Genomic DNA, 72,089 nt, shown 5'->3' with positions numbered 1-72,089 from the left:
CCAGAAGGGCACAGTATGTTCCCTGGCCACACATGACAGAAACAATTTGATGAAGGTGCTGCCATCGCTCACAGCAGGAGCAGGCAAGTGGATATATGCACTTGAAAAACAGACAACAGGCATTATTTACGGGCCTGCCTGTAGGGAAGTTAGAAACGAGAATGGCACCGGAGTGGACAGAAGGGTGCAAAGGCTATCCAGATAACTGAGGTTATCATGGAGGTGATCAGCGAGGGAGAGGGGAATTTCAGGGAGAATGAGGGGTTAGGGCAGGAGGATTTGGAGGGATGGGGCTAAGAATTCGAGGACCAGGACCGTGCTGGTCATGAATGGGTGTTTGTCATGTGGGAGAATGGGCCATTTCGCGTGAGAATGTAGGAGCAGGCAAGCATATTTGTATGATCCACATGCTTATCCCAGCGGACCGGCAGCACTGATTACCAATCGGCAGTACAGAAGAACACCTTCCAGTGCCCTCTATGGTACAGTCCCCAAGCAGGTGTCCCAGCAGGAGCAACAGCTCCAGTATCAATATCAAGTGCCATTACCACAGCAGATAGAGCCTCTAGCGCCTAATAGCATGCCAGTGTATGCGCAGCAACAGGCACAACAGCCAGCACCACAATTATGGGACAAAAATGCTTTGCCAAACAGCACAGTGATGCAGTATACAGGTACGACTGTGGTGGGTGGTAACGCCTTCCTATTCCCAGGGTTGAGAACATACACAGATTAGGACAGCTCACAGAGAGCCCTGACGTGCCCAGTCATGTCAATCACTACCGACCTAGAAGAGGAACCCCTGGTAAGTGTGGCGATAGGCAACAAATCATTTGTTTTTATGGCTGACATAGGTGAAACAAAATCATGCATAAAGGAAGGACACTTACCCGTATTAGGAAAGGTAATGGAGATGCAGGGGTTCTGTGGGGCAATAAAATTGGTTCAATTTACAGAGGACCTACCCATCAAGGTAGGTAATAAAGATGTGTTGGGTCCGCTATTATTTTAATCTGAAACACCGGTGAACTTGGTAGATAGAGATCTGGCAATAACACAAGCATTGTACAGTGACAGCGCTACTAGAGGAATACTGTTGCTCGCGCTTTTGTTTATGTATGGAGGGACCGTGTTGTTGAGTTGGGTGCCGGGCATCAGAAACAAATCATGGAGAGTGCCGTCCGCATTTTCGTTTAGACTAGTAGTCCTGCAAGATCATGCCACGGGTACCATTATTACACTAGACTTGGAGATTTGGAGGGTGTGCTGATTGCTGACCACAAGCTAGTGCTAATAGGGGTTGACAAAGAGGGAAATGAGTGGTGTACAATTTGTGTATTGACCTGTATCAGCCACTGAGTGGGGTGTCAGATGGACAGCTGTTTGAAGATGCTTACAACGATGGTGAGCTGATACTGGAGATTTTATTGCATGTCAAATAAGGATCCAGCATTGGAATGTACCTTGTCCTATACTTATTGCTAAATGCATGCCCGTATATATCTGCAGGAGGACTTTATAAGGGTACTTAGCACTCTTTGGGATGACAACCCCAATGATGTAGGATGCTTGAAAAGCATAGGAGTAGTGCATATCAAGTTGAAGCAAGGCACAGTGTTACCCAGTGTGACAGTATACATTGTCAAGAGAAACAGATGAGGGAATCCGTGAGACATTTGTGGCATTATGGCAGCAGGGCATCATAGTAACTTCAGAATCCCCATATAACATGGAAATATATTTTATTTATTTATTATTTGTATAGCGCACAAAACCCTGAGGTATTAAGGCGCTTTAACCTAAGGATATGGTTACATACAGTGCTGGCATCATACAATTACATGGTTACAGACCAAGCAAAAGCCTGGGGAAGTGCATAAAATACATATTTTGGGAAGTTCACCTCTTGTTGCGGGGAACTGCATCAAGGTACATATAAGGTACAAATCAGGTGTGTAATACATACTTAGGAAAATTCACCTCTTGTTGCGGGAATTACATCAAAGTACATATAGGGTACGAATCAGGTATGTAATACATACTTAGGAAAGTTCACTTCCTGTTACGGGCAACTGCATCAAGGTACATATCAGGGCATGTTAGGTGCATAACATACCTACGTAGGAAGTTTTACCTCATAAAGAATGAGCTGCGTCAGGGTAAGTGTAAGGTGCAGGGACAAGTAATCAAGAATACAACACTAGTTTACCTGAGTTCTGGCTGATGTGCATTATGAAATAACGTACGTAGTGGCAAAGTGCATATATATAGGGAGGCAGAAGGCATGGAGCAACAAAGACGACGAGCATGGTGAATGTGTGGTATAACAGTATACTAAAGTCAATTACACGAAACAAGGTCATGCGGGCAAGATAAATTTAAAGCAATAGAGGCAATGATTGGTTCGCAGTGAAGTTCAATTAATAAAGCAAGCAATTGAAATGAACCGACTGTTGAGTTTGAGGAGAAGCTGATTGAGGTTATGGAGCCTACCAGTTGTTCCTGAATGAAGTAATAGCAGCTGGAGGACCCAGTCCCAAAACAGACACAGAATAAGGACATGGGATGATATTTGGGCCAGCGCATCACTAAATACGAGGATAAAGAGGAGCAACAGAACAGTGACGGAGCCAGAAGTAGGAGATCCAGGTCAGTGCGATTTATAGGCAAGTGAGCAGAGTTTGTATCCTCACGAGTGTTTTAGAACTGTTCCGGACGGTCAAAGAGAGGGGGTAACAAGATGAATGATAGCCAAGAGGAGTATAAGAGTTGCTTGAAAGGGAGCGTGTGAGGTACATTTTGAGTCGCTCTAGTAAAGAGTGTGAAAGACAGCCGATATCTGCAATGGAATAGAGGCAACAGGTGCAAGAGCACACATCTTGCCTGGTGAGACATCGGGAGTGCCCTCAGGATCAAACTGTCATGTGGGAGAAAACCCTTGTGGATATTTAACAACTCTAGCAACTCACGGGCAAGGACAGGGTAAACACAGTAAGCTTTAGACACTGTGCCTTTGATACCGGGCCCGACTTTGCCTCATGGCTCGGCCGGGCCTCGGTATATGCTGCAGGCAACTGCCAATCAGGCTGGACGATGAACCATGGTGCCTCAGGCAAGGCAGGCACATTGAGGAAGGTAAAAGGCGGCAGCCATCTTAATTAAGTTCCGAAGTCAGAACTCTGTAGTTGAAGAAACTGCAGGCTCTGTCCCACAATGGGCTAGTGACATCATGCATGGCCAGAAGCAGAAGGGGTAAAGACATGAAGTTTTAGAAACCGTGCAAATGGGTCAGGTCAAAAAAGCAAATGAGTCATGCTGGAGGATGATGCAGGACTTGCACCCATTGAATGCTATTGTAGAAGAAGAGTGCCCAGTAGTACCAAATCCCACCACAATCCTTTGCAACATACTTACTGAGGCCACACAATTCATGGTCATTTATTGAAAAATGCATTCTTCTCCATTTCATTGCACCCTGATTATCAATACCTCAGTGTGTTTACTTATCGTGAGAAACAGTTCCAACACACCAGACTTCCTCAGGGGTACTGTGAGTCCCCCAGCCTTTTTAACAGAGTATACCACATGGATTTGGGTATCACACACATACAGAGTACTGTCATTCAGTATATAGATGACCTCCAAGTGTGCAGCACAACAGAAGACCTATGTAGAGCAGATTTGGTAACACTGCTAACACTGCTTGCAGACAAAGGATACAAAGTGAGCAAGGAAAAAATTCAATATTGTCAGAAGGAGGTGGTGTATTTGGGACAGATAATATAATCTGCAGGGAAATGAGTAACCCCAAAAAGAGCAGCTGCAGTACAAAACACACCACAGCCAACCACAGTTAAAGAAATGCAACAGTTTTTGGGCTTGTGTAATTATTGTAGGGCATGGATTTTGTGCTATTCTAGCTACACAAAGTCTCTGCTGAAATGACAGAAAAAAAAAGGAACACTCACAGCGATAAGAAAAATGATTACATGTTTCCAGGAACTGAGACATGCCACAAGTAATGCACCAGGCAATAGCTCAATAGGACATGGACCACGGCTACTTAGATATTTAATATGTATTGCAGAACATCAGAGATAATTAGTTCACATTCCTAGTCCCTACTTCATTTTGATGTGCTTTATTTGAGTTTATCCAGATTTTTGTTCAGTACGGTATACATAAATAATTATTAGTGCAGCGAGAATTTTATTTTCAAGCACACTTGGAAATCTTCCTTTTTTCCTGTTCTTTTTCTCCCATCTCACTTCGATGTACATAGCACTATTTATCACAGTTGGGGAACACACACGTTGACCTTTTAATTACAAACCCACTGCCGCCAACCTTATAATAGGCCACACTGTTCAGGCCATGTTTATGCATTTGATTTGTTTTCATTATTACTTTTTCTTTACATCCCAGTTGATTTTTTGTTACATTTTATGAAAGGAAAATTCATTGAAAAAAGGAAATGAAAGTATGTTCTTTTGATTAAAAGCTCTTTAAAAATGATTTTTTCTGTGTGGCAATGCCAATTCATAAATAGGAATGTAGCCACGTCAGGACTGTTTTTGACCATTAATGCAGGCCTAAGTTTAACTTTATGCCAGGGGCACTTATGTAATATTGTTCAGGAAAAGAGTAACCCCAGAAACCCTGGAAAGAGCAGCTGCAGTGCAGAACACACCACAGCCAACTACAGTTAAGGAAATTCAACCGTTCTTGGGCTTGTGTAACTATTGTAGTGCATGAATTTTGACTATTCTATTTATGCAAAACCTCTGCTGCAGGGGGTCAAGGAAGCACAGAAATGGAAAGGAATACTCATATGGACAGGAGAAATGATTACGTGTTTCCAGGAACTTAAAAATGCCATAAGTAATGTACCAGTATTAGCAACCCCAGATTACACTAAATAATTGTATTTGTTTTCACACTCTAATGGCCAGGTCATGAACACAGTGTTGGCTCAGCAAATATCCATGGGACACAAACCCAGACTTTGCCATGGAAAAATCCTCAACAATCACTATCGGTTGCGCAGTGACGTTATACGTAGAGCACACAGTGTTTGCAATTCTTGAGTGATCCGAATCCACTCTGACCATGCAAAAAGCCTCTGCATATGAAGTGATTTTGCCAAGCCCATCCATTCACATTTTGAGGTGTCGCACAGTGAACCCTGCCACATTTATTGAAATACCTGTCCAGCAAGGTGAGGAAGTGTATCATTGTGTCACATAAGAAGGTCCTGAAGATGATTTAAAATGAGCAAGGGAGGATGCACTTGAAGAAGGGGAGGTCCTTTTAGTCGATGGGTCATCAACGATTTATCAGGAGAATGTTCAGAGACACAGAGGTGCAGCAGTGGTGCTCCTTGTGGATGGGGAATATGAGGTAGTAGTGCAAAAGAGGTTACCAACACACTATTCAGCCCATGCAGCAGAACTAATGGCATTAATTGAAGCAGTTGAGGCATCCCAAGGATGCTTAGTGACCATATACTCTGATTCTGTGTACATGACCACCACTGTACATTCAGGATTGTCCCAATGGAAAAGACAAGGATTTAGGAGGTCAGATGGAACGCCTGTGCAGAATGTGGCCTTGTTGGAGAGATTAATTGATGCATTGTCACACCCAACACTAGTAGCAGTTTTCATTTTATTTATTTTATTTTGTTATTTATATAGCATGCAAAACTCTGAGGTATCTAGGCGCTTGAGCTTAAGCGAGTGGTTACAGTGCTTTTGGTTACAGAGTGTTTAAGCGCAGGAAGTGATTACATCATGGAGAAACATAAGTGTAATTACAACACAAGTAAAGTGCAGAAAAGTAATAAATGCAAGAGTCAATCATGCGGGCACATTCCAGGAGCCCCACCCCATGTTGCAGGGCGGTAGCGACACAGGGATGCAAGAGTCAGTCATGTGGGCACATTCCAGGAGCCCCACCCCATGAAACCTAGCCAACACCCACCTCCGCCCACATCCTAGATGTCTTTGTCCCCAAGAGCTACAGCGTCCAACACAGAGACTGACCGAACAAGACAGGTGGAGACCTCGCAGTCGTCCACAAGACCTTGTGGCCCTGCACCCACTAAACAACAGGTAAGCAACAGAGATGCAAGAGTTGACGCTGCTGCACCCACCAGACTTGACTTCAACAAAATGGGTTCCTTTGAAGTCCTGTCCTGCCACTTCCCACTCTCCCCAACGGACACAGTCAGATTCCATCTCATCTACAGACTACCCAAACCCAACACCGACTTCATTGGATACTTCACTGACTTGGCCACCACCATGTCCCTCACGCACGGCACCATCTTCCTGGGCAACTTCAACCTCCCAGACAACAAGGCCACCAAACCGATGGAGGGAGCTCTCCTCGGTCTTCTTGACACTCAGCTTCACACAGCACACAAAAGACTCAACACACGAGAAAGGTAACGTCCTCGACCTAATCATCACTGCACTGTCTTCCCTTCACTACAGCTCTCCTCTCCCGCTTGACTGATCTGACCACCTAGCCATGCCTTTCAACATCCTGCACAGCACCCCAGTCAAGCACTCCCAGCAGAAACCCATCAGATAAACCTTGAGGTCCTTCAAGAACTTTCCGGTGGAAGCCCTCACAGAAGACCCCGCCAACCTTCCCCTTACATGGATCGAACACCCCCAACCATACTGCGACTCTCTACTGGAATCACTCAACACACTCCCTTTCAGTCCCAATCGACTGACATGTGCCTCTGAACAACGCACCTGCAAACTGAATACATCAGCACCCTGGTACACACAAGAACTCAACAATTCATCAACACAGCCAAGGCATCCTACTATCAGCACACCATAGCAGAAACAGACAACTGTGACGCAGAGCCCTCTTCAAAGCAGTCTACCACTGCGTCAACTCGCTCGCCGGCACATAGACACCAGCTCTGCATCCACAGACCTACTACACAACCCTCCTTGCAAAATGTCCACACCCTGGACAACATTCAAGACACTCTTAACAGAGGACCTGGTAGAAACCTTGGCTGCCCTCAGAGCCACATTGTAAACAGACAGCATCCTTCCAGCATCCATCCTCAAGGCCCTCCCCACAGAAGCTCTCATTCCCTACCTGGAGATCATCAACATCTCTCTGATTCAAGACAACTTCCCATCGACCCTAAAAACAGGACATATCCTCCCTCTACTAAAGAAATCCACTCTGGATCCTGACAACCTAGGGAACTATCGCCCATATTCCCTGCCTAGGTAAGATCATTGAGAAAGCGTTAGCCGATCAACTGCAGCAACAAATAGACACTGACAATCTCCTCCAAACCTACCAATTCAGGTTCAGACCCAGATGCAGCAAGGAGAGAGCAACAAAACAGGTTGTCGAGGATGCCCTCAACATCCTTGATGACGGCCACCCCTGGTGCTGGTTCTACTCGACTACTTTCGACACTGTAGACCACCAAGCCTTTATGGACACCCTGGGGATCAGCAACCTTATGCTACACTGGTTTAAGTCCTACCTTGCCAACCACTAGCAGTTTGTTCAGATGGACTCCTCTAGATCACCAATTCTACCTGTCACATGTGGAGTGCCGCAGGGTTCCATCCTCTCCCCAGTGATCTTCAATCTATAGATGGAGCCGCTGGGAGCCCTCCTAACCACACACAGCATCCACATCCACCAATATGCCGACAACACAGTTATACCTCAGGATTGACTGCATCAATGACATCCATAGGCTCAATACCTGCCTCTCGCTGATCCAGTCTTGGATGTCCAGTGCATACCTTGAAGCTGAACCCCTGGAAGACAGAATATATACTACTCACCCAAGACACTGAATACCCAGACATACAGACATGGCTATCAACCATGAACTCTGGGGGCTTCACACCTGAGCTCATGTCTTGCGCCAAGTCCCTCAGGTTCCATATCGACAAACCCCTCTCCTTCAAGAAACACATAGCTAAGAAAATTCAGACAGCTTGGTATCAGCTCTCCCTCCTGTGGAAAGTCAAGCCATTCCTCCCTCCGGACAGCTTTAGAGCCACAGTTTAAGCACTGGTCATATCCCGCCTGCATGGGGGCAATGCACTCCTCGAAGCCCTATAGTTGTCCTCCATTGTGCCCCTCAGAAGTGTCCTACACGCGGGCTGCATGCCTCATCAAGGGTCTACGCAGATACAACCACATCACTCCGGCCCTCATTGACCTTTACTGGCTCCCACTGCGCACACAAATCACCTTCAAGTCTTGCTGCATCATCTATAAGGCAGTTTCCCTCAAGTCACCCAGCTACCTTGCAGAGAAACTCAGCATCTCTGGCGTACAGCGAACCACCAGATGCCAGAACACCTGCAGACTTGAAATCTGCCGCTGCAAAAAGGAAAGGACCAGAAAACAAGCCTTTTCTGCCTATGCCCCAAGACTAGAGAACCTCCTCCCTGTCAACATCAGACTTTCCCCCATGTTCCTACAATTCAGAAAATAGCTCAAGACCCCCCTCTTCAAGGAATATCTCTGCCTCAACACCTAGACATCACATCACCCTCGTGCCACCTGACTCGCTAGATGCCACCCACCCCTCTCCTAGCCGCCACCCGTACAGCTGTACGCCTCCTCTGTGGCCCTCTTTATCCCATCCGCCCGCTGTATATCTGTTATGTTGTTACCTCTGAAAAGCCCTCCATTATGCATCTGTACTGTTGCATACCTCTGTAAAGTGCTCCTTCATGTATCTGTATTGTTGTATACCTCTGTAAACTCTGTTGCTTCTCAAAGCTAGGTCTGTGCTCAATAAATACCATAATAATAATAATAATTAATAAAAGCAAAGATCACCAGTTGGCTCACATTGCAGCATGAGCATTGGGGAGGAATTTAAGTAGTATTTGAGGGAGGTATTGTATTATGAGGGAGGTATTGTATTATGTCACTTTGCGGTTTTATAAAGTGTGAACTAAGGCCACATGGCATCTAGGCACTATGCGAAAAGAAGCAAACCGGTGGAAATTACTGGGGAGAAACATTCAGAATACCTGGGTTTAAATAGCCTTACGGAAGCAAAGATGGTCATTAATTTTTCAAAGATAGGAAGGGAGAGAGTTCCAAAGAGTGGGGGCGAGAACAGAATAAGTATGTCTTCCAGCACGCACCCTATGAGAACGTGGAATTTTTAATACATTTTTAGAAGTCGAGCGCAAACATCTAGCAGGATGGTAGCAGACCAATTTGAATTGCAGATAGTCTGCACCCATTTTATGGAATGCTTGATGAGTAACAGATGAATGAGAAACTCTGGAGGCTCCCAGAGCTAGACGAGCTGCTGAATTTTTGAGAACTTTTAAGCCTTGAATCAAAAAAACAGTTGGCCGAGATATACCATTAAAATAATCCAATGATCCCATCACCGAAGAGGTAACCACTGTCGTACGACATTCAGTTGGAAGGAAAGGCAGAATCTTCCTCAGAACTTTCAATTTGGTAAAGCCAGCATGGCATACAGAGGAAATATGGCCTTCTCTAGAACCTTATGGTAAGAGCTTCATGCCAAGGCTTTTTACTGACTTGCTGGGGATGGGGCAGGGGCCCAGAGAATACGGCCAATATTCAGTACTTCAGGTTGTATTGGGTTTTGGGGAGTCAATCACCACAGCCTCGGGTTTGTCCCCATTGAGCTTCAACCAATGTCTAGCCATCCAGTCCCCAATTGGCGATAGGCAGTTTCTAAATTTAGAAGGGAGCTCAGCTATTGGTGAATCCAGATGAAACAACAGCTGTGTATCGTCTGCGTAAGTGTAAGAGCACACCCCATGTTCAGCAATGAAGTCAGCTAGAGGACGAAGATGGATTAAAAATCAGGGGGGTAGTGAGGAACTCTGAGGAACACCACATGAAAGAGGAGTGAGAGCAGATTGAAAAGGATGAAAAAATACTGTGTGTGTTAGGTCTGTGAGCAATGAAGAAAACCAGGCAAGAGAAGAACCAGTTATGCCTGACTGTCCAAGGCGACAGTGGAGAAAGTCATGATCAATCGTTTCGAAGGCCGCAGAGAGATCAAGGAGAATCAATACTCCGACCCCTCTGCGATCCTGTAGCATAGCAAGGTCATCTAGTAAAGAGATCATGACAGACTCAGTACCCAATAAGGGTCCGAAGCCAGTCTGAAAAGAGTGTAAAAGTTACAAAGAATTGAGAGAGTTAAGGGTTTACAATAGCTTCCATGAGTTTCATGAGAACCGAAAGAAGGGATATAGGACGATAGATAGCAGCCAAAGTTGGATCCAAATGAGGCTTCTTCCAAAGCGGAGTAACCACAGCGTATTTCAGGGAAGCAGGAATCACACCAGAAGAAAAAGAATATTGAAGAGCTGCTGTAAACAAAGGAATGTTTTTTGAGTGATAGACTGGATGACATGGAGAGGAATGGGGTCTCTCGGGGAAGCTAACTTAAGCTGACGTAAGGCAGCCAACACTGCTTTGTCAGTAACAGGCTCAAACTGAATATGATCTAGAGATTTCGGAAGCATGGAAGGTTGTACCGATTGTGTGGGATTGACTATAGTCAAACTATCACTAGAAATAGCTTGCTGAATCTCACAAATCTTCTCAACAGAATATGAGCTAATGGAGTCACATTGAGCTTGTGAGCGAGATGAATCAATTATTGGAAGGGGCGGGGCAGAGAGTTCCTTCACTAATTCAAACAGAAAGAGGATACAATGCAATTTGCAGAGAAATAAGATTTTGCTGCCTTGATCGCTTTGTAATAGTGAGACAAAGCCTGTTTATAAGCCTGCTTAGATTCTAGATCATAATCTAAGTGCCTTTTTCTGTTACACCATTGCACCGATGGTCGTTCTGGCGCCAACATCGTGTTTATAATATGATGCAGCCTTACTCACCCAAGATGGCCGACGCCTCTGAATCCGTTTGTGCGGGCCACGGTGCAGAGGTTGCACGTTCTTTACGTTCACGCCGCGACGATCATGTGACTCCATATAGTTCAACCAGGAAGTTCAGCAAATGCGTCGCTACTCTCCAGAACGGCGCTTCGTAAGTTCGTTCCTAGGGAATATTGTTCAAATCCCATCCTACTATCTATAGCATTCCGAACCTATAATATTCCTGTTCTTTCTGCCCTTTCACACCTTAGACTCTTTCCTCTCATCAGTCCGCTCGTCACCCCTCCGATAGGTTCCTATGCCGGCCTGAAGAGTGAGTTCCCAGGGATTTATTGTGTACCCTTTCTAATCTCACCCCTAATCTTAGCGGTTACACTAATCTCTGCTTCTGGTTTCCGGAAACGCTCTTTCTATCTCTATAGGACTCACCCCCTTTTTGAAGACTCCACACAGCATACCGGAGGCACTCGACTCCGTACCCGGAGTAAGTTAGTCATAACTTTTCAATCAAGGCTGCAGACTACTGAAGGTGGACAAAGACTCACCTCTCCTTTCTCTCGCCCAGGACCAGTCTCGCCCGCACTTGACTCCTTGAAGGAAGCCTGGCAGATTCGTCCCGAAAGTCGACAGTTTACCGTCACTGCAACACAGGGTTTTCCTTCCCCGGAGGGTTTTCCCTGGGGACTGTGTTTCCTCCGCGGCTGAAACTACTAACAGCTGGGAGGGAGCAGGGTGTCCCGGGAAGCCTTCACTTTCTGCGGTGTTGCTGTTGCGGAGTCTGCCCGCTGCCCAGGTTAGTGAACTGCACAACTTGTTCTATCTCAGATTAAAGTAGTTTCGGGCATATTGTAATAGATAGCGATGCCTAAAAATAAAAAAAAAAATAAAAAGAAAAGGGTATTCACATTCGAGGCTACTGGGCTGACGGTAGACTTCCGATGGAGCAACAGATGCAGCAATTAATGGCTGCCATGCAGCCTATGTCTCTGGAGATGCAATCTCTGAAACAAGACAATGCTCAGTTAAGACAACAGGTCGCTCGAGCTTTTTCAGAGACTCCCCCTTATGCTTTACATACCGAAAAGTATGACGGAGATCCTCACAAACTCAAGGAGTTCCTTGATAGTTGTATGGTTCAGTTTACCTTTAAAGCCCGTTTTTTCCCGTCCGATAAGGACAAGGTAGGTTATCTGATATCCCATTTGACAGGCCCTGCATTGGCCTGGGCGACTCCCCTAGTAACCTCGGGGAATGCCATTTTAGACTCATACACAGCCTTTACTAATAGTTTACGATCTATGTTTAGTAGGCAGATAATTTCAGTTTCTACTCAGGAAAGATTACTAGATTTAAAGCAGGGCAATAAGGATCTCATGAGTTACGTGACTCAATTTAAACAACTATCGGCCGAAACAGGGTGGCCGGATGATGGTCTCCTCACGCTATTTCGCAGAGGTCTTTCCGAGGAGCTGAAAGGCGAAGTCTCAAAGGTTCCTCGACCAGCCAATTTAGTCGAGATGATTGCGCTCACTATGCAGATAGATTACCGTCTCCATGAGCGCTTTCATGAGAAGAAGAAAGGGAAACCCACCAAACCCTTTTCCGGTTCAACTTCCCCTTTATCTCGATCTCAGACTTCCGACGAACCTATGCAAATAGGAGTAGCCAGAGGCCCTTTGTCAGCTGGTGAAAGAGAAAGAAAAATGAGTCAGGGCCTATGCATGTACTGTGGGGCTTCGTCTCACGTGTTAAGGGATTGTCCCATCGTTCCTCCTCGTCGGACAAGGAATCCGATGCGGGGAAACGCCAAGACCCTGCCATAAGGGGAACCACGGCAGGAGATCCTGAACGGAGTTCCCCAAAAAGACTTGGTACTTCTTTTAAAAAGGAAATGACGGAACACACTATGTTAGTACTTCCCCTGATCTTAAAGTTACCAGACTTAGAGCTACAAGGAGTCCCAGCATTAATTGATAGTGGAGCAGCTGGCAACTTTATAGACGACCAGTGGGCTGCGAAGCATGGAATCATCAGATCCGCCAAGACCTGTATAACTCCCATTCAGGGGGTGGATGGGTGCCCTCTCAGCTCTGGGCCTATTAGAGAGCAGACAACCCCTCTTACATGCAAGATTGCCGCCCACAAGGAGACATTAGTATTCGACTTGATCAAGACTGCTCATTTTCCCATTATATTGGGGTTACCGTGGTTGCGAACCCATAATCCCTTTATAAATTGGGCAGCGGGAACTTTATTTTTGGGTTCCGAATATTGTGTCTCCCATTGTCTTGCTCAATCCTCTGTTGGGATTCAAGCTCCTTCCATGATGGTGGAACCAACTGTGAAGGCCCATCGATTGGGATGGTCGGTGAGATCCCGAGGTGTCATCGACAGTTCCAGTCCGTATTTTCTCAGCCAGAATTCCCTAAATTACCTCCTCATCGTCGGGATGACTGTCATTTGGATTTGTTCCTGGATCAACCTATACCCTTCGGTCGAATGTACATATTATCGCAGCCGGAGAAAAAAGCACTCAAAGACTATCTTCAGACTAATCTTCAAAATGTTCTTATAACTGAGTCCACATCACCAGCCGGAGCCTCTTTATTCTTTATTCCCAAGAGAGATACAGAAGAACTATGGCCATGCATAGACTATTGAGGGCTAAATAAGGTTACCATCCCTGATAAGTATCCAATGCCGCTTATCCCTGACATTCTTGAAGCCGTTCAAGGGGCTTCTCTGTATACCAAGTTGGATTTACGAGGGGCATATCACTTGATTCGCATTGCCCCTGGCGATGAGTGGAAGACTGCCTTTCGGACCCCATTCGGTCATTATGAATATAGGGTAATGCCGTTTGGGTTAGCTAATGCTCCCGCTGTTTTTCAGCGTTTTATGGACCATCCATTCGCCGATGTACTCCTTCACTATGTAATCGTCTACTTGGATGATATTCTAGTTTTTTCACAGAGTGTAGAGGAACACATCGGACATGTCAATTTAGTATTGGACCGCCTTAAAGCCAAGCAGCTGTACTGCAAACTGGCAAAATGTGAGTTTCACAAGAACCAAGTGACGTATCTAGGGTTCGTGTTGTCTGCCCAGGGAATTTCGATGGACCCTCGGAAGATCTTGGCTGTTTTGGATTGGCCTTCCCCCTCAAACGTCAAAGAGATCCAACGATTTTTGGGATTCGCAAATTTTTACAGAAAGTTCATCCCAGGATTCTCCAAGACCGTTCTTCCCATCACCAGTCTTCTGAAGAAGTGGAAGACTTTCGTTTGGGATGACCCTGCGCAGAAAGCTTTCACTGAACTTAAGAGCCTTTTCACTTCAGCTTCCTTCTTGCTCACCCCGGACCAGTCACGACCATTCATCGTTGAGACTGATGCGTCTCACCATGCTCTAGGGGCAGTTCTTTTGAAAAAAGACGAGTCAGGAGAAGAAAGACCAGTTGCTTATCTCTCCAAAACCTTCTCTTCCTCGGAAATAAATTATTCTGTCCTCGAGAAAGAATTGCTGGCAGTTAAGCAAGCATTTGAGGAGTGGAGACATCTTTTGCTGGGCTCGGTCCACCCGGTCGAAGTTCGAACCGACCACCGCAACCTCAAAGTGTTGCAACAGGCCCACACCACTAACAGTCGACAGGCTCGCTGGGCCCACTTTTTATTTACCATTTCGGATAGAATTTACTTTCCTTCCGGGAGATCAAAATCTTCGAGCAGACACACTTTCACAAAAGGATCCTCCACTCAAGAAGTTCCACCCAGAGCCTTTCTTTCCTAAAGCTAAATTTCTGGCAACAGTGACTGATTTTCTACATACAGTCAGACAGGAAACTGCACGTCTAGATCCGATCTGCAAGAATCTACAAAAAACTCATTCACTTTCCAAGGAGAAAGGATATTACTTTTTCAATGATCAAGTGTTCATTCCGACCCCAACCCTTCAAAGAGAAGTCCTGTTCATGTGTCATGATTCAAAGGCGGCAGGGCATCGAGGATATCAAAACACCCTTGAGTTAATTACACGTCATTTTTGGTGGCCAGGTCTAACCAAGGATATACAAGATTACGTATCAGCATGTACTGTTTGTCTACAGTCTAAGACTTCCAGATGTCCTGGAATAGACAGTCTTGTCGATGGTATTCAAAAGGGACAACAGCTCGCTCGAATAGCTCTGCTAGCTGCCCAAGATCGAGCCAAGAAGGTAGCAGACCGCCATCGACAAGATCTGCCCTTCATTCAAGTCGGGGAGGCTGTCTGGTTATCAGCTCGGTTTCTCCCGAGACATTTGGTGCCGTCCAAGTTGTCACCCAAATATTTTGGACCGTTTATAGTAATAGCATTGGTCGGTCCGGTGGCAGTCCGATTGGCGTTGCCTCCTTCTTGGGTCCGTCTTCATCCGGTCTTTCACGTCTCTCAGATCAAATTATCCATAAAGGATCGATTTCAATGCACCCCTGCAGCTCGTCCCCCTCCAATAATGACCAATACTGGACCGGAATATGGCAGGGATTTGCGACTCCAGATATCACCGGGGTCGGTTGCAATTCCTAGTAGACTGGAAGGGTTATTCTCCTGCCGAACGGACATGGGAATTGGCATCGGGAGTGCATGCTCCCTCTTTAGTTAGAGGCTTTTTCCGGCTTCACCCGGTGAAACCGGGTTATCCGCCTCGTAGGAGGGGGCATACTGTTACACCATTGCACCGATGGTCGTTCTGGCAACAACATCGTGTTTATAATATGATGCAGCCTTAATCACCCAAGATGGCCGACGCCTCTGAATCCGTTTGTGCGGGCCACGGTGCAGAGGTTGCACGTTCTTTATGTTCACGCCACGACGATCATGTGACTCCATATAGTTCAACCAGGAAGTTCAGCAAATGCGTTGCTACTCTCCAGAACGGCGCTTCGTAAGTTTGTTCCTAGGGAATATTGTTCAAATCCCATCCTACTATCTTTAGCATTCCGAACCTACAATATTCCTGTTCTTTCTGCCCTTTCACCCCTTAGACTCTTTCCTCTCATCAGTCCGCTCATCACCCCTTCCTATTCCGGCCTGAAGAGTGAGTTCCCGGGGATTTATTGTGTACCCTTTCTAATCTCACCCCTAATCTTAGCGGTTACACTAATCTCTGCTTCTGGTTTCCGGAAACGCTCTTTCTATCTCTATAGGACTCACCCCCTTTTTGAAGACTCCACACAGCATACCGGAGGCACTCGACTCCGTACCCAGAGTAAGTTAGTCATAACTTTTCAATCAAGGCTGCAGACTACCGAAGGTGGACAAAGACTCACCTCTCCTTTCTCTCGCCCAGGACCAGTCTCGCCCGCACCTGACTCCTTGAAGGAAGCCTGGCAGATTTGTCCCGAAAGTCGACAGCTTACTGTCACTGCAACACAGGGTTTTTCTTCCCCGGAGGGTTTTCCCTGGGGACTGTGTTTCCCCCGCGGCTGAAACTACTAACAGCTGGGAGGGAGCAGGGTGTCCCGGGAAGCCTTCACTTTCTGCGGTGTTGCTGTTGCGGAGTCTGCCCGCTGCCCAGGTTAGTGAACTGCACAACTTGTTTATCTCAGATTAAAGTAGCTTCGGGCATATTGTAATATTTTCATTCTAAACGGCAGCAGGCTTGCTTACAGGCACGAAGATCCAGAGAAAACCAGGGGGCCGAAGGTTTAGATCGTCATATTCAAGTTTTAACAGGGCAAGAATGCCAGCTGTGTCCGTCAAGACATTAAGCAGAGCAGTACACGGTTCTTGCCACCTGTCTATAAAACTATTTGTACTGGTCAATATATGATCCGCATGGGAAGAGAAAGAGACATTCCCCCATTGACTTCGTGTCTGGGGAAGTTTTAACGGGGGTTGAGGAATGTTTGGGAGAAATATAATAAATGGGAGAAGGAAATGGTCTGACCACAAAACCGGAAGTGGGTTGAAAGTAGCCATTAACAATTTGTGGGAAAATATCAGATCCAGAACATTTCCCAGGCTGTGAGTTGGGAAGTAATTACGAAGAAAAACAGAAGGGTCAGCTAGCGTGGTACCAAAAGTATTTTGCATAGAAGTCTGCAAGGGCATTCGGGTAAATTAAAATCGCCCATAAGAATATGCTTTGGGTACCTTAAGAACAAATCTGTTACTTACTGAGCAAAACAACCCACAAAATTCACCACTGGTTGAGAAAGGGGACAATAAACCAATAAAATGTGTATAGAAGCATAGGCTGAGGGCTGAAGCCAAACTAAGTAGTGTTCGCAGGGTAGGTCATGTGTCAAGGGAACAGGAAAACTATCAATAGATGTCAAATGAATCAGAGCCAAACCTCCTCCTGTAGTGGGCGGAGATCTATCGAGACGCAGCAGTTCATTGTTTAAGGGCAACATCTTCATAATATCTGGGTCCGAGGTAGGTGTGAACCAAGTGTCAGTCAGAAATAGAAGATTGGGAGAGGAATCCTCTAATTGACCAAAAGTATTAAGAAGTCTCAACAGATTGCTCCTGGAAGCGAGGACACAACTGAGGCATCGTCAGCAGTTCCACTGAACTTACCAGCACTGCAGCTATATCCCGGGGACCAGATCTTCATACAGAACTTTATCCCGCATTGGAATGATCAGCGTTTTTAAGACCTGTATATGTTGGTCTTTGCCAGCCCATCTGTGGTTCCTGTAAAGGAGTTGTGGTACTGGGTCCACTTATTTGATGTTTGGAAACCACCCAGTACCGCTCCAGCTTCTCACGAGAATGAAGCAGTTAGTGAGTAATGTAAAAGTATACTTTGCAGAACGTTTTCTTATGATGTGTAACAGGCCCAGCATTGTGGCCCTGTCAAAGGGGGAGCCCACCCCAACCCAACATGGGTGCCTGAGTGCAGGCAGACCCCCTCACCACTCCTCCTTACCTTCGGTGATAGCGGCATCCAGGCACTGGCGTAACAGGGGACCCCGCGGTGCGGAGGGCCCACCAGCACATGTTGTGTGGGGGGGCCCCCTGGATAAAAAAAAGAAAAATATTTTTTTTTCCCAAAATTATTTTTTTCTTTTTCAATTTACTCTGCATTCATAAAGAAATTATTTCTGTAACATAAATCATTTCTTTATGAAGGCAGTGACTACAAAAAGAAATGTTCTTTTTGAAGTCTGAGGGCTCTGCCCCCCCATGGCCTGGCTGACCCTATGCTGGAGGCCTCCATGTCATGGGGTGGGTGGAGCCCTATGACTTAAAAAATAAATAATTTATTTTTGAAGACACTCTGCCTTCCGAAAGAAATTATTGTCGTTATGGTTCGGTCCTTAACGGAAATAAATTCTTTATGAAGTCAGAGTGAATTCAAAAAGAAACAATGGGTCTCATTACGGGTTTGGCGGTAACTGTGCCGGTGCTACCGGCAGGTTGCCGCAGGACCCGTAATGATTTACCGGTGCCCGACTTCCCGGGAACACAGGGAGATTACAAGCCCGTCAGTCCGGGGAGTCAGGCGCCGGCAAATGACAAGTCCCCATTTCCATTGGACTCTATGGGAATGGGGTCCACGGAAGCACCGGCACCATTAATAATGAGTGTCGTTCCTCCTGGCAGGTCTGGTCTAACCTGCCGGGCGGGATAGCAACCGCCCGCAGAGCTGTAATATGTCGGTCCGGAAACAACGGTGCTTACCGGCACCGTTGTTTCCAGACCGGCATAGTTGTAATGAGGCCCAATTTTTTGGGAAGTATTAGGGCTCCCCTCAACCCCATGACGTGTGTGTGTGTGTATGGTGAAAGGCTGCACAATAGGTGGCTGCCTGTGTGAGTGTATGGTGAAAGGGTGCACACTTTAGTGTACAGGTGGCTACCTGGGTGTGCCTGTATGGTAAAAGGGTGCACACTTAAATGTATAGGCGGCTGCCTGTGTGAGCATATGGTGAAAGGGTGCACATTTAAATGTATGGATAGCTGCTTGAGTGTCCCTGTATGGTGAAAGAATGCACACTTAAATATATGGATTGCTGGGTGCGCGTGTGTGTATATGGTTAATGGTGTATGTGCTTGCGTTCAGGGGCTCAACAAATCTACATTTCGGGGGGCTAACCCTTCAAATGTTGGGAGAGGCGCTAACTTCATGGGCGGTGAGGGAGGGGCAAACTTATTTGTTTGGAGCATCTCATTTCTTTACGCATTTTAATGAGACTATTCTAGTGCAGCTTCAATGTTACAAGCAGTTAACTCTCTCCTTTAAGTTTGAAAGCACCCACCGATGGACTGCTGTGACAATGAGCGGTCTCCTGCTGCCTTCCTACCCTTCCAATCACTCCGCTGGCATGCAAGTATTAAACCAACATCACAATTTCAATTGCCTAAAAAATGTGGCATTTGAATGCAGGTGCTAATAGTGAAATGCTTTATGTTAGTAATTGCTGGGCTCTTGTTAACAGCAAAACTCAGGTGCCATTTAAGATCTGTGTCCCGTTCCGTCTGGCAACTGCTGTGAAGGTCGACCAGGTTGAGTCATCATAGCCCAAAATTTCAGGGGGAAGGGGGAGGGAGTGCTGAATCCCAGTCAACTGAATGGTGTTGCACCAATACTTGTGTTTAATGCCTTGATTACTCATTACTCCTAGCCCTATTCTTCCTCGTCCCAGTGTGTATGAGACAGCACTTGTGTAAGAGGCAGAGTGCCTTATACACAAGTACTGGGATGAGGTAGAGGTACATGGAGGTAATGCCTGACGTAACTACCTGTAATCATCATTACTCCTAGTCCCATTTTTCCTCATCCCAGTACTTACCTATGGGGCAAAGGGCCTCATCCATAAGCTCTGGGACAAGGAAGAGGGACGTGGAGGTAATTCTGGACACAGAAGCTGAGTTTAGAGGTTGGGGTAGGGTTGGGAGGGTGAAGGGATGTGTGGGAGGTGCAGGCTTGTGCAACAAATCATAAAGGCTGTCCATGTCCAGGCTAATCAGGCATGATATGTGGTATTAGTGGCTAGAGAGGCATTTTGGTGTAGCCAGTCTAGTCATTCCTCAGTTTGGTATGACATTTTTTTAACTGGGCATTTCTAATAAAGCAGTCCTGCTAAGTGAATTACCTGGCTAGACTGCCATTTGGATGCAGCCAGTCTAGCCGCTTCTTACTGCGGCTTTGTATATTTTTCTAGGCATCTGTGATCAAATGATATGATATAAGTCATTTATAACACGCCTATACATAAGTGTTTCTAGGTGCAACAAGAAAAGGGCGGGAAAATAGAGGGAGGACAAGACAAACAATCTTACTAGGCCTTGTGTCATTCAGATCGTGAAAGTGCAAGAATGAGAAGTGAAAGGGGAAAGCGAGGGGGGAAGTGCAAGGGAGAGGAGAGGGAAAAACAGGGCAGCAATGCTCTAAGTAAGTGCAGCGCGGCTCTGGGTAGTGCAAGGAGAACGAGGGACTGTAGGGTTACAGTTACAGTCCCTAAATTCGTGGTAGGCCCAGAGGCAGTGCAAGGGTGACTGTCCAGAAAGAGTCTGGACTCAGCGAGACTCTGAGGGTAGCCAAGCAACCAGTCGGTACAGCAGACAGGTAGGTAAGGTAGGCCAGCAGGGGAGGGAGAGAGAGAAAGCAGAAGAGAAGAGGAAAGGTTTGAGCTGCTTCTGGAACTTCAGGTGGTCCGGCTCAAGTTTGAGAGGGGCAGGGAGGCTATTCCAGAGGGAGGTGCCCGCAGAGGAGAGAGATCTACCACCCACTCTCTGCCTGGAAAAGTGTTTAACCCTTAGAGAGTTGTAGGTAACAGAGGAAAGGGCTTAAGAAGGAAGATATTTTGGAAGAGAGCGTTGGATGTAGTGTGGGCCCCAGGCCCAGAAAGCTTTGTGGACATTGCAAAGGGTCTTGAACTTGATCTTTGCAGCAACTGGGAGCCAGTGGAGAGATTTCAGGGCTGGAGAGATACAATTTCCTGGGCTTGAGTCCTGTTCTGGATTAGTTGCAGAGGGTGGAGAGTAGAGGAAGTCAGATTGAGAAAGAGGCTGTTGCAGTAGTAGTCCAGCCTAGAGAGAACCAAGGCTCTGGAGACAGTGAGCTTCTTGGGGAAAGTGAGAAAGGGAAGAGTACCTTTGAGGAGGAGCAGCGGGTAGTGGGACTTCCTGGCGACATCCGAGATGTGAGGAGAGAATGAGAGAGTGGAGCCAAAGATGACACCAAGGTTGTTTGCCTCACAGAATGTCGAAGGAAGAGGGCTCAAGTCGGGCGGCCAGAGTGAGAGAGGGAAAGCAGGGGCAGGAGTCCAAATGAGAAAGATCTCCATCTTACTGACATTAAGGCAGAGATTATTAGAGGCACACCAATCTTGAATCGCAGATAGACAGTCAGGAATGAGCGAGAGAGGAGAGGAGCCTGAGGGGAGCCTGAAGGAAAGCAGAGTGTCATACGCATAACACTGAAAGTTAGAGGCGAAGTTATAGATCAGGTGGGCCAAAGGGGCCAAGTAGAGGTTGAAAAACCAGGGTGAGAGGATGGAGCAGAGAGAAAGGGACCAAGTTGGACCTGGGAGTGGCTGTCCAAGAGGAAGAAGGGCAGCCACTCAAGGGCCGGATCCGTGATGCCCATGTTCTCATGGAGTCGATTGATCAGGATGGCATGGTTGACCGTGTCGAAAGCAGAGGAAAGATCAAGGAGGATGAGGACAGAAGGCATGCTGGAATCAAGGTTAGAGAGCAGATATTCACAGGTGTTCAGGAGAGCAGTTTCCATGACTCTGGCAGCTCTGAAGCCAGACTGAAGGTCATGCAGCACAACCAACAGATTCCGTGTGGAGAGTAAGCTGGGAGATGGACAGCTTTTACAACAGTTTGCCCAGGAAAGGGGTGATGGAGATTGGGCGATAGACTGCCAGGCAGGCAGGATCGGCAGACAGCTTCTTGAGGAGTGGATGCATAAGGAAGTGCTTAAGGGGAGAGTGGAACGTGCCAGTGGTGAAAGTGTGATTACAGAAATCGGCCAAGGCTGGAGCGAGGGTGTGTGCATTAAAACACATATTTATAGCGTTCTGCTAGTGCAGTGTGCAGCATATACCATCAGCAGCACATTCGTGTGTACTGCACAAGCGTGATGATTTATGGCCGGCCCAGAGTGTGGCGTGACCAGTGATTTCTTGCTGAGTTGGGTGGGGGGGCCCTCAGCATGGCTCGCAGGGGGGCCCCCACATTTTGTGTTATGCCACTGCACCCAGGCAGGAGAGGCAGCACAGCATCTGTGAGGAGAACGCTGGAACAGCGGTCTGCAGAAAATAAAGGGGTTCTCCGAGTAGCTCAACACTGTCTGCCTAACGCAGGAGGACATGGAAGGGGATTGCAGAAAACTAAGGGGTGCTGGAGCACCCACAACACTCGTCATTAAAGAATCAAGGCTCCAGCTGACTATGTCAGCAGCTGGAGCCCGCCCGGGACAAGCCTCCACTAAACCACCAGGGACATTTCAAAGAATATATAAAGGGCCCATGAAGGCCTTTCAACCCACCATACCACCAGGGATGTAAATATTATTTTAAAAGGCCCTGCCTGCCTTGAGTAATGCAGTGTCCCCTGGACCCCAGCAGGGTCCATGTTGGAGAAGGGGTGGGGCTTACCAGCCCTTTTAAGCCCTTCCATGTCCTTTCCCTTTCACACCCCCTAGAGCCAGGTAAGTGATTGGACATCATAAGTATCCAATCCTGGGAGGGGGTGGGGTATTTAAGTAAGCCTGTGTGAATGATTTAGTGTGGGTTAGTTGGTTGAGGAGAGGAGGCGGTGGATTACGTCTGAAAGACCAGAGGAGGTAAGAGCAATTTGAGTGCGGAGGCTATTGTTATATAGGGGGTCTGTGAAGTGTTTGTGTAAGAGAGGGGAGAGTGTAAGTAGTAGACATAGAGTAGGAGAAGTGGAGTGGAATAGTAGTAGTGGCAGAGGTAGTAGTAGTAGTTGAGAGTAAAGATAGTAGGCGGTGGCAGGAGTAGCGAGTGGTAGAGTGGTAGTTGTAGTACAGGGGTGAGCAGGGCACCATATCTCTGGGTGTCTCAGAGGGTTTCAACAGGAGCTAGATAAAGGGTGAGCAGGGCTCTATATCCCTGAGTGTCTTGGAGCAGTAAAGGTAGTAAAAGGGTAGCGTAATAGAAACAGTAGTGTAGGGAGAGTGGGAAAGGGTGACAGTGAGTGGGAGAACAGGAGTCGTTATTGGCATAGGGTGAAACAGCCTGTAACTAATGGAATATCAGGAAGTGGGGAAGTAGAGTAGAAGGAAGGAAAGAGGGGACAATAACGGTTATAGAGTGGTAGTTAGAGGGACGAGTGTTGGTAAGAACAGGCGTAGGAAAGAAGTAAGAAAAAAGGGTGGATATCGAAAAGCAGAGTGAGGGATTGGATGGACAGTGACGTGGTTCGAAAGAGAACAGCCTGTGAGATTAGTATAGCAAAGGGTCACGTATGAGAGGGTGTTAAAGGAGTGAGCGTGACGCTGGGTGAAAGACGGCACCATTCATTATTCTCTGAGAATGCTAAGCGGAATAGGAGAGAGAAAGTTAGAAGATCCATAGGGAGTCAGATAGCTAACGACTAAGGGAAAACAACCAGAGCTCAGCTAGTGGAAGACAGATAGGGGTTACCGATCCTAGTGGTACTAACATCCCCAAAAGGGATGTTTTGGTTAGGGAGGCGGGGACAAGGCTGTGGTAGAGTGGAGGGAGAGGGCTGGTCATAGTGCCAAAAATCCCCTGCCCCATTAGGCCCAGATATCATCACCATCACGAAGATACGGCTATCACCATCTATACAAAATTTTAAGAAAGACCCTTGAACTCACTATTGGAGCTAGCGTGGTTTTTATGGCAGGCTGCCCCTTCACAAATGTTACACCTAATCAATCCCTATACTTTGATGAAATGTTTGGATTTTTATGCATGTTTTTAATGTTCGTTTCTACCCCTCTGCAGGTTCAACACTACAAGCATTGTGTAATATAATTTTTTGTAGTTTTTCTGTTATTTCTTGGTAGTTATTTTATATGGTTGTGGCATGTAAAGGGGGGATGGGAATGACACAGATGACCAGTTGGGGATGACACGAATAATGAGGGAAACTGAGAGAGAGATAGAATATAATCAGTACAAGGGTGTGATACTGGCTACCGTGGCGGATGTGCACCACCCCGAGATGGACAACATGTGGTTTCATCACATGCCCAAGGTGTGGCAGGCGATGTCAAATGAGAGCTGCTATGTATGCTCTTTCGTACCTCATGCGACGGGTGCACCTAAGTTGTTTATACCTAAAGAAATGCTGCTTCTTATAGCCCAATGTTTAGTACACCTAGACCCTCTGCAGAGTACAAAGTCTTTTCCAGGGGCACATGGTCCAAGCAGTAATAATGGACAGAGATGATGAAGAGTGCCAAGAAGAAGCCCGTTACAAAATAAGACCATTGCTCAAAATGGAAGGAGCAAGGTTCTCCTATGACAGATGGGTGGCAGGAGTTGTGTGAACAACTCCATTCTCTTTTGAGGATTGCGACCTTCTGCAGTGACCTCATGAGCTAGGAGGTTTACCTTCTTTCTGCACCATTGTGTATTCTGCAAACAAACCTTGGCTTCAACTTTCTGGAGTTGAATCAATACAGGTTTCACTTTCTGAAAATGCCTTCCTCTTTAATAAGGTATCATCTACGTATATTAGATTGCCTCGTTCTTCATCATTTGACATAGCCTTGTGCCGGAAGATGTTAAATTCAATCCAACTGTTGATGAAACCAATACATGTCCAGCACAGTTGTTTTGATGTAATGATGAATGCAAACAAAGTCTGGATAGCAAAGCCTACCTCTACACACCAGTATAAAGAGGGTAAATCTACAATTGTGGATATCCTGGAACCTTGGATCTGTGCCCATGCAGTGTCAATGCATGGGAGCAGCCATCTCGAAACTGGAGCTGTCTTGTTCAACTCTCTCAGCTCTACACACAATCTCCAATGACCATTAGATTTGAGCAACCCAAAAGTAAAGTAGAATGGACAGGCCATACAGTTCCCTTGAATTGAGGTGTATTTATGATTTCAGATAGAGATTCAAGACAAGATAACAGAAGTCGATACTGACAGATAAAAGCTGACGTGATCTCATAATCTTTAGATAACATTGTCATGCGTAAATATGCTCTCCCATAACCATACGGATTGAGGGAGAATACATCTTTGAATTAGAGACATATTTTTTTTTAACTATTCCCTATGCTCACCATTGGAACATGTAACTGCTTATTTGTACATTTTCTTCTATCAATTTCTCAAACCCTGGAAAATCTTCTTATGAGGTATTTCTGTATTCTCTGCTAATTGAGTAGAAATATCTTTATATACAGAACATACATTGCTCTTTCCATTAAATTCTACTGATATTTCCTTAGTATCATGTTTTTACTCATCATTGTGGACTTGGAAAAGTTCATAATCATCTTGAGGAAGACACATCATGTACTCTGCTTCATGTGGGTACACTGAAGTACGTGAACATATTCCTTTTGGCCTTGTGTGAACAACTCCAGGTCTTTCTCTTTCATTATTGACACACACCTCAGGTATATGTCCAATAATCACATTGCTCAAATCTGCAGTGCAATGATTTCCACTGATATCCATTTCAACAGACGTCCCCTTTTCAAGGCTTATGCTTCCACACCCTAAATTGTCTACTAGGAAACTAATAGGGTCATCAGTGACTTTCACCAATAGTTTGTAGTCACAAGTTAAACTTTAACGCCTGAGATTGTCTTGAAAGCTCATGAATGCATCAGCTCCTTGGAACTCCAGACCCTTTCTCAGCTTAAGCTTAGTGTAAACTGTCTTGTAAATGCTGGAATGCGTACAACTGTAACCCAGTTGCGTATGGCACTATCTGAGCATGGCTGAATTCTTTAAAAAAAAAAAAATCTAAGTCTTTGGGATCACTGCCAAGCCTAGATAGGTCTTGTGATTTTATTTTCAAATTTGTTTATTGGCATTTGTTATCATACAATCACACATGTCAAAAATGAACGTGCCTTCAGTGGTAGGATCATCAGTATTGCTTAATAAACAGTAACCTTTTAACTTATATAAAGGTAACTTAACCTTCAACTGTCTCCGAGTTTCAATGTCCTTGTTCAAAAGTCTTGGCGAACAGTGGGGTGGGGTATTGGGGGTGGCGGGGGAGTTCCGGGCTCCAGGGGTTTGACCCAGTCAGTGTCTGCCTCTGCAATAGATGTTGCGTTCTTGCAGTGTGGTATGGTCAAGCCCATTTTTTTCATGGGGGTTTATCATCTGGGGAGGAAAGCATGCGGCTGGTTATTTCTTTCCATGTCTCCAGGGTAGAGCTTGATTCGTCGGTTGACCTGATAACGCTATCTTCCCATGCTCTTGTTTCCGCATTGATCCATCATACCAGCTCGTTACACCATACCTTGTAGTTTGGCCCTGTGGGTTTTTTCCAGGCCATGGCAATTTGTCTTTTAGCCAGTATACAGGTTAAGTCCATAAGTTTCACCTAGTGTATAAGTTTGGCTGGCCTGGGGTGTGTTCCTAGAAGGCACTCCTCAGGGGGCCACTTGTAGTTGGAGGGGCCCGCTTTTTCAAATGTCTGTTTTATTTTCGTCCAGAAGGATTGCACTGTGTTGCATTCCCAGAACATGTGGAGTAGATCTGCTTCGTCTGCTTTGCACCATGGACAGTGAGATCTGGTTTGTCTGTTGATTTTCGCTAGCCTGTAGGGAGTCAGATATGTTCGGTGCAGTATACTCAGTTGTATGAATCGGAATCTGTGGTTTCTGGACACAGCTTTAGGGTATGCTAGCGCTCTGTTCCATTCACCTTCTGACAGTTCCCATCCCAGGTCCATCTCCCATCTCTTTTTCATTGACTCGCTTTTTGGGTTGGGGGCATCGCTGAGGTGGCTATATATTTGGGAGACCGCTCTCTGTCCCTCCCCCAAATTATATAACAGTGTTATGAGGGGGGCTGACTCTGGTTCTTCTGGCCAAGTGTCCTATTTTTTCTTTGCCGTTTCCCGTATCCTGTGGTACCAGAGGAATTGGCCAGCGCGTATGCATGCCATCCTCCCTTTGAAGCGATTCAAACTCCCTGAAGGAGCCTTCGTCATATAGGTCCCCCCAAGTGTAGACACCTTTCCTCTCCCACTGTCTAAGGTGGAGTAGGTCCACCTCTGTTTTACACATGTCCTGGATCATTGGTATTCCGGAGAATACAGGTGTTTTAGCTGGGTCTTCGACCGCACTCTTTGCCATATTTGTCTCCCCAGAGTGGCTATGAAAGGCATGTCTCTCAGTAGGTGTTTTGGGGCCCATATAAATTCTTTCAATTTTATAGGGGAAATCATGGATTGCAATAGGGGGGTTTCTGATGTGGCATCATCGGCCAACCATTTGGACACAAAGCTGAGCTGGGCAGCTAGATAGTATTTTTCAAGGTTCGGGAGTTGGATTCCACCCTGTGCGTATGTTAATACCAGGGTAGAGTGTGCTATTTTGTGTCTGTTCTGCCCCCAAAGAAATCCATGGACAATCGATTCAAGTAGGCGAAAGAACGAGTTTTTGATGTAATATTGCACATTCTGGAACCTGTATAGGAACCGGGGGAGGACAATCATTTTAACCACAGAGTCCCTGCCCATCACTGATAAGGGAAGTTTCGCCCAGAAGCTCATTGATCTGCGCAGGGCAGGTATCGCCGCCTTCGTATTGTGTTCGTGCATAAGCTCTGGGGTGCGCATTATTTGAATTCCGAGGTAGCGGAACGTCGTGGTCTGCCAATGTATTCCAAGCGCTGAAAGCTCCTCTGTGTCCCTGCCTTTTAGCCCTGCTAGTGGGAACAGATAGGACTTAGCCCTGCTAAATTGTATACCCGAGACCTTGGAGAAGTTGTCAAGGACCTCAGCATGGTTGAGACATTAAGGTGCGGGTCTCTGACGTATAACAGGACATCGTCTGCGTAGAGCGAGATGATGTGGTCTGTCCCTCCTAGTTTTATCCCCGCATGAAAAAACTATTTTCTGAAATAAATTGCAATGGGTTCTAATCCGAGGATATAAAGCATGGGGGACAGTGGGCATCCCTGCCTAATACCCCTGCATATGTCCCATATCTCTGACACGTGTCTCCCAGTTTTTACCCGAGCCCTTGGACTGGTATATCGTATTTTGACCCATCGAACAAAGCCTAGACCAAAGCCAAATTCCCTCAGGACTGCCAACAACCATTCCCAATATATAGAATCAAGCGCCTTGATGGCATCCAGCGACAGTAAGGCGTAGGGTTCGGGACTTGTGTCTGTTTGTTCAATGATGTGTTGGAGTCTGCGTAGATTCATAGTTGTATTGCATCCTGGTACGAATCTGCATTGGTCTGCGTGGATAATATTGCCGATAAGTCTGGAGAGTCTTTTAGCTAGGATTGTGGTCAATAATTTGACATCATAATTAAGCATGGCCAGGGGTCGATATGAGCCACAGTGTTTGGCTGATTTGTTTGGCTTGAGGACTGGGATCACTAGGGTTTCTCTCAAGCTGTCAGATAGAATGCCTCACTCATATGTTTCTAGGAAGACCTCATGTAACAGTGGGACCAGAGAGGAGCCATACGTCTTATAGAACTCTGGGGGTAGCCCGTCGCTGCCTGGGGCCTTGCACGTAGCCTGTGATTTAATTGCTTCAGCAATATCATCTGCGGTGATGTCAGCGTCTAAGGCTTCGGCTTGTGTAGGGGAGAGCCTAGGTAATCCTATCTCCTGTAGGGTGTCCAGTATCTGGTCTGGAGGAATTTCAGCGTCATGTGAATACAGGTGTGCATAGTCGTTTTTAAAGGTGTCATTTATAATATGTTGGGTTTGGTTTATGTTGCCATCTTCATCCTGAAGTGTAGTAATTGTGTGTCTGGGATGTTCCTTTCTGCAGAGCCAGGCTAACAGTCTACTAGGCCTGTCTGCTTCCATGTGTGCTCTGTTTGTTTTGGTAGCATAGTCAAACTTGGCCAGTCTATCCCAGGCGTTCGTACATTCATCTTTAAGGGTTTTAAGTTTGTCTTCCCGTTGCTGTGGGTCTGAGGGACTGTTGTCAAGCCTCTCTATCTCCCTTTCCTTTTGTGCTAATTCATCCCGCAACTGTTTTCTTACACCTCCAGCCTTTGCTATAACTTTGCCGCGTATTACTACTTTCAGGGCTTCCCATACGGTGCTCACGTGATCTACACTTCCCATATTTAGCTCTATGTAGTCGTCTATTGAATCTTGTAATTCATCTTTGAAAGCTTGGTCCTTCAGGGCTTCCACCGGCATTCGCCACATAGGAATGGATGGTCTGGGGCCAGTATGTTTCATTCTACCACCAGTGGGGAGTGGTCAGAAATCGTCCTACCCAGGTAGTGTGCTTCTTCCATTTGGGGTAAGTGTTCTCTGCCTACAAAGACATAATCCAGTATTGTGTGGAGGCCATGAGGGGATGAATATTAAAAGTAGGTACATGCCTGCGGGTGGAGTTCCCTCCACACATCAGCCAGTTCTAATCTAGTCGTCATGGTGTTTAGTGAGGTCGTAGCCATTGATGGGCCTTTGGGTAAGGGCAAGGATCTATCCAGTTCTGGGTTGTGAGTGCAATTGAAATCCCCTCCCCATATGAATAGGCCCTTCCTGTGTGGCGTAACTTTAGCGTACATTGAATCGAGGTGGGCTGGAATATTATTATTGGGGAGATAGGAGTTCACTATTCACAGTTCTTGTTGCTCTATGTGTCCCCACAATATCACAAATCTGCCCTCTGGGTCATTTACAGCATTGGTTATCTGAAATGGAAATTGTGGGTGGATCCCTCTAGCGTACTTAGAGTAGGCAGTTCTATACCCCTGCCCACCCCAATGTTCTTGGAGTTTGGCCATAGCCTCCCCAGTGCAATGCGTTTCCCGTAGAAGCGCTATCATTATCCCCTTTCTGTGAACATAGGACTTAATTCTATTTCGTCGGAGGTAAGTGCCAAGGCCCCTTACATTCCATGTCATTTTTATTTTCATCGCCATGTCGCTTTATGGGGGGTGTTGTGGTCCTTGCAGTTTTCTGGGTGGGTTCCCGGGATCAGGATGTTTTGAATAAGAAACTTTGTCTGTTTGCCCGGGTTCCAGGTGCATGTCCCCGTTCCCGCCTCCCTCTCTGCCGCCAACATGATATAATTCAGAGACTTACCAACATTTTCAACTGTCATTCTAGTGAATGAACTATCTAAACCATTTAACTGAAAACTGCCCCCAGCAGTTGCGTTGAGCCTTCTGGGCCTCTCCAGGCCTTCCGGTGCGGGCGGTGTGCAAGCATTTGACTTACACGTTCTTTGCGGGGGAGGGCCATCGACGTGGTCGCATGTGGTGCCTTGCGCTTCTGCCCGGTATTGCTATCTTAATATTACGGTCTTAGTTGCAGGCCGATTGACTAAGTTGTACTCCTATGCGAGATCAACGACCGGTATTGATGGTTGTAGCTTCCTGTTTCATCTGTTGTTAGCTTGTGGTGGTTCCTCTCCGTCGTCTGCTAGGTTATTAGGCTCAAGCCACATGTTTGTTGTGGCTGGGGTCTCTAAGAAGAGTGTTTTCCCTTTATAGAGGACTTTGAGGCGAGAGGGGTAAAGCAACATGTATTTAAGATTAAGTTTGCGCAGCCTCACTTTTACTGGTATAAATGAATTCCTGGCGCGTTGTACTGCAGAGGTGTAATTGGGATACATGACAGTTGTCGAGTCTTGCTTTCTAATTTCTCCACCCTCTCTGGAATACCGCAATATTGTTTCTCTGTCGCAGAAATTTAGAATTTTGGCGATAATCGGGCGCGGGTGCGAGCCTGGAGGAGGGCGCTTTTGGAGGGATCTGTGGGCGCGTTCTACTGAGAAACCTTGCAAGAGTTTTCCTGCTCCAATTTCTTGTTGTAGCATTGTCTCTATAAATTCTGTAGGGTTCGGACCTTCCATGTCTTCGGGAACACCTAGAATCCTGATATTATTGCGCTGTGCGCGACCTTCTGCATCCTCGGATCGTGTCTCCAATCTTGCCACTTTTTGGTCCAGATCTTGGACTCGCTTCTTCAGAACTGTGGTATTTTCAACATTAATCTGAAGAGTGGCTTCGTTGGCGTTCACTTTTTCGGTCAGGTTGCATGCGTCTTGGCGCATGAGCTGCATGTCCACTTTTATTTCATCAATCTTGCTTTCAATGGAGGTGCGGAGCTCTGCAATGGCTTGAAGAACTTGCGTATTATTAGGTACCGCTTCCATATGCAGTGGTTCATCAACGGTTATGGGTTCAGGCAGTGGCAATTGTTTAGGCCTGACCGTCGTATAAGAGTTCATTGTTGTGGTTTTCGGTTTGGCTCTAGGTGGAGACATCGCTTCCCTCAGGGCCGCCATATCGACCTCTTTATTCAGTGGGTGCTTGTATGAATGCTGGGCAGTGGCGGTGAACCGAGGACAGTGCCCCCCCTCCCAGCGCATCTCTCACTGCGTCAAGTTGGGTTTAGCTTTCCGTAATGCCACCAGCGGCAGCGTAGGGGGTGTCCCTGGCAGCGTTGGGTTGTGCCCACGTGGCCCTTCCCACGTTCGAGCAGTAGAATCACCAGCTAAGCATGCGTGCGTTGGAGGATCTCCCTTAAGATTGGGTGTGACGGGGACCGCAGGCCACCTGTAATTGTGTGCAGTTTCTCGGTTGTGGTTATGCAGGGCTCCATCGAGGGTTCCCCAGTCACAGCCCGCCCTGCGTGTGCTGTGAATCTTTTGAGTGTCTTTATCTGCGTGTCACCCCGGCTTCCGTCTGGCTTGTTCTAGGGTGTTTATAGTGTCCTCTAGTATGCCGTGCCAGGGTGATCACCTTGTAAGCCGTAGCTAGGGAATTCTAGGGCTTGGCCTGGCAGTTAATCCAAGTCTTCCTGCCCGCAGACCATGGCAGTTGAGCTGGCGTGCACCAGTGCATCCCCACTCCCTCTCCTTATATTTGCACAGCGGCGGGGGGGGGATGCAAGGCAGCCACTCAGTTTTAGATCGTGGGGCCCATCTCAATGTCCCATGTGTGTTTCTACGGTCAGGTCCGCTGAGATCAGGTTTCAGATTCCGTTGTGCGGGGCCGCTCCTTATGCTTCTGGTCTCCCGTAGGGAGCCAATGTCCGCTCCCCCGTGTTCCGTTGCCAGCTGTAGTTGGAGGGGGCTCAGTAGGGCAGCAGAAGGAGGCCCACACCTCCGGCTCCCTCGGTGCAGCCCGCGTGGGTTCTCCTCTCTCTTCCCGGCGAGCAGCAGCTGGCAATCTGCAGGTCTCTGCATTGCGTGGTCCCGCAGTTCTTCTTCCGGTCTCCGTGGAACCGAGGTCGGATTTAGGGGCTGTAAAAATTAGCCCGTCGACACGCAGGGAGGGGCAGGCAGCCTCCCCCGGTCCCACCGCAGCCTTGTTATTCACTCGGCGGCACCCGGGAATGCAGCGGTCGCCGCCATCTTGGGTCCACAAGGTCAGCTTTGCGCTCGGCTCGATTAGGGTGATGCCGACTCGGGAATTGGGTCGCTGCAGCGGGGAGAGATTCCCCCTACGGGAAATATGTATCTTTTGGCAAATATCATGGGCGTAATAGCCTGATGCAGTCGGCTAAAGGATCGCGGGCAGGAGCTTCACCGATGCACATCTTTAGGGCATACGCGCTGGCCACGCCCCTCCTAGGTCTTGTGATTTAGTGTTTCAATCACAAGACCTATCCTATGAAAAATCTCTTTGGTACTTCTTGCAAACTACACATTGTGATACATTTTCTTGGACCTATACTGATTTTTATCATTCACCTTCCTACTACTGTGCTTGAACACTGATCCATCCAAACCAGATACCTTCTGATCTCAAATAGTGAAATGAGTCATGTCTCCTCTGTCTTTGATCAGTCAAAATAAGGATTCTCTGATTATGCTTCTTTCCTGTTCTAATGATAATTCATCTTTGATATCTTCTGTGGAATCATTCATGGTGTAAGGCTCTCCATCTTGGATTTCAATCCCAGCAATGACATGCATGCATCCCTTTTTCTCATTTCTTGTTACTGCAGATTTTTCTAAACTCTCATTCTGTTGGTAAAACCTCAAAAAGCTTTCATCCATTTGAGTTCTTAATTTTTGTTTGGGACCCAGGTGTACTTTAAAGGCTGGTCTGGTTTCCTCTACTCTGATTGCAACCTGTGCACCTGTATAATGGTGATGTCAGGCACTTGCATATTTTGCATATACACCCCAACTGCATAATTGGATCTTGCCACCATGTGGATTGCTGTAATGGTGATTCACTTTGTTCAGTTTCAGAAAAATGCGGGTTAAGGACCACAATCCTCTACCCACTCCTTCAATTAACGATGACAGCTGTTTTAACAGTTACCATCACTGGATGTCTGAGATTGTGTTTTCCTATCTTGATATCTACCTCAACAACTTTCTCTATTGTGATCTCCTCACCATCATCATTGTGCACTCAACCTCTACGGCTTCCTTTTCAGGTAGTGGGTCTTCTCTTTTTCCTCATTTAGTGATTCAAGAATATTTTGGTCATAATTGTTGCATGTGCTCCTGTGCCAACTACTGTGAAGGCCTGACATTGCCGCTGGATGTTAATGGGTGCACAATACTGGTCTTCAACAGTTTCCATGGTAGATAGGAAATCAGAATTATGAATGCGTTCAGAGATAACCATATTCAATCCTGCCACACTGCATGCAAGACAGAGTGGGATGTGGAATAAGGACTTGTTTCTTTTTTTAACTTGCAAGGGCATTTCTGTACCTTACTGTGTTCCTGCGACTGGCTTTGCAACCCCATTTTGAGGCCCTTTGATGTCCTCACATAAAGACTTATCTCTGTGTTCTGTGTACGCAACATAAATCTTACCTTTTGCTTCTTCCCACTTTTACTCACGTCCTTCAGCCTGCATAGGAGACCTACTGGAAGGACAGTGCTAGATTTTTATACTGCACCTGTTACTTGCTCATCAACAAACAATTCCACAGGGAAGCGATCCTTAGGATCTTTCTAATTTATTAGAGTCTTGTCATCAGTGCCTGGATTGGTGAAATCAGAAGTAATCTTAGCTATATCAGAAGAGTAAGAAACCGGCATTCCCTTCTCAATAGCAATCTTTTTAATTTGTTTATCACTTGTTCTTTCGTGTGTGTCTATACTCTGTATCTCCTTGCACCATTCTTTTCGATTATCTAGCACCATGTTATTTGGATTTTTTAGCCATATGGCCCACCCTTTTGTATGTAGGTATCTGTTCTGCAGGTGATGGGTCATAGTTTTTAAGTGAAGTTATACCACGAGTTACCAAATTGTCTTCCGCTGTCTGCACATCATTAAGCACCACTGATGCTTTGGAATTACAGAGTGTTTATGCCATCACTTCGTTGGCCTTCGTTGCTACTTTACTTGGGTACTAAAGAACCCTCACAGAACTTCTCAGTAATATCTTTGCAACTTTAATCCTATTTAACCGTATTCTCCAATGAAAATTGCTCACTGTGATGGTGTATCTTCCTTTTTGGTTCCTGTGTTTTCAAAATTCCTTTCTCAGTTACAAATGCCTTTACTTGGTAATGTTATAGACCTTAATTGATCCTCATTCTGGTATCTCCATCTTTTCTTCACTTGAGTCTTGTTTTGGGGTGCACAACTCTCTGTGGGGCCAACCATAAATGTACCAACTGGTACAATTCTGGATTGGTTCCCCAGAGCACCTATTTGGCATTGTTCAGTTGTCCTTTTGACAAGCCACTTAATTGCACCCTCTGTTTTGCGTATAGTGTATATTCATTTTGTGATGCAGGTGGTCCCCTATTGGTCACTTTGCCAAATAGTTTTCTGATCTACTCAGTAAGCATTCTCAACGTACTTTCCATGTGTTGGTATCTCTGCTCGTCTCTTTGAAATCTTGGCTGGTACTCGTAGTGATGGCTAGGGTGCCTATTATAGGTACCACGTTTCTGCTCAGGAATGGTAATATCTGATTTCAGGTTACCTCGCTCTTTCTGGAGACACTCTGAGAATTTCTGACCTTGCCTTGCACCTAACTGTCTTGGTCCTTCTATGGAATACTATGTAGGATATCACATGGGATTTGTTTGTTTCTCAAACCATGGAATACATAACAAGTTTTGCCTCTGAAACCAAATGGTATGGATTGAAAATTCCTGCGTAATTCATTTCTAAAAGCATTCCATGTTTTTGTGTTTTGCTCTGACAAACTGGAAAAGAATGCTGCTTAATCTTCACTGACAGTCCAGGTAAAATACGTACTAAAATTTGTATCTCCATAGATGTCTAAAGTCCTATATGCATGCATGCGCCACAAACTCAATATACTGTTCAACACTGGCATCCCTTCTCCAATTATCTTTTTCTGCTTGAAATCCTTTCTCCTTAATGTATAGATCATTTAATTAATGTTTTTCAATTCAATAATGTGGTGTAGATATGCCTCAATTTGGTTTGGCTCTTGTCTACTGCTCTTTGCATTTCATTCTGGGACAATCAGCCCGCATTGATTTTGTAGATGTATTAGTTCAGAATTTGCAGGTATCCTTTCACACTTGCACTGTGTCCCCTGCTTCACCAAAATGATTTTGGGAGAGTCCTTGTCTGCCTCTTTTGATCCGCCATTGCCATGCTATAATTAACTCAGCCTACAACTGGGTTATTCTATCCTGCAACTGCTTATGATCCCCAGAAAATCTATCTGTAAGAAAGTGTAGTTTTGCTGCTAGTTGACAGTGTGTAAATCATTTAACACATTGCAAAAGGTGCATGATACTACCATTATTGTGTGCATCCTGAATGGAAAACTACAATTGCCAGCATGCAAAGTAATTTTAGCTCAAATTAGTATTCAGGGTTTCAATTTACTATCAGAACCGAAGGAAATGCATTTTGATCACCTAATTGAAGTCATTATTTTATAGGAAATGGAGCTTTATTCAGCCTCTCTTATTTCTAATCATCCCAGCCGCTCCTATTGAGGGACACAGATCACCCAAACACTGCTGTTTGTGCAGCCATCTCACATTAATTGAACTTTAATAAGTAATTGTAAAAGAAAGGGAAATCATTGCAGAGCTCTTCTGAGCTTTGAATTTAATTTCTCCTCAACACTTCACTGTGGGTGCGATGTGTGGTGAGTTGAACATGACCTTTTCGGTTACCCGGATCAGGGTAGACAATTTTTGCTGGTTTCTGAATCCAGGGAAAACCAGATATGTTTAGCACTTTTTCTTAAAGGGGCCCTTCCTATCTCATTCACTCCATTATTCACCTTTTCTTCCCTGACAACCCTTCAACATCTGTCTAAATGTTTATAAAAATCCCTTTAAAAATGCAACGAAAGAAAATGTAATTAAAAACATCAAGTTGAATCCAATGAGCTCCAACATGAGAGAAAACAAAAATCCAATATGGTAATTCCTAGAATACAACGAAGACCACAATAAACACGAGAATGCTGAATCAAAAGAAAACCATTAATAAATATCAAACATTTCAATGAAAAAAGAAATCCACGTAAACTGGCAGAAAATATAGCCTAAAGACAAGGTAAGATGTATCTCATTATTAATTCATTTTGAACATTTCATATTTCAATATTCGATTATGTGGCAAAATCCGAGGGGTGGCCTCATTTCTGGCAGTGGATTCTACACGATTGGCAGTGATGCACACCACCGGTGGAACCAACACAACCGTTTCTGATATGGGAATTAGATACCCTGTATTGCTTAATTATGAATGTACAGCCAAGCAGGTCCCACTAGGTCAAACTGGGACCCTCCTTAACAAAGATCATGAATATCCATCTGGAGTCTGCCAAGGGCCATCCCTCTCACCATTGCATTTTTATATATACATGGCCTGGCTTCAAATTGAGTAATGCCGCACCACTGGTGGAACCAAAAAACATCATTTCTGATTTCGATTTTAGAAGTCCTGATTTGCTCAATTGAAACTTCCAGCCAAGATACGTTTTATGAACTTATTAAGTCATACTGGGACTCCCCTTTCCACAGATCACAAATGTCCATGTGGAGTGCCTCAACGGCCTGGCCTGTAAAGCTCATCAAAACCTACAGTATTGCTTTCCACATGTATGTTACTGATACACAGATGTTCCTCAAGATCTCAAATCAGTTGCATGACTGTCAAAGAATAAAGAGTGCAACGGAAGCAGCTATCCCACAATGGAGGGAAATCAGAAGTAATGCTGCTGGGAACTAATACCTCTTCTTCACTACCGTTAGACTGGAGGTATCTCCTTCCCCATCTCTAACAGTACAGAAATTGAGGGGCACTTTTAAAAACGGGCTCTCTTTTGTACTCAAAATAACCAACATTGCCAAAGCCTACTTCTACCAAATCTGGAGGCTATGAGTGACTGTTTAGATCAGAGCATTGCCAAAATGGATCGCCTTCATATAGCAGTAGTCCTCTCATGCATAGACTACTGCTGCAGGTTTTCGGGATGGTTCCTGTCCATCTCAAAACTTTAGAGGGTCCGTACATGTGCAACTGCCATACGCCATGCTAAAATATTTCTGAACACAACATGCCAATGCTGAAGACACTCCATTGTTGCCATCCAAACCAATTGTTGCCCACAGAACCAACTACCCTGTCCCTATGCAGAACAATTGCTTACCTTCTAAAACGGATGGTTCCAGAACAACTGACTACATGCCTAATGTTAGCTAATGTGAGAAATCACGGGATTCCGTCACTTCTCCCAAGGAGAGAGCCTTTCCTTGTGAGGCTAGGGAGGTGAGCCTGCTATGCAATAGGTGGAGGCAATCAGGAACTGACAGGGAGAGACTCCCCTCTTGGGGACAAGGACTCCAGTTCTGCAGAGAAACTCACTAAAGCCCTCTCTCCTGGACAAACAGTAACATCAAGGCTTTCGAAAGACCCAGGAGACCAAGCCACTGTTTGTTATTGTGCCATAAGATTCAAGATCCCATCTGAAGAAATATCTGGTAAAACTACTGTGAAGAAGAAGAGTGAGCGAGTAATACTGATCGCTCAGTGATTTGACACCAGCAATACTGTGATGAGGAGAAATGAGCGAGTATTGGAGAGTGCTCAACTGGAAGAGAAAAGGGACTATAATCTTCCTCTGTGGAGGACCCAGCAATGTATCATAAAAAGGGAAGAAGGACCAGAGTGAAGTCATGATTGGTGGTGTGACACATGAGAAGTGTACTGTGCAGTCTTGCAACAACGCTGAGACCGCTGTAACGCTGGCATAGTCGAGCCATGGAAAAGAAGCAGAGCGAGTTGGAGGGAAAGCAGAAGCTGTCCTAACCAAACGAAGAGAGGACACTATCCTGCCTGCAGATCCAGTGATGCCAACCTGTGGGGAAAAAAGGTAATGACAGCGGGAGACACGAGAGGGAACATGGGTATAACGAGAACCAGCATCCTACTCATCCCGGTGATATGAAAAAAACAAAGAGAGTGAACCCCATCACAGGACTCATCCTACTAGTCCCAGTGATACAAGAAAGAACCGATAGAGTAAAACGAATCACGGACGCATCCTACTCGTCCCATTGATACAAGAAAGAACAAATATAGTGAGACTTATTACGGGACTTATTCTACTTGTCCCTGTTACACGAAAGAGAATCATTACGGGACTCATCTTACTCGCGTCAGTAAAACCAAAAGGGGCCAAGAAGATATGAATATTTATGGGGTCTAGTATACCAGCCCTGAGGAGGGAATCAGTAAACCAGAAGAGGAGAATCCTGATATCAGATATTTTACTCTTGGGGAGCTATAGGACCATAGTAACATTCACCTTTCACTATTGCACAACTAATTTATATCTTACATCCCTTATTCCTCACCCTCAAATAGTTAGACGGCTCGTGTACTCAACAAAAGCAAATTAATAAATGGGGACTGTAGAATTTTCACAATGTTACCACAGCTTTTGAGATGCGCACATTGTGGATGCACAGCTATCCCAGAGTAACTTTTCTCACTATTCCCCACGGGGAAATATAAAGAAAGGCGTTTTGCATTTAGACCCATTACATGTTTGAATTGTAAAATATGCTCTACTGAGATTGAATAGGATGCTGAATAACTAGAACACATAGCAGCCCATGTGTTATGCTCACATTTTTTTTTACAACTGTTCAAACATATGCACCAGTATCCAATCAAAATGGTTAAACAAATTACCAGGGTTCTACCATTAATTATAGTCTAAGCATCTCCTAAATTAAAGCAGTGCACATTTGAGAATAAGGAGATTCAAAGGTTGACTATTGCTCGGTCTTAAAAAGAAGTAGTACCTTATATGCAAGGCTTAGTAACCTAAACAACAAAGGAAACTTTGGACAATGAGAAGCAGACAAAGGAAAGAAGACAAAAGGAAGAGAGGGAAGCAGTCCACCAAGACACTCAATAGCATCCCAAACTTTCAAATAGCTTTCTCCTTTTATACTACTAATTTCTCATGTGCCCGCAGTGTACACCTGTATGTTATCCAATCTTCTATACAATGATACCCTGTACACATTCACACCTTAATACCACCCTTTTTGCAATTATGCTGTCTCTTAACAAACAACTAATTGTACCCCAAGATGTTGAGTTCAAGGTTTCATCCATGCAAAGGAGGGACAGATCTCCTTTCCTAACACCAGATGTATCCAATTCCATTGGGGCCTGCATTGTATCCAACTCTCTCTTCCTAAACATCTTCCTTCTCAAGCCCCTCGCTCAGCTACCTCTAACTCTTTGACGGTCAGATGCTTCTCCAGGCAGAGAGCTGGAGGTAGATCTCTCTCCTCCTCAGGGGACTCCCTCTGGAATGGCCTCCCTGCTTCTCTAAAACTCGAGCAGGACCATCTCAGTTTCCGGACGCAGCTCAAGACCTTCCTTTTGGCTTCTGCTTTCTCTCTTGCTCTCCCTTGCGTACCACCTGTTTTCTGCGCTAGCTGGTTGCCTGACTACCCTCTTAGCTCAACAGGCACCAGGCTTCCTCCATAACTTGCAAGCACCTGCACTGGCTCTGGACCTCCTGGCACTTAGGGGCTGTATATATAACCCTACAGTCCCCCCTTTTTCTGCACTCCCCATAGCTGTTTTCCCAGCTGCAATTACTCAGAGGAACTGCTGCCCTCACCGCACTACCCTTCTCCCTCCCCCTTGCTCTTCTCCTCCCACTGCACTTGTACGATCTGACCAGTATCGTTCGTTTCTTTGTCCCTATGTCTACCAACCTTGTCTTGTCGCGCCTAGAAACACAGGCGCGTTATAAAAAACTCATATCATATAACAAGGGCTATAGTCAGGCACTATACCAAAAACAGAATGTTAGATTGTCCTGAAAGCTATTAGATGCCCAAAAGTAATATTCCCCTTAATCCTCACCTTAACAATTGTAACCAGATCCATCCTAAATTAGAGTAAATTATAAGATGTAATCCATGTGTCATAAGGGTTAAGGTGAAGAATGACACTGATTGGTGATGTTTACTATGCTGCTCTTTGTGGGCAAAGTGCATATTATCAAAATAAATGTGTTACTCATGTTCTGTGATGAAGGCCCCTGCCTTGTTTTGAGGACCTCTAGCAGGGTGCCAAAAGGAGCATGGTGCCTTGCCAAGCTAATGGATGATGGGCCCAGGAGTGGTGTGGGGGAGAATCTCAGGTTCACCCTCACTTAGCCCTCTCCAGCCGGCAGGGCACTGCTACTTGCACCCTTACAAGTTTCCTAGCTGATTATGAACAGGAGACTACAGGGGGGTAGGGGACTAAATGAACCCATGAAACCCGTCCTCTATGATGGTTTGGACCCTATGCAGCAACCTCTTAGAGCCAGAACACCCCTTCATAAATACACATATGCTCCCCAGTTGCAAAACACTGTGTTCAGTAAGAGAGAGGATGGCATTGGCAGTCCCCCAGTATGGAGAACCAGTGCTTCACAAAAGCTCACCTGTTCGCTGAGAGCAGATGTGGCCCAACACCCACTGCAGCAATGAATTGCACATTATTATTATTAATATTATCATTATTATTGTTATCGTTATTATCATCATTAGCATTATGTTATGTATTATTGACCGTGAATCTAGCTTCGAGAATCAAAAGAGCGCTACAAGTTATTGGATTAAGTACAAGGTGAGGGAAGCAGATTGCAAGGGATGAATACAAGGAAGTGTACAGCTAATAGCGGGGCACGGGGAGGGCCAGCAATTTGGCAGCAAGGGAACTACATGCAACCAGGGGAGGAAACGGGGGAGCAGATTGCCCAGTCTCAAGGTAGGTTGGGACTCAGGAGTAGGGGGGTGTGGACCTAGGTGTTAAAGAGGAACCGTCCTTGGGCCTTTAGCTCCTTCTGAAATGTATTATTCCAAGTAACGCCAGGCCCTAAACCCCTGCCCAAACTACACCTTGGGATTTTGGAACACTAGGGGCTTTACGCATTTGTTCAATACTAGCTGGGCTGTCGACCTGCACCTCATTTGCTTGCAAGAAACGTGGCTAAACGAGACTCCAATTTTTGAAGGTTTCGAAATAGCGCACAACCCAGCTATTAAACAGAACAAGGGTAGACCTATGGCTGGGCTCTTGGTGGCAGCAAAGACAGATTCCGGCCTTAGGACTGAAAATTGTTATAACCTTTCTCCATTCATTCAGGTGGTGACGATCAGTTGTACTGAGTCACTACTGGCGCAGGTTCCGAAACTCTACATCATCAATCTCTATTGGAATCATTATGCTGAAGACGCCAAATCTTTTATCGACCAAGTGACAACTGTGATTGATGACCTAATGGAAACGGGCAAATCTAATGACTTGATCATTTGCGGTGATCTCAATATTGACTGTGTCACCCACCTGAACTTAATCCCCGGGAAAAAGAAACTGTCCAATCGAGAAGAACTTTTGACTAACCAATGGTGTATAGAAATGGAACTTCGGGGATTAACGATGCTAAACGGCCAAACACCGGGTGACATTCCAGCTGCTCCGACGTGGAGAAGAGGCGACCAAAGTTCAATTCTTGACTACATATTTGTAGGTGGAAACATCCATATGAGATCAAACACTTTTGAAGTCATAAAAATGACTCATAGTGACCTTGACATGGTGACCCTGAAATTCAACTCCTCTACTTATCACAAACAAGAGCGATGGGCCCACGTTGTGAGAACGGGAGGGGGCAGAATTCGTCTAAATCTTGATAACAAGGACGTAACTCTCATTTCAGCCAAATTTCAATTGAATTCCGATTCTTTGGAATATAATCACCTCTTGTCCCAATATGTCGAAAGGAAAAATAACTTAAGACATGCTGAGTTTACACCCAAACACAAATATGATTTAGAAATCTCCCAACAGAAAAGAACCTTGCGACAGCTTTTGAGAAAGGTGCCAAAAATCTCTACTTCAAACAAGTGCGAAAAAAGAAGAAAGCTTAAACAAGCCTATAAGAACTGGCTTAAGTCGCACAAAGCCATCATGTTACAAAATGACGCTGAGTTCATGATGTCTAAAATGGCGAGTCGCAACTCAGCAGATTACTGGAGACTAATAAATAACAATCTTGCGCCTCTACACGCTCTGCAGGCAAACTTGGTACTAGAGGCGGAGTGGATATCGTTCTATTCTGACCTCTTCCGTAAAGATGCACTAATTGAAGAATGGGAAGCCCCCCCTTCTAAAGCATTGGGAGATTGCATTTGATAAAGAAAATATCTTGCAAATTATTAAGAATGTGCATGATTCTAGAGCACCTGGCCCTGACGGTCTCACAAATTTTTCCATTAGACGCCATCCTAAAGAGTGGTCAGACTTTTGTACAAACCTTTTTAACAGAGTTGTTGAATCCTGCAAAACTCCAAAATCTTGGAAATCTGCTGTAATTGTGCCTATCTTCAAAAAAGGAGACAGACGAAACCATAAGAACTATAGACCCATTGCACTATTGGACGTGTTAGGGAAAGTGTATGCCACCTTGTTGCAACATCAACTTCAGAAGTGGTCTACTGAATGCAACCGGGTCGATCCAAGACAAACTGGCTTCGTCAAAGAGGTGGGCTGTGGTGTCAACCTCCTGTTGTTGAATCTTCTGAAGATGGAAGCGCATCAATCAAACTCAAAGGTCTATTTAGCTCTAATAGACCTATCACAAGCGTTCGACAGCATAAATAGAGATCTGCTTTGGAGAAAGCTGAGTGCATGGAACTGTCCTCCTAGTTTATTGGCAGCCATTTGTGAATTACACACAAATTCTTCAATCAGAGTCAGATTAGATCTTAAGGGAAATTTATCAGCACCAATTGATACGTTCAGGGGAGTGAAACAAGGGTGCCCCCTAGCAGCCAGCATTTTCAACTTGTTTATATCTGACATCAAAGAGATCTTTAAGGAGTTGAATACGTTCCCCCCTAAAATACATGGCACTCACATTGACTATCTTGTTTACGCGGATGATCTTATCCTCTTGGATTCGACACCCATAGGCCTTCAACGCAAACTTTGTGCTGTGGAAAAATATCTAACGTTGAATGGCCTTATTATCAACAAGGGGAAATGTGAAATCCTGATATTTGAGAAATGAACAGGTAACAGCGGAAACAAGAAAAATTTCAATTGGCACCTTGATAAGGAGCGGATCAGGATCGTAAAGAGTACCACTTATCTAGGGTTGAGAATTAGTGCTAGTAGAAATGATGCACCATGGGTGGAGCTAACAAAAAGCAAATGCCGACAGCTGGCATGTCAGGCGTCATTGATTAACAATACATTTGGCAAATTCTCCCTAAAACTGACTGTGATTTTCTTCGAGCAAAAAGTGGTACCAGCCTTGATATATGGTGATGAAAATGTTTTTGGCTGCGGGTACGATGTATGGAACTCGCTAGAAAACATCTTCTGGTCGAAAGTTCTACACCTGCCTAGAGGAATTGCAACGGCCTGTATAAGATACAAACTTGGATACATCTCAATCCAAGCCAGAGTCGCTTGTAACCTCCTAAGTTTATTTAGGAAAACAGTGCAAATGAATCCACCACAGCAAATTGAAATACTTCACAACCCAGAGACTGAAAAGGCTCAGACAATTTTGTACCAATGGAATGCGCTGTGCCTAGAAGTGTTGGACACATATGACATCTCAGTGCAAACTCTGATTGAAAACCCAGATTCAGCGAAACTGAAGATGTGGCGAACCGACTGGATCAACACATGTAAACTCAGATCTGATTCACGGACGATGAGAGACGCTCCCGGAGAAGCAAGAGCTTATGGCCAGTTACCGGAATACCTAGCGCGCTTCCCGGACCAACGCTCGAGAACATTATACATGCAGTTTAGGCTTAATGCGTTGCCCACTAAGGAGTGTGTAAACTTTTGGTCCCAGTCCGTCGATTCAGACCTATCGTGTCGACTTTGTGGTGCAAAAGATGAAACCCTTAAACACTTGACAATGTCATGTCCTGGACTGGAGCAGCAAAGAAACACCATTTCTGGGCCAGTACCAAACAAATTCCAGTTCCTTGCTAAAGAGGACTGGTGGAGAGTGCTGTTTGATGGCTCCAACAGATCGGTCTTATGCGCACTGACCACCTTCTTGCGTACTTTAAAAGAGACTTTAGACGCTAAGCCTGTGACTAACCTGTAGTTACACTATTATCCGCACTTTCACGACAAAGGCTGTGAACCGACGTTGAACTGGGAAAGAGGTGACGGACTCCTAAACTGTTTTTCTTCTGTATGCTGTTTTCTTTTTCTTCCTCTTTTTTAAAGGTTTGTAAAAACTGAATAAAAAAAATAAATAAAAATAAAAAATAAAAAAATAAGTGAGCAAGCGAGTCTGGTGTGGATGGGGAGGAGTTCCTAGAGTGTATCACATAGACAGAGAAGGCCGGTCATGTAGTTCATTCCTTCCTGCATCGTCCTGTTTCAAGTCTGTACATGTCATAGCTTCTGGTGGATTGTACACCTCCAGAGAAGATGAGCTTCTCAGTAAGGTAGCTTGATGACTTGCGGTCAATGCAACAGAGGATGATGCAGCAGGATTTGAATGTTATACATGATTGCAGCAAGAGCCAATGCAGATGATGGTCAGGGTCATGTGGTTGAATTTTCCCAGCTCTTTGCTAAGTCATGCTACAGCATGTAGGACACATCTCAAGGGTTCCAGTCTGGTTGTCGAAAGCTCTTCCAAGTGGGCATTGTCACCATTCAGCATTGATCAGCAGATCGGAAGTTGTTTGCTCAGATGAAAGACTTAGTTTTATGCAGGAGAGAAAATGAAATGTATACCACAACCTGTATGTATTCCTTGCTGTGTGCTCCATGAAGGAGAGGTGTCTGTTGATGTAGAACTGGAGGGACATTGCACAGGTGGTCAGCTTGGGTATGAAGCCCTTGAGGTTTATAGTGGAGAGCCAAGTCTGGATGTCAGGGTGCTTGGTGTTCTTGGTCAGCAGTAAGAATTTGATGTTGGAGGGGTTGAGCTTCAGGTAAGCACTGGACATACAGGACTAGTTCACAGTGAGGCAGACCTTGAGCCCGTGGATGTCTTTGATGGACGAGATCCATAGGTAGAACTGCATGCCATCTGAGTATTGATGGATGCCGATGTCGTGTGGAGCCAGGAGGGTTCAGAGTGGTTCCATGTAAAGGTTGAAGATCATGTGAGAGAGGAAGGATAGTTATGGGACTCCACAGATGATTGGTGGAGTTGATGACCTGGAGGAATCCATGTGGATGAATTGGTGGTAGTTAGAGAGATAGGATTTAAGCCAACTGAGGACGGTCTCCCTGATCCCCATGTGATGGTATAGAGTGTCAGTGCATGGGAGGGGGGGAAGCATTTGGGTCACTTTTATAATGGTTGATGGTCCTCTTAAAGCTGCGGTCCTGCTACATGCATGCTAGTACCAATGGCTCATGAACAAAATTGATCTGCTGCAACCTTTCCAAATGAACCAATTGAAAACACAAGAGAATAAATATATGCGCCTAAATACCCCTAAACCTAAGGCCAAACTCAGGAGAAGAGCAGATCATGGATAAAAGGGAAGACAGAAAATGGAATGGTGTGGACATTTGAAGCAAGAGGGGAGCAGAGTTTGGTATAAGTTGGCATTGTGAGAGAGAACTATGAGGAGGGGCTGGAAAGCTAGGCTAAGCAATGATGGATATCTGCTGTAAAAGGGGATGAAGAGAAGAAAAGGGTGGAGGAGGGTAAATAACATCTGATGGCAGACGTTGGAGATTGGCAGGTGGAGAAAGCAGAAGAATATCAGAGAGTGGCAGGTAATTGCAGCATATGGAGGAAGGAGAAGACCGTCTGTGCGTTGAAGAAGGAGAGCAACATGTAGAGGAAGGCGAAGAACATCATATAGTGGAAAATGTGGAACAGGTGGTAGATGACAGAGAAGACCAGAGGTTGGGGCAGGGAAGCCAAAGTTGGAGAACCCCAAGTGGGTGGCCTGAGAATGTCAGGAAGAAGTAACTGGGAAACAGGAACAGAGCAACATGTATGGCAGAACTAGTCAGAAAGGAAGGTATGAACATCCCAAGACATGGGTAGCAGTTAGGTTCAGATATGAAGGGGCAGAGCCCACAGTATGAGGAGAGATGAGCATGTGGTGGGGTGATGAGGAGGTCCAGGGCCAGTGTATGTTCAGCAAAGTATGGAAATGGGTATCACGACCCTAGGGAAGAAAGGTGGCAGAGGTGATCCTCAAAGACCCCATTCAGAAACCAAGGTCTGATGTGATTTACCCTTCCCATGAAAGTAAAAAAAATGTCATTCTGTTATACTTTGTGGCTGAGATTCGGCAAAGGCTACAAGGGTTGGAGGTGATATTCCCCCACCGCATGAAGAGAGGCAAGTGACCAAGAGATTGTGAGGGCCGGAGAGTTACCCCAAAATCTGAATGTACTGTTAAAGAGTGACCTTTTTTTCCTTGTTCATTCAGCTAGACCCAGGATGGGAAGACATTAATACATTTTGAGTTACTGAATTTATAGAGGAGCTATCCTTTTCACTTGTGTTGGGAATGAAAAGACTGTAAAAGTTAACTCTTGTGTCGGGAACAAAAGATTCTGGGCAGGTTAAATCCTATTCATGTTCATTTTAAATTCTGATACAGCTTTCAGCAGCAACAGTGCCGACGTGTAGGAAACTTGTCCGCATCTCAGAAAGGGATTATCCCGTGACCTATCAGAATTTAACGCTTATCAGGCATTGTTCATGTTTAGAAGCTAGACACCTTATCAGGCACTGTTCGTGTTTAGAAGCTATACAACTTATAATGCACTGTTCATGTTTTGAATCTAAATGCTTATCAGCCACTGTTCATGTTTTGAATCTAGATAACATGTCAGGCACTGTTGATGTTTTGAATATAGGCAACTTTTCAGGCACTGTTCATGTTTTGAATCTAGACGCTTCTCAGGCACTTTTCATGTTTAGAAACTAGAGAACATATCGGGCACCATTCATGCTTAGAAGGTAGACAATATTTCAGGCACTGTTCATATATTGAATCAAGACGCTCATCAGGCACTGTTCGAGTTTAGAAGCTAGACAACTTTTCAGGCGCTGTTCATGTTTGGAATCTAGATTCTTATCAGGCACAGTTAATGTTTTGAATCTAGACAACTTCTCAGGCACTGTTCATTTTTTGAATCTGACAAGTTTTCAGGCACTATTCATGTTTTGAATCTAGGCGCTTATCAGGCACTGTTCATTTTTTGAATTTGACAAGTTTTCAGGCACTATTAATGTTTTGAATCTAGACAACTTCTCAAGCACTGTTCTTGTTTTAAATCTAGACAGCTTTTCAGGCACTGTTCATGTTTTAAATCTAGACGCTTATCAGGCACTGTTCATGTTTAGAAGCTATACAACTTATAATGCACTGTTTATGTTTTGAATCAGGACACTTCTCAGGCATTGTTCATGTTTAGAAGCTAGATAACTTTGCAGGCACTGTTTTTGTTTTGAATCTAGACACCTTTTCAGTCACTATTCATGTTTTGAATCTCAATGCTTATCAAGCTCTGTTCATGTTTAGAAACTAGACAACTTATCATGCACTTTTCAAGTTTAGAAGCTAGACAACTTTTCAGGCACTGTTCATGTTTTGAATCTAGACAACTTCTCAGGCACTGTTCAATTTTTTAATCTGACACGGTTTCAGGCACTATTCATGTTTTGAATCTAGACACTTCTCAGGCATTGTTCATGTTTAGAAGCTAGACAACTTTGCAGGCACTGTTTTTGGTTTGAATCTAGACACCTTTTCAGGCACTATTCATGTTTTGAATCTCAATGTTTATCAAGCTCTGTTCATGTTTAGAAACTAGACAATTTGTCAGGCACTGTTCAAGTTTAGAAGCTAGATTCTTTTCAGGCACTGTTCATGTTTTGAATCTAGATTCTTTTCAGGCACTGTTAATGTTTTGAGTCTAGACAACTTCTCAGGGACTGTTCAAATGTATGAATCTGACAAGGTTTCAGACACTATTCATGTTTTGAATCTAGACAACTTCTCACGCACTGTTCTTGTTTTAAATCTAAATACATTTTCAGGCACTGTTCATGTTTAGAAGCTAGACACCTTATCAGGCACTGTTCATGTTTGGTAGCTATACAACTTATAATGCACTGTTCATGTTTTGAATCTAAATGCTTATCAGGCACTTTTCATGTTTTGAATCTAGATAACTTGTCAGGCACTGTTCATGTTTTAAATCTAGACAACTTTTCAGGCACTGTTCATGTTTTCAATCTAGACACCTTCTCAGACTTTGCTCATGTTTTGAATTTAGACAACTTCTCAGGCACTGTTTATGTTTTGAACCTGGACAACTTTTCCGGCACTATTCATGTTTTGAATCTAGACGCTTCTCAGGCATTGTTCATGTTTAGAAGCTAGACAACTTTTCAGTCACTGTTTTTGTTTTGAATCTAGACAACTTTTCAGGCACTATTCATGTTTTGAATCTCAATCCTTATCAAACTCTGTTCATGTTTAGAAAGTAGACAACTTATCAGGCACTGTTCATGTTTGAATCTAGACAACTTTTCACGCACTGTTCTTGTTTTAAATCTAGACACATTTTCAGGCACCGTTCATGTTTTGAATGTAAATGCTTATCAGGCACTGTTCATGTTTAGAAGCTAGACAACTTATAATGCACTGTTCATGTTTGAATCTAAATGCTTATCAGCCACTGTTCATGTTTTGAATCTAGATAACTTGTCAGGCACTGTTGATGTTTTGATCTTGACAACTTCTCAGGCACTGTTTATGTTTTGAATATAGATGCTTCTCAAGCACTGTTCATGTGTAGAAACTATACAACATATCAGGCACCATCGATGCTTAGAAGGTAGACAAGATTTCAGGCACTGTTCATATATTGAATAAAGACTCTCATCAGGCACTGTTTATGTTTAGAAGCTAGACAACTTTTCAGGTGCTGTTCTTGTTTTGAATCTAGACAGCTTATTGGGCACTGTTCATGTTTGGAAGCTATACAACGTATAATGTACTGTTCATGTTTTGAATTTATATGCTTATCAGACACTGTTGATGTTTTGAATTTAAATGCTTATCAGCCACTGTTCATGTTTTGAATCTAGATAACTTGGCAGGTACTTTTGATGTTTTGAATCTAGATAACTTTTCAGGCACTGTTTATGTTTTGAACCTGGACAACTTCTCAGGCACTGTTCAATTTTTGAATCTGACAAGGTTTCAGGCACTATTCATGTTTTGAATCTAGACACTTCTCAGGCATTGTTCATGTTTAGAAGCTAGACAACTTTTCAGGCACTGTTTATGTTTTGAACCTGGATAACTTCTCAGGCACTGTTCAATTTTTGGATCTGACAAGGTTTCAGGCACTATTCATGTTTTGAATCTAGACACTTCTCAGGCATTGTTCATGTTTAGAAGCTAGACAACTTTTCAGGCACTGTTTTTGGTTTGAATCTAGACACCTTTTAAGGCACTATTCATGTTTTGAATCTAAACACATTTTCAGGCACTGTTCATGTTTAGAAACTAGACAACTTATCAGGCACTGTTCAAGTTTAGAAGCTAGACAACTTTTCAGGCACTGTTAATTTTTTGAATCTAGACAACTTCTCAGGCACTGTTCTTGTTTTAAATCTAAACACATTTTCAGGCACTGTTCATGTTTTGAATCTAGACACCTTATCTGGCACTGTTCATGTTTTGAATCTAGATAACTTGTCAGGCACTGTTCATGTTTTAAATCCAGACAACTTTTAAGGCACTGTTCATGTTTTCAATCTAGACACCTTCTCAGGGTCTGTTAATGTTTTGAATCTAGACACCTTCTCAGGAACTGTTTATGTTTTGAACCTGGACATCTTTTCCGGCACTATTCACGTTTTGAATCTAAACGCTTCTCAGGCATTGTTCATGTTTAGAAGCTAGACAACTCTTCAGGCACTGTTTTTGTTTTGAATCTAGACAGCTTTTCAGGCACTATTCATGTTTTGAATCTCAATCCTTATCAAACTCTGTTCATGATTAGAAACTAGACCACTTATCAGGCACTGTTCAAGTTTAGAAGCTAGACAACATTTCAGGCACTGTTCATGTTTTGAATATAGACACTTCTCAGGCAATGTTCATGTTTAGAAACTAGACAACATATCAGGCACCATTCATGCTTAGAAGATAGACAACATTTCAGGCACTGTTCATATATTGAATCAAGACACTCATCAGGCACTGTTTATGTTTAGAAGCTAGACAACTTTTCAGGCACTGTTGTTGTTTTGAATCTAGACAGCTTCTCAGGCACTGTTCATGTTTAGAAGCTATACAACTTATAATGTACTGTTCATGTTTTGAATTTAAATGCTTATCAGCCACTGTTCATGTTTTGAATCTAGATAACTTGTCATGTACTGTTGATGTTTTGAATCTAGACAACTTTTCAGGCACTGTTTATGTTTTGAACCTGGACAACGTTTCAGGCACTGTTCATGTTTTGAATCTAGACGCTTCTCAGGCACTGTTTATGTTTAGAAACTAGACAACATATCAGGCACCATTCATGCTTAGAAGCCAGACAACTTTTCAGGCACTGTTTTTGTTTTGAATCTAGACAACTATTCAGGCACTATTCATGTTTTGAATCTCAATGCTTATCAAGCTCTGTTCATGTTTAGAAACTAGACAATTTACCAGGCACTGTTCAAGTTTAGAAGCTAGACAACTTTTCAGGCACTGTTCATGTTTTGAATCTAGATTCTTTTCAGGCACTGTTAATGTTTTGAATCTGACAAGGTTTCAGGCACTATTCATGTTTTGAATCTAGACAACTTCTCACGCACTGTTCTTGTTTTAAATCTAGACACATTTTCAGGCACTGTTCATGTTTTGAATCTAGACGCTTATCAGGCGCTGTTCATGTTTAGAAGCTAGACACCTTATCAGGCACTGTTCATGTTTAGAAGCTATACAACTTATATTGCACTGTTCATGTTTTGAATCTAAATGCTTATCAGCCACTGTTCATGTTTTGAATCTAGATACCTTCTCAGGTACTGTTTATGTTTTGAACCTGGACAACTTTTGTAGGGGAGGACTGGTCCAAGAAGACCCCCCTCGCCTGCGCTTTCTCCCCAGGTGAGGACTATGGCTCTCTTGGGCGTCCCCTCATGCCACCCGGGCCCAGGTGGTGGAGGGTTCACCCACTGGAGACATTGCCCGCATGTATTAATTGCCCACATGTATTAAAATTTAGCTAGGCCTAAGAAACCATTTTGTCTGGTAAAGATGGTGTGAGCTCAGCGCACTGTAGCGCGGCCCCCACCCTTGGAGGGTTTCAGTCATCCTTGTTGCCGCAGCACCCTGGCAGATCCGCTGCGAGCACGTTCCCACGAACAAGACGGACATGAGCTAGTGTAATACACTAACATTGTAACAGTTCACCTCCCGCAATGTATCATCGCTCCCAGCATGACCCGGCCAACAGGCCTAGGCAAATGAAAAGAACAGTAAAATGGTCGTTAGATGACAGACAATCTTTGTATATTAATGTTGAGACTACTTGCAAAGGATGCTTTTCTTCCATAAAAACCCTTATATTACAAAAGCCCGTAAGATGTATAATTACAAGAGATCATGCTCCCATGATATAAGCGATGATGAGCATATACCATTGCAGTTGGGTACTAATAATAACGGAACGCACCAGGAATCTGTTTGTTACGTGTATGACTGGAAAACTTACACCCCATGGGCTCGCGCCATAACTGAACTAATGCTGCTAGAGGACACAAGAAAACGAATGTAACCATACAAAGGGCCCATGTGAAGAATGCAAGAGAAGGCACATGTCATGTGTGCATGTCTAGGCCCCACATGCGCTACCACCGTCACGAACAAGTGGCGGGTTACTTTCTATGTTCTCCACCAATCCTAACTCTACCTCACTTACTGCAAATATATATGCATATAACTAAATACTGTACTTGTTAAAACAAAATGTATGAATAAGGTACTCAGACTGGGTATAATCAAGACACATCCAGCAAAGTTTAAATGCATGTTTTGTAAATGTTCCGAATAAGTATTATAGAATGTTCAAATGTTTATGATGTCTCTACCTAAATCGGCAACACACGAGGGAGATACCTTTGTGAAATACATGCAAGGCCATTCCCCCTCCCACCCTACGACGGCTGCCAAGGCATGAGAGCAGAGACCGCGCCGCGCTGCGTTACCTCCCCCAACCAGACTGGAGTCGCTTCAAAGATTTGTAACCCCCTCTGTAGCACCCAAGGCCACCACCTGCCACATGCATTATTTACAGCACAGCAGTAAACCTCTGCCTGAACACACGCGCCCCCTCGTAAACCTCACAACCCACCGGACCATCTCAGACTTATGGCCCTGTGTAATCAAGACACCCAACACTTTGACAACACACAGCGGAACATCCATAACAACTTCTAACAAGGCAGAAAGACATGTACCGCCCGTGCCAGGCCCTGAAGCTTAGCCCCTCGACCTATGGCCCCGGTCAACAGGACACTGGTAACCATGCCCTGACGTATTACCTCCAGTCCCCTCACAAGGTGCATTCCTCCTGTGTTGCATTAACCTGTTGTATAACCTATTGTAAGATTTACTAAAGAAGATAATACTAAAAATGCCTGAATGACTGCGGTGTGCATGGCCTAGGGCTAATAAGTCAGGAGAAGACATTCATCTCTGCCACTGGCCGCGATGGCCCCACAACACCGCCTGGATGAACTCCGCCACCCTGCCAGGCCCAGCCCAACCCACGAGGCTGCCCAGTGACGTCTTCCAGCCAAAGCCAACCACATCACAGCAGCACCTATAGTTAGTCGTCGCCACCCAATCCCCATGAACTTGTGCCCCCTATAGTGTGTAGGTTCTTATGACGTTTTTTGTAAATATATACGCCTGTCTTTGCTATTGTCAGACAGAGCGCTCTCGGAGTTTGCAGAGTCCTTTGCATGCCCTATTCTGATTGATAAACTCCCATTTACGCTCACCCGCACTCTGTCTTGGCCTTATTCCCATCTCGGGAGAGTCCTTCATTGTCTCTCATTGCGGGGAGGATCGTGCTGTTTGGGGGCGCTTGCTTTCAGTGGTGACCCCGATAGCGTGATATTATTTCTTCCTAAACTCGTTATAACCGTCCCCTTTTGGCACGAGAATCTCCGGTCGAAAAGGGATACGCACGGTGAGCCGGCTCCGGGAGGCTGCCCGCCAACGGCGACCGGTACACTAAGAAGTGCGCACTCAATAGAGAAAGGGTACGGGATCCCGGTTGAAAAATCCCCTTTGAGTACCGCTCGCCGGAGTCGGGGCTGACTGTTGAGCTGACGGCGACACTGCCTGGACGGACCCAGTTTCGGAGACTATCGGTTCAAGACGGGCACGTGAGTACTGAGTGTGAGCGATTGTAAAGGGAGCGGGGAGAGAAGCGTAGGACAGGGAACGAGAAGGGGGTATGAAGATATACTAAAGATTATTCTAAAATTTCCTTTCTTTTTCTTTGCATATGGCCATTAGGACTACAAGGTGAATAAGAGATAGAAGTGACGGGAACCTAGCTCCGAAAGGGGGTGGAAGGCGGCGCCGCATAGTGCTATATTGACTAGTACTGGGAATATATGACGAAGTGAAATACAAGATAAAAGTGTTCAGCAAAAGGGGACACTGAGAATATATTAGTGCTCGCTATTATTTCTTTCTTCTCTTTTTCTTTAGGGGTAGGGTGAGAAAAAAAATAAATAAATAAAAAAAAAAATAAAAAAAAAAACAAGTTTAGCACGAACCTGGGAAGAAAGTAAAAGAGAAACAGGTCCTACGAAAAGGGGGGAGAGCAAGTTAAATATATAAATATATGCATATGCGCATCCATCTATCTAAGTGAGACGGACAGGGACAGCTGGCTAGGGAGGAAAGGGAGGGAAGCTCGAATGGTGAATTGAATGCCACCAAGAGGTGTGTGCACCTCGTATGTGTCAGGGGACGACTTTGATTTTGCGAATGTGTAAAAGGGCTATAAATGTATAATTGTTAAATGGTCATGGTAAGTGTGACCGGATAAAACTTTCTGAAGGCAACGTTGATATAGTGACGTGAGTGGGTGCCTTTTGATTTCCGGATTGATATTGTCAAAATAAATGATGGGTTGCTCTTGTATGTGTCCCCCAAAGAGAACAAAGTAGAAACTGTGTACAGTCAGTTTTGTATTGTGCAGTCAAGGGAGGGAGAGCCCAACCGAACATAACACTGAATGTGAAGTAGAATACGAAAAATAATATTGATACTACATTCACGTTGTAGTTGAAGACACACAGAGACACATAAGCACTAGGAGGGCGCAGAGATGGGGCCTGAAACACCCTTATCACATATTTGTAAAAGTCTACCGGGGTACGCGGAGCGGATTAAGAAATATCACGACCAATGGGTAACTGAGTTGAAGGGAGAGGGGCTACCCCAGATATGGCCAGAGGGAGGGTCATTTGACAAAAGCGTTCTGGATATGGTGATGACATGCATTTTCCTGAAGTACCGAGGGAAGCAGCTGCAGAATAGGAGGGAAATATTAGATCTTTGGCGGTTATTTGAAGAGGTACCACCGCCTAAAGCGCCAGCACCAAATCCTGATCTCCCATCCACTACAGACAATCCACTGATGATACATAAAGATATTAAAGAAGTGCCAAGTGTAGCGCCACCAGTAGAGGTAATAAGTTTATATCCGATATTAAAAAAACCTGTACCCGCAGAAGGATATAGTGATCCAACGTATGTACCTCCCCCGACAACCACTACACCCCACCGGCCCACTGCACCCCCACCATATGAAAGTACAAGGGAGCGAGGCCAGGCGAGTACACAAAGGGTGGACATAGAGAAACTCACAGATGATTTACAGTCAAGACTGTCCATAGCAAAAGATGAGCTCTCAAGAATAAAAGACATGTGCGGACAAACCGCACTTAATGCGACTAGATCAGGGCGCACGTCTAGAGCGCCAGACGAGACAAGAAGAGCTGAAGAGGGGTGGAAGAAAGGTGAGATACTGTTCAGAATTGAGGAAGAACCAACCCGAATAATTCAAATAGAGACACGTGAGGGAGATCCTGACAATGATGAAAGGCCTATGGGGGATAGGGAGGAATTACTATGCGATATAAGGGACGAGTTAGAAGAAAGTGACAGGTTGAGCATGGCTATGGGAGGAGGAAGTGAAGGGGGGGATGGCACATGTTCAGTGAGAACACTGGACGATGAGTGGTCGGGACGACTAAGGAACAGAGTGGGGAAAATGGCATCCCTAGAAGCATCAGCACCCACATCGGGTCCAGGTGCCATAATGAAAGGAAAACTACAGCTCCCGCTGATACACAGAGGAGGAGGGAGACCTAACTATATCCCATGGGCACAAATGGACAAAGCCAACTTATCAAAGCTATTGCCCCCGTTATCAGGAGGGGCAAGTAAGTGGATATACGCCTTTGAAAAACATACTGCTGGAGTACCCCTAGCTGTAGGAGATGTGAAAAGTCTGCTTGTATCAGCGGTGGGCGATCAGGCTGAAAGAGTATGGGTTAAAGCCGGCTTCCCGGGAGTAACGTTAGATTGCGACCGCCATGATGGGGCCTCCTTTAACACAGTGCGGGCTAGAGTGTGGGACGCCTTACGCGAAACATTTCCAGATACACCTGACTTACAGTCCGTGATGCAGTGTACAATGAATGACGGGGAGGAGGCTATGGATTACATTTTTCGGGTCCAAGAGATGTGGAGAGCGGAAACGGGCACGCCTTGGTATCAATCGACCTCATTATTTTACTTCATTATAAAAAGAGGGCTCCCAAAGGAAGTGCAGAAAGCGCTCGACAAAATAGCAGGTATTGAAGCAAAGGGATGGCCAGAAATTCAGAGCATAATAGTACACCATTGTAAACGAATAAAGGAAAGGGAGAGGGAGTTAGCTCAGAAAAGATTGGCAGACGAAGCAAAGTTAGTACAGACAAAATTGGTGAAGGTCGCAGCGGCAGTAGCCGCACTCCCACACAGCAGGGAGGGAGACGATGAGGAGGAGGGGCTGATAGCAATACAAGGAAGGATGGCAGCTAATTGGGCGGGAGCAGGACAGCGGCAGTGGAATGAGCAAGAGCAAGGTGGAGGTCCGCAGTGGCAAGAGTGGACCCCCCGAGGGGGACGAGGTGGGTACAGGGGCCGAAGAGGAGGTGGAACGGGGTATGGAGGAATGGGAGGAAATGGATGGCAGGGCCCTAGAGGTGCACAAGGAAGTTGCTGGAACTGCGGGCGATGGGGGCACTATTCTAGAGAGTGCAGAAGTAGACCCAATAACGGGTTCCAAGAGGTAGAACAATATGGCCATCCCCACCCGGGAAGCCCATATGGCCTCCCAATGGGACAACAACAACAACTAAGAAACCCAAGCCAAGGTAATGCCGGCCAGCAACAGGGACCCCAGTATAGAACACAGAACCACCCACAAAACATGCAAAACAACGACAGCATGCAATATACCCCAGGCAACCCTTTCGCGACAGCAGCAAACGGGGCCCCCGCACCAGCACCTTACAACGGTATGTCAGTGGTCTCAGGTAACGTATTCAATGAAGGGGGGGCGATGAGACACCCCGCATAGGACAGCCCACAGAGAACACTTGCGTGTCCAGTTCTATCTACCACCCACAGTGCAGCAGAGGAACCATTGGTAGGGGCGCAGATAGGAGACAGGCAGTTTGTATTCATGGTTGATTCGGGAGCGGAGAAATCATGTATCAGGGAGGGCCGGTTCCCGTTATCTAACAGGAAGTTAGAGACGCAGGGGTTCTCTGGGGCTGTAATTGAAGTTCCTTACACATAAGTTTTGGATGTAACCGTAGGGGGCAAGACTGTAAAGGCACCCTTACTGTATTATGAACAGTCCCCGATAAATTTGCTGGGGAGGGACCTTATGAGTAAACTTAACATGACCATATCATTTACCGAAGGAGGAATTGTGTGTTCGACACCCGGGATATGCCCCTTGCGTGCAATGTTGGTAGTGCAAGCCTACACAACCACACAGGAAATACGAGGGCTGCCACAGAATGAAGAGATGTTTATTGAAGGGCTAAAGACTTTGGCCCTTATAGTTCCAGAGCTAAAAAGTATGGATTGGAGGATTCCAGCAGAGTTCCTCTTCCGCCCCATAGTGTGTCCAAACGCAGCACCAGGATCAGTGGTGTCGCTGGATTTGCACGCCGTGCAGGTATCAGCGAAACGGATCGCTGTGATTGGGATGGACAGAGAAGGATGTGAGTGGCGCACAGTGCTGTGTACAAACGCCAACCTCGCCCTACGCGAGGTAACAGATGAGGATCTCTTTTCAGACACAGAAGCAGATGGTGAGATAGTAATGGAAATAGCGATGCCCTGTGACATTTTGATCCAAGCCAGAGAGATCCCCGTCCAATTGATGGCAGTGGTAGGAACACCACCGTCATTTTTTGATGACGACATGAGGCTAGTACCAAACAATTTATGGACAACAGGCCCCCATGATGTAGGGCTGTTGCACGGAGTACAACCTGTGATAATAAAACTAAAACAAGGAGCTATCTTACCCAGAGTGAAACAGTATCCATTGTCCCGTGAGGCTGAAGAAGGGATAAAGGAAACGATAAATGCACTACTAGTACAAGGGATAATAGTGCCTTCAAACTCCCCATGTAACACATGTATTTATCCAATAAAAAAAGCAAAAGGGGGATCTTGGAGGATGATACAGGACTTACGCCCCCTCAATGATGTAATTCAGAAAGAGTTCCCTCTAGTCCCGAACCCTGCATCAATACTATGCAGTATCCCAAAAGCAGCATCACATTTTACAGTAGTGGACTTGAAAAACGCATTTTTCTCAATACCCCTGGCTGAAGAGAGTAGATACCTTACAGCGTTCACACTGGGGGGAAAAAGATATGAACACTGCAGACTGCCACAGGGATACTGTGAGAGCCCGAGCATATTCAACCGCATATTGCATGAAGACTTGGGAAACCTATCAGTAGAGAGTACAATTATTCAGTACGTGGACGATTTATTGGTGTGTGCACAAGACGAAGCAACATGTAGAAAAGATTCAACGACGCTCCTGACTTTACTAGCCAACAAAGGATACAAGGTAGACAGGGAGAAGCTACAGTATTGCCTGACTGAGGTCCTATACCTGGGACAGCTCATATCAAAAGATGGAAAAAGAATAATTCCCGACAGAGTAGAGGCAATAAGATCAGTAGGAGAACCCACAACAGTAAAAGATATGCAGAAATTCTTGGGGATGTGCAACTATTGCCGAGCATGGATACTAGAGGGAAACGTAACAGGATCTGTCACGGAGCCAGAGCAACAGCTACAGCTGATGCCAGGTGACTCAATTTATGTTAGAAGCTTTGTGCGTCGGTGGAATGCACCACGATTCCATGGCCCATACGAAGTAATATTCTGCACGCCCACAGCAGTGAAGGTAAAGGGCTTGCGGTACTGGGTACACTTGACCGACGTACGAAAGGCATACAGCAATGTACAAGACGAGATAGATGAGGAGGCACAGACAACAGCAAATGGTGCAAATGAGTAGGATGTCTACATATCGACTTGCGTGTGTGCGTGTGTATCTCAGCACTGGACTTGTATGGAATAATGACTGACAAGGATATCCCAAAAAAAAAAAAAAAAAAAAAAATATATGTGTGTGCTTTCTTTTTTATCTTATTGAGTGGTATGTAATTAATTAAATAATAATATTATAGCTTGCATACACCCTTGTCTGTGAATACCCCTCCCCCGCATCCCCACCCGCTTCCATTCCCCGTCAAATGTATTGGCACAGATGGTGCCAGCAAAACGTTTACATGCATGCACTTAATGCACTTTTATATCTCAAACAGGAGCTTCCATGGCATCTAACGGGCAGCCTGCAACGGATAGAATTAGTAGAATGAGAGAATTAGTATATGAGAGATGTAGATATTCGTATGAGTGTGGATTATCAGTATGCATCACATTGTTTTTTATGATAATGTTTGGCTTGGTTACGTATTGGTTTATAGCGTTCATCTCTATCGAGATGTACGAGGGGGGAGGGAGTAACAACACTACTGGACCAATTAACAGTACCACCGGGCCCAATGCAACTGCAGGTGTCAATACCAGGGAAGGTGATTTTTTGATATGGGACGGAACTAAACTTGTGTGGGGGTATCATACCACACCATCCAGTGTTGGAATGCAGAGCAACACAGTGTCTCCACCAGGGGTATCCAATTACAATGCCCACAGTCTCAATGACCGAAACCCGTCTGCCATATCATGGTTGTATAACACCCCCACCAGCCAGCTTGCCCCCAGCCCAAAAAACAATCTGCCAGATAACGTCAGGGAAGAAGACGAAAAGCTCCTAGCAATGCACGAAATATTATATGATGAATGGGCCAAGGGGGGCGGGAATGAGAAAGGGGGGTCTAGTTTGTCCACTGTCCTGGGGGTTGGGAAGTACATGAGTAACAAGAATAACAGACGAAAGAGAGAAGCAGGGAGGAGGAAGTATGATGAGTACTATGGGCTAGGTCTAGATAAGATGGAAGACCCACGACACCCCCATCAAACAAATAAGTGGTACGCAGACATGAGTGCCACAGCTAAACAGACAACAAACGAGAGCTGTTATGTCTGTTCCCTCATCCCCCATGCATCAGGTACACCCAAAGTGTTGTTACCTAAAGAGTTGCCTATTGTGGATGCCCAATGTCTCCTTCATCTCACGCTGTGCAGGATTAAGAACACCTTCCAGGCACACGAAGTGACTTTTCAAATGCTGCAAAACGAGAAAACGTGTTACCCAAAAACGGCAGGAGTGGTATGTTTGAAAGAACCATTTTTCGTGATAAAAGGGACACTTTTTTCTGACAACAAGCAGAAGGATGAAGAAGTACTGTGCAAAGCGGAAGCACTAAGAGGTGTGGCACCGGATAAATTGCAGTGGATAGAGGAAACATGTACACCAGTATGGAGAGAACACATTTCAAAACTAACTTGGGTAACTGCCATTGAAAAGCCGTTCAAACTGCAGAGCGAAATGGACTATAAACTGTGCTTTAAAGGAGAAGGGAGAACCCCCATGGGAACAAACAAGAACTGCAACAAAACCCTCACCATCCCAGACCTAAGGAAAGGGACAGCGGCCCTGATGGACAGGTACTGGGTGTGCGGCAAACAGGCATACCTACACCTCCCCCAGTCATGGAGTGGCAGCTGTTCAATGGCCACTCTGCACTCAGCCCTAATATTGATACCAGAAAGCCACGTCCATGGGACGCAGGAACGCATGCAGAGTGTGGCTCAACCAACTGCAGAGACACAAATATATGTCCTGTCTTCTGGAAGCAAGGGAAAAGTGCTAACCCGTAACCGACGAGCATCAAACTACATATCAAAGGCATCATCGGAACTGTTGGCACAGATCCCAGACAAGTATCGATTATTCAGCTCAGCAGAAACATTTTTTGCCTCACTCGTCTCAAGTGTCCAAGCAAGGGCAAACGCAAAATGGCTCCAGATAACACGCTGGGAACTGATTCAGCTGGCCAATGACACTGAAGAAGGGTTCAACATAATAAAAGTGGAACTAAGGGCTTTACGGCTGATGACAATGCAAAACAGGTATGTCTTGGACCTGTTAACGGCGATGGATGGAGGTGTTTGCCGAAAAATTGGAAGTGCCTGTTGCACTTTCGTACCTTCTGAAGACGCAGAGAATGGCTCCCTGTCCCATGTGATCGAAGCAGTACACAACCTAGGAGAAAAAATGAAAATGGAAGGTGGAGCAGAAGCGAGTACATGGTTCGACAACATCTTCTCCTGGGTTCCCTCATGGCTTGGAACAACTGTGAAATTTTTAATACCAGCTGTTGTGTTCCTCCTTCTACTTTTTTGCCTGTGCCAGGTGGGTCTTCGAGTTTGTGCTAACGCAGTACCAAATGGTGCAATGATGATGGTGACAATGGGCAACTCACACGGTACAATAAAAACGATGCAAGAAGCACAAGTACAAACAGGGATAGATAACTCGCCCAAGTACCAACTGGTGCCCATATACCACGATAAAGATATTGTAGATAAGTTGTGGCACACCACCATCAAGGAGCCCCGTATACTAGAATGGTATGAGGAAGTTTGGGTAGATTTAGAAGGAGATGGTGGGTGCATATATCTAATGTGTACCCCAGATGAATACGCCCGGAGAGGTGAAAGCTTAAGGGGGGTGTGCAGAGCATGGATGCCCATCAAAGGAACTCCTGCATGGGATGAGGTGGTGATGGACGAGGCAGAATGTAGGAGGATAGAAGATTTAAAGAATTCGTTACTTTAGTAACGAAAGGGGGGAAATGTAGGGGAGGACTGGTCCAAGAAGACCCCCCTCGCCTGCGCTTTCTCCCCAGGTGAGGACTATGGCTCTCTTGGGCGTCCCCTCATGCCACCCGGGCCCAGGTGGTGGAGGGTTCACCCACTGGAGACATTGCCCGCATGTATTAATTGCCCACATGTATTAAAATTTAGCTAGACCTAAGAAACCATTTTGTCTGGTAAAGATGGTGTGAGCTCAGCGCACTGTAGCGCGGCCCCCACCCTTGGAGGGTTTCAGTCATCCTTGTTGCCGCAGCACCCTGGCAGATCCGCTGCGAGCACGTTCCCACGAACAAGACGGACATGAGCTAGTGTAATACACTAACATTGTAACAGTTCACCTCCCGCAATGTATCATCGCTCCCAGCATGACCCGGCCAACAGGCCTAGGCAAATGAAAAGAACAGTAAAATGGTCGTTAGATGACAGACAATCTTTGTATATTAATGTTGAGACTACTTGCAAAGGATGCTTTTCTTCCATAAAAACCCTTATATTACAAAAGCCCGTAAGATGTATAATTACAAGAGATCATGCTCCCATGATATAAGCGATGATGAGCATATACCATTGCAGTTGGGTACTAATAATAACGGAACGCACCAGGAATCTGTTTGTTACGTGTATGACTGGAAAACTTACACCCCATGGGCTCGCGCCATAACTGAACTAATGCTGCTAGAGGACACAAGAAAACGAATGTAACCATACAAAGGGCCCATGTGAAGAATGCAAGAGAAGGCACATGTCATGTGTGCATGTCTAGGCCCCACATGCGCCACCACCGTCACGAACAAGTGGCGGGTTACTTTCTATGTTCTCCACCAATCCTAACTCTACCTCACTTACTGCAAATATATATGCATATAACTAAATACTGTACTTGTTAAAACAAAATGTATGAATAAGGTACTCAGACTGGGTATAATCAAGACACATCCAGCAAAGTTTAAATGCATGTTTTGTAAATGTTCCGAATAAGTATTATAGAATGTTCAAATGTTTATGATGTCTCTACCTAAATCGGCAACACACGAGGGAGATACCTTTGTGAAATACATGCAAGGCCATTCCCCCTCCCACCCTACGACGGCTGCCAAGGCATGAGAGCAGAGACCGCGCCGCGCTGCGTTACCTCCCCCAACCAGACTGGAGTCGCTTCAAAGATTTGTAACCCCCTCTGTAGCACCCAAGGCCACCACCTGCCACATGCATTATTTACAGCACAGCAGTAAACCTCTGCCTGAACACACGCGCCCCCTCGTAAACCTCACAACCCACCGGACCATCTCAGACTTATGGCCCTGTGTAATCAAGACACCCAACACTTTGACAACACACAGCGGAACATCCATAACAACTTCTAACAAGGCAGAAAGACATGTACCGCCCGTGCCAGGCCCTGAAGCTTAGCCCCTCGACCTATGGCCCCGGTCAACAGGACACTGGTAACCATGCCCTGACGTATTGCCTCCAGTCCCCTCACAAGGTGCATTCCTCCTGTGTTGCATTAACCTGTTGTATAACCTATTGTAAGATTTACTAAAGAAGATAATACTAAAAATGCCTGAATGACTGCGGTGTGCATGGCCTAGGGCTAATAAGTCAGGAGAAGACATTCATCTCTGCCACTGGCCGCGATGGCCCCACAACACCGCCTGGATGAACTCCGCCACCCTGCCAGGCCCAGCCCAACCCACGAGGCTGCCCAGTGACGTCTTCCAGCCAAAGCCAACCACATCACAGCAGCACCTATAGTTAGTCGTCGCCACCCAATCCCCATGAACTTGTGCCCCCTATAGTGTGTAGGTTCTTATGACGTTTTTTGTAAATATATACGCCTGTCTTTGCTATTGTCAGACAGAGCGCTCTCGGAGTTTGCAGAGTCCTTTGCATGCCCTATTCTGATTGATAAACTCCCATTTACGCTCACCCGCACTCTGTCTTGGCCTTATTCCCATCTTGGGAGAGTCCTTCATTGTCTCTCATTGCGGGGAGGATCGTGCTGTTTGGGGGCGCTTGCTTTCACTTTTCAGGCATTGTTCATGTTTTGAATCTAGACGCTTCTCGGGCACTGTTCATGTGTAGAAACTAGACAACATATCAGGCACCATTCATGCTTAGATGGTAGACAACATTTCAGGCACTGTTCATATATTGAATCAAGACACTCATAAGGCACTGTTTATGTTTAGAAGCTAGACAACTTTTCAGGCACTGTTCTTGTTTTGAATCTAGACAACGTTTCAGGCACTGTTCTTGTTTTGAATCTAGCCAGCTTCTCGGGCATTGTTCATGTTTAGAAGCTATACAACTTATACTGTTCATGTTTTGAATTTAAATGCTTATCAGCCACTGTTCATGTTTTGCATCTAGATAACTTGTCAGGTACTGTTGATTTTTTGAATCTAGACAACTTTTCAGGCACTCTTTATGTTTTGAACCTGGACAACTTTTCAGGCACTGTTCATGTTTTGAATCTAGACGCTTCTCAGGCACTGTTCATGTTTAGAAACTAGACAACATATCAGGCACCATTCATGCTTAGAAGCCAGACAACTTTTCAGGCACTGTTTTTGTTTTGAATCTAGATAGCTTTTCAGGCACTGTTCATGTTTTGAATCCAGACACCTTCTCAGACTCTGTTCATGTTTTGAATCTAGACTTCTTCTCAGGCACTGTTTATGTTTTGAACCTGGACAACTTTTCTGGAACTGTTTTTGTTTTGAATCTAGACAACTTTTCAGGCACTATTCATGTTTTGAATCTCAATGCTTATCAAGCTCTGTTCATGTTTAGAAACTAGACAATTTACCAGGCACTGTTCAAATTTAGAAGCTAGACAACTTTTCAGGCACTGTTAATGTTTTGAATCTAGATTCTTTTCAGGCACTGTTAATGTTTTGAATCTAGACAACTTCTCAGGCACTGTTCATTTTTTGAATCTGACAAGGTTTCAGGCACTATTCATGTTTTGAATCTAGACGCTTATGAGGCGCTGTTCATGTTTAGAAGCTAGACACCTTATCAGGCACTGTTCATGTTTAGAAGCTAGACGACCTTTCAGGCACTGTTCATGTTTTGAATCTAAATGCTTATCAGCCACTGTTCATGTTTTGAATCTAGATACCTTCTCAGGCACTGTTTATGTTTTAACCTGGACAACTTTTCAGGCATTGTTCATGTTTTGAATCTAGATACCTTCTCAGGCACTGTTTATGTTTTAACCTGGACAACTTTTCAGGCATTGTTCATGTTTTGAATCTAGACGCTTCTCAGGCACTGTTCACGTTTAGAAACTAGACAACATATCAGGCACCATTCATGGTTAGAAGGTAGACAACATTTCAGGCACTGTTCATATATTGAATCAAGACACTCATCAGGCACTGTTTATGTTTAGAAGCTAGACAACTTTTCAGGCACTGTTCATGTTCTGTATCTAGACAGCTTCTCAGGCACTTTTTAACTTTTGAATTTAAACAAGATCTCAGGCTCTGTTCATGTTTTGAATCTAGATAACTTGTCAGGCACTGTTCATGTTTTGAATCTAGACGCCTTTCTTAGGCACTACTCACGCTTAAATTCAGCTGCATCCAGGACCTTTTTTTCACTTTTAACAGCATTGAGTATCACATCTGACCTGAACTCATAGCCTTGTTCCTTTCAACCACAGCTCCATCCCCACCCTCTTCCCTTCAGACCACACCCTTTTCACTATGCCTCACACTGCACAGATTAGAGCTGCACAATGGCGTGCCAGAAACCCAACTAATGCCCTTCTCTGCCACCCACTCCCCATCTGCTCCATCTCACCCTCTCCTCCCCCTCTCATACACACATTCCCCTCTCCATCACACCGTACTCAACAGTCCTCCTCCCCTAACCCCCATCCCCTCGCCCTCTCCACCCTCCACATCCCGGAATAGAACGCCACACTGACATTCCAGAAACCTAACTACTGCCTTACATGCCACCCACCCCTGATTCCTCCATCTCCCCCTACCCCTCTCATAGACACACTCCCCTTTCCAACACACCATACTCAATGCTCCTCCTTCCTCCTCCTCACAACACCATATCCTCCTAAACCTCTCCACCCCGCCATGCATACCCCACATTTCCCAGAATAGAGCTGCACACTGGCGCTCCACAAGCCAGAACATCAGCCCTATCTGTCACCCTCCCATCCCTCATCCCACTGCACCTGCTCTCTCCTCCTAACACTCCTAAACACTCACCTCCGCCCTGCTTTGCCCCTCCACCCTCCTTTCCTCCCCCTTTATTCTTATAATCCCCTCCCAACTTCCCCAACTCGCACTACCCTTCCCTGAGTGCAGCGCAGACCATCCTGGCCAATACCCTGCTTTCAACAGCCCCTCCCACACTCACTTACACTCATCTGGCTCCCAGGCACCCCCCCAAAATAAACTGGTCTCATCCACCATGGGACTTCACACCCTCACTCCTCTCCTCAGCTCCATCCTAGATCCCACCCTGCACCGCCAATATTCCACCAACCCTCTCTTCCTACTCCCAACCCTGTCCAAGCTCTTTTCACCTTCCCTCTGAAAGCACCCCAATTCCTATCAGCATCCAACTCACCCTCCCTTCTCAGAAACCCTTCTTGTGCATTCCTCTACAACCCCCTCATCCTCTCTCCTTCCCCATCAACTGACCCTCCGTCCCCTCGCCCCTCTAGCCATATGCTAGCACACCTCCCTATCCACTCCCAGATAGACCTCCCTCCCCATCTACCCTCTCCATCTCACCCCACACCGACCCCTCCTAAACCGTGATCCAATCCTCCTACAGAAATGTTACCTGCTCTCCTTCATACTCATCAATGCTAGATCCGTCTTCAAAAACAAATATAACATTTATGACCTTATCTCTGATGAAAACCCAGACATCCTCTTCATCACAGAGACCTGGTTCTGTGACGACTACAAAGCCATCACACACAAGGCCTTCCCCTGGCTATTCCTTGATTGTGCACAACAGGTCCAGCAGAGCTGGAGGGGTAGCCATCATCCACAAACATCACCTTTCAGTCCTACTCACTGAGAAACTACCCTGCTATACTGAATTCAATTCACTGCTATTAAAGATACAACTCTCCACCTCCTTCACCCACAGTTTCTTACTCCTGGACAGGCCTCCCAGCCACAATAAGAACTTTGCAGACTCCTGCAGCGACTCCCTATCAGCCACCCTAATTCGACATCCACCCCTCACCATCTTCGGAGACTGCAACATCTGGTTTGCCGTCCCCTCCAACCTGACCCAATGACCCGCCCTCTCATCGATAACATTGAAGCCCTCAACTTGACCCAACTTAAATCTCACCTCACTCACATAGCAGGGGACACCCCTGACGCTTTATTCAGCACAACTGACCTGATCTATGCCATGCATCGCAGTCCTCTAATCTGGACCACTGATCACTCCGCTATTTTCTTATCCCTCTTGGCCTCTTACTTCTCCGGCCTCACCAGACCCTCCTCTTCAACCTCTTCCTCCCCTGTCCCTCTCTGTAATAAAGTCATTATAAACCCTGATCTAAACTCACTCCCAGCACTCTCTCTCCACGAACGACCTCCCTATCGACTGTTTTGATCATTGGCTCTCCAGCGCCCTCATCCCTCTCACACCAATGAGACACACCTCTCAGAGACCAGGCCCCAATCCCACGTGGTACACCCCTGCAAGAATGACCAGGGCTACCGGACCGAAATCACAAAAGCCCCAAAAAACTTCTATGGAAAACGAATCCCCAATTCCTGTAACCACAGCAGGAAATAGCCACATAATCATCGCAGAATTCAAGATGCCACGCTGTTGAACTCCCTCTCCCCTCATTCACTCTGCAATTACCACTTTCACAGCATCCCTATTGATGGACACTGTTCCATCATCTCCAAACTAGCTCTGGCCATGACCCGTCTTCTCCCCCTTTACCTAACCCCTCCCCTCCTCTGCCAGTCCTGTCCTCTTTCATTCCTATTTCCCACCTTGAATTCGAGGACTTTCGAGCACAAAGCCGCCCCTCCGGCTTCTCTGGAGGTATCTGTCACCCCTCACTCCTAAAGAACATCCTAACTACAACCTTTGCAGACAGCGTTGCATGTTCCATAATTTACCATTCACCTTCTATTGGCATCTTCCCAGAGGCCTTCAAAACTTTCTACGTCAAGCACCTTCTTAAAAAACTGTCTCTCAACCCCCTCCTTCCTTCCAACTACCACCCTATCTAAAACATCTGCATTATTGCCAAACTCTTAGACTGCACAGCTTACAATCAGCTCTTCCTCTTCACAGAATCCAAATGACTTATTGAAACTGGTCAGTCTGGATTTAGACCCCTTCAAGGAACATAATCCTCCCTTGTGTCCTTTTGGGATGATCTAAAAAGAACAGCAGGCACAGAAGGCTGTGCTGCACTCATCCTCCTTGACCTAGCTGCTGCCTTTGACACCACTGACCATGCCATACTCACAGGCAGATTTCACTCTCTAGGTATCAGAGACTCTGCTCCAAAATGGATCTCATCCTTCCTTTTCAACGGCTTGCAATTGATGCTCCTACCCCCTTTCTCCTCCCTCTCTCACTCTGTTCCCAAAGGGGTCACACAGGGAGCCTCCCTGTCCCCTCTCCTCTTCAATCTCTACCTTAGTCCCCTTCCGGCACTCATAGGCTCTTATAACCTTACCTGCTATTACTCCTTGGATGACACACAGATCATTTTCAAGATCCCCAAGTCGCTGGTCTCTCCCCGCCCTGACCTCGCCTCTTGCCTCTCTGAAATCGGCCACTGGATGGCGGTTAACCACCTCCTCCTCAACCCTGGCCAAACTGAAATCCTAATATGCAGTAAAACATCCCTCCTCCCCCAACCGACCTCTTGGTCCAACTCCCTTGGAGATCTACCTGCAGCATCTACCTCTGTAAAAAGTCCTTGGATGCATGCTGGACTCAGATTTATCACTCCCTCACCACATCAACACTGTGTCCAGAACCTGCCACTTCTACCTACGCATCCTCAGGTGAATCCTCCCTTGTCTCTACTACCCACACTGATTCTCTGCAATTCTTGCTTTCATCCTATACAGCTCAGTCTATGCCAACTCCCTCTATGTAGGCGCCCAAGCGTATCAGCTCAGGAAACTCCAACAAATCCCAAACTCTGCAGCCAGACTGCACCTTGCCCTGTCATCCAGAGAACATATCACCCCAGCCCTTAGAGGACTACACTGGCTTCCTATCAGCCGACGGGAGCCCTTTAGGACAATGTCAATCAAACACAATGCCATCCATAATACTGGCCCAGAATTCATCCAGGACAAGCTCAAATGCTACCAACCAACCAGAAATATTACATCTGGTTATGCAGTCTTCCTCATGATCCCACCTTACAACTCCACCAGAATGGGAGGTTCCGCCTTCTCCGTCCAAGTGCCCTCCTTCTGGATCTCCCTTCCATTACACATCAATTGCAATGAAGACTACCTCTCCTTCACTAAGGCCCTCAAAACATGGTTATTGCCTGTAGCAACCTGACGTTTCTTACCTCCGCTCTTCACAGCACCATACTCCTCTGTAACAGTTTGTTCATATCCAGGATATTTCCTACTGCAAGGTCCAGTACAACCCTCAGAACAGTTGGAAGGAATCGGATTTGCTCAACAACACCAAATGCAAAGTGCCAAGTTAACCATCAAGGTATGAAGTCAAACACCACTATGTGGAAACCAGTCGCAGTCACGACAACCCACCCACATGCACTCGCATCCATACCCCACTCTAATACACAAAGCACAACAGCCATCAGACTGCATCTACGACCTACAACAACATTTGGTGTAACTGGATACAACAAACCTTTGACACTAGAATGTAGCTTCGACTTACGACAAATGTCGGTCAAGCTGGCCACATAGTGAATCTCTTGCACTCTCTAATCCTCCTGACCTCCCCCAGCATCAATGCATATGCCTGACCATCTTGGGTTGCTTAGTGGAGTACGGCCAGCCCACCTAAGACATATTTCGGCCTAATGCGCACCCACATTCTACTCATTCCAACAACCTACACACTTGAACTGGCTTCGAGGCCATACTAATGGGATAAAAGACCTATAAAAGTGTCAAACTACTACTACTTAAACACATATGAAGCTGTATTAGCTCCTTTTGTTATGATATACGGTTCACTTTTATTTTATTGCGGAAATAACAGTGACATACAATTACTAAGTGTAATAAATATTGCATGAAAAAATATTGAAATGCCTTTTACAGTGCACATTGTAAAAATTCCTATTTTCGGGAGGAGGAGGACCCTCTGAGCCCCCCTTACCTCTCCTACACTTTCATTGTCTCCCTCCCCTTTATCCCAATTTAAACCTAAATCTGTTTTGTTTTTTTACACCTAAAACCCATCCCTTTCATTTTCTTTTCTTTATTTCAATATTTTTTCTGCTTTTATGTATTTTTTACCCACTCTGTTAATTCTTGCAATATTTGTCCATCTTTGTAAATGCATTCTTTATTATTTCCTGCAATATTATCATTGGATACTTGATATACATGATTTGCATGTAAGTATAACTGTTCTGCATAAAGTACCATATTAAGGGGCTGATTCATGGAATGTGTGCGCCGAAAAACAGGGAATTGTGTGCCATTCTGCCCGCAAAATGGGGTTTCGCAGGCACAAATTCCATGAATGAGCCCCTTTATGTGGTTTTGTTTTGATTTACAGAATTTAGCAAAAACGATTAATTATTATCTGTTATACAGCTGACATGCAGCTTTTAACAAGTAACAAAGCAAACAAAGATATAACCTAAGCAGTAACAATCATTTCACAGCACAAAATACAATAAATAACAAATAAAAATAATAAAAGTAAAAACTGTTAAATATAATACCTACTGATCATTGTCTTGTTCTGCTTCAGTGCTGAAACCTTTGTCAGGTGCCGGGGAGTTTGCAGGGATAGCTCAGGGGAATGTGCTCACCTTGGAAATAGGATGATGTTGTGGGTCATGGGTTTGATTCGCAGTTTGAGCTGACTCACACTTCACCGCTCCCCATCCCCCATAATTTGGTAACCTAAGTATCACGAGTGGGTAACAATCATTGACATTGATTATTACAATGCTTAGCAGCTGTAAGAATCCAGCATAAAGTCCTTTATATATTATTATTTGTATTATTATTGGAGTGATTTTCTTTTCTGAGCAGGAGCATTGTGAATCAGTGTATTATATAAATAAATCAAGACCGCTAGTACCCAATTCACTTATTTCAATGTTTACCATTTGAGAGGAATTCCTCGCTTGAGAGGAATTTTATTATCATTGTTAATATGATATAGAACCCAGGCTGTACTTTCAACAGATCAGAAATTGGCAGGTTTATGCATTTCGCTGCTCAGAGGATCATATTTCTTTGTCGTGGCCTGATTTCCATCTAGTCATTAAAAGCGCTTCATCGATTGGTTTACCAGGGTGGCACATTGGCTCTAAGGAAATGTGATCCACTTAGAGGTTTGCGGATGCCTTGGACTGTTGCACTCTTTTCTCTCATTTGGCCTCTTAGGGCCTCATTACAAGTACAATGGTGTGGATAAAAATGCTGCTAGTGCGGCAGTAGTTCCATTACCGATGCATTACTGCTGCATTACCACACTGCTGTACTACAAGTTTTGTGGCAAGGTGGAGGATTTGCCTCCACCTTAGAGCCATAAATTGGCAGAATTACTGCTGGCGGAATCCCCATGTAGTCAGAGAATGGGGATTAACACTATCCCCATCTGCACGTGTAACCCCGCTGTGAATCCGTGGGACCAAGTGGCAGTAACAGTAATCAAGTTTGGCAATAATTCGGCAGTTTTACCCCCAAACTCGTAATGAGGCCCTAAAGTTGCATAGGTGCTAGATTTCAAACAATTACAGATGAGGGTAATATTAAACTTCTGTACTCACACACACGTACACCCACAAACACACAACCAAATACATTACTGCAAAGTAAACTATTGCATAGGAGACAGCCTTATATACTGTCAGGGATATGCCTTGAAATCGGTA

This window comes from Ambystoma mexicanum, chromosome 2p (assembly GCF_040938575.1).
Source record: "Ambystoma mexicanum isolate Mex_15411 chromosome 2p, UKY_AmexF1_1, whole genome shotgun sequence".
NCBI lineage: Eukaryota > Metazoa > Chordata > Amphibia > Caudata > Ambystomatidae > Ambystoma > Ambystoma mexicanum.
Note: the sequence above shows the minus strand (reverse complement) of the source record.